At 34.6% G+C, this 72,089-nt stretch overlaps 1 long non-coding RNA gene across 1 annotated transcript; it reads right to left on the bottom strand.

Moving 5' to 3' along the window:
• Positions 1 to 37,337: 37,337 nt before the first annotated feature.
• On the bottom strand, positions 37,338 to 49,011 carry LOC118148862 (uncharacterized). Its single transcript, XR_004735895.3, has 3 exons — positions 48,847 to 49,011; positions 41,651 to 41,763; positions 37,338 to 39,164 (listed from the first exon to the last, which is right to left on the bottom strand). It is a non-coding gene; the product is annotated as an uncharacterized LOC118148862 (long non-coding RNA).
• Positions 49,012 to 72,089: the final 23,078 nt, after the last annotated feature.

Genomic DNA, 72,089 nt, shown 5'->3' with positions numbered 1-72,089 from the left:
ATTCTGCTGCAGCTAACACGCTGTGTCTGAACACTAAGCAAGATAGCAGTTTTCATACAGTCTCAGCTTCTAATGCTGGGTCAATAGCTTACTTGCGAAACTTGTGTAAGTCGTTTTACCTGTCAGCTCTTTTTTATATATATAAATGAGATGAACTTAAAGGTCTTTTCAGTTCTTACCAACTTTGACTATGCCACTGATAAGGACCCTTAAGAATTAGAATATTTAATTGCATTATTTGAATTTTTGCTTTGGCTAATGAGTATATAAGTACTGAAATTTTGTTTCCTGGGATAGTACATTTGGAGAGAATACTCTGTGTATTTCTAAGTCCCCATTCTATCTTTTTATTCACTAAATTTTAGTCATTTATGCAAGTCGACCGGACCCATGCCACTGGTTTTATAAGAAGTTGGACACTTAAAGACATTAATGGTGATTATCAAACTTAGGAACAGAGGTTTCTTTCAATAGATTTATGCTACAAAGCAGATGTGGAAGCATGCATTTCCAGCTCTTGGATTCTTTTGTGTTCATAGCTAGATATGAAGCTGTTTTGCATGGATTCCAATGTATCCTCTTCCCAAAACCTTCAACTTACTGATTCATACTAAAATGGTAATGGCAAGTAAATGAAAATCCTGTAAGACTGGTTTCAAGTTCAGGCAGACAGACATGGAGCATCACAGTTATGTGAACTTGGGCAAAGTATCCTGTCTTCTTGCGCCTTTATTTAAAAATAAGCATAATGATGTGCCTATCTTATAGGATTGTTGTGAATTTAGTTGTAAACACTTGACAGAATGAATCACATACTAAGTGCTTAATAAACATTAGCTGTTGCTACTATCATTACTGCCATTATCATTATTAAAATAATTATTTTTATTAGAAACCTGGAAGAAACTTAAGTAAGAGTATTGAAAAAATTCAGTTCTGCCTTTCTTTTTCATGTCTATGATCCCTCTAATCTCCTGATGAGCATCAAGAAAATTATGTTTAAATAAATTGAGGAAAATGAAAGCATTCCACTTTGTGAGGATTTCTGAGCTATTTATAAAATACAACTGAATATATGAGAGATATGTCGAGATATTTAAAAGAAAAGATGAATAGAGGAAGCAAATCTATTTGCCTGTACCAGTGCCTGTAACCAGTAGACAATATGCAGTAATAAGCCAGTTTTTGCATTTAATTTTAGATATCTAAAACAATTTTTCTATGCAAGACAAATACCTGTAGATACATTAACTAAATATAGAATGATAATATAGATAGTCAGGTTCATCCTCGGTATAATGTTTGTTAAACAAACATTAAGTAAACTGTCTTGGTTTTGACTCACGACATAATTTTAGGCCTGAAGTGCCTTCTGCTAGCCAGATAGCCAGAGAAAGGCAATGACTGAACACCACGTGTTAGGAAGTAAGGTAGGACGCAAGACATGATTCCAGAGGCAGGGCTCAGGCACTGGACCAAATTGAGGACTAGCTAAAACAGGGACAGGGCAGAAGGAGTTTTCTGTAAGACATGCCCACCTGTGTGTCATGTCAGTTTCCAAGGCAACATCTGGAAGTTACCACACTTTTCTCAAATTACTGCATAATCTACCTCTTAATTTGAAAATAGTTAAAAGTGGATATAAATATGACTGCAGAACTGCCTTTGAGCTGCTACTCTGGGCACACTGGCTATGGGGTAGACCTGCTCTGCAAGGGGCAGTACTGCTGCTACTGTACAATGCAACTCCAATAAAAGTTGCTCTCCAGCACCACCTGCTTACCGTTGAATCCTTTCCTGGGCAAAGCCAAGAATCCTCCCAGGCTAAGCCCCAATTTGGGATAACACCTACACTGTCAGAAGCTTACTTTCTGAGTTATTTCACTTAAGAGGGTAATAATTTACCTATCTCATAGAACGGTTGTGAATTTAAAGTAAAATTATCTTGCTTAAGGTAAAGGTGAAATGACTCAGAAACAGAAAGTCAAATAATACATATTTCACTTATAAGTGGGAGCTAAATTATGTGTACACATGTACATACAGTTGTGGACATTGGAAACTCAGCAGGGTGGGAGGAGGTGAGGGATAAGAAATTACTTAATGGGTACACTATTCAAGTGATGATTATGCTAAATGCCCAGGCTTCATCACTATGCAATATATCCAAGTAAAAAAAAAAAAAAAAAAACTGCACTTGTTCCTTTTAAATTTGAGAATTAAAAAAAAAAGTACCATTGTAAAGTACTATATTTCTGAAAGAGTTTATAAATAATAGATATTCCTTCTTCCTTTAACATTTGGTAGAATTCACCACTGAAGCTGTCTGGGTCAATGGTTTGCTATATTAAAAGGATTTTTGTTTGATTGTTTAACTATCAATTGAATTTCATTAGTAACTGCAGATATCTTTAAGTTATCTATTTTCTGGTGAATTTTTGTAGTCTGCATCTTCCAAAGAATATTTATATTTCACTAAGTTTATAAAATATATCATCATAAAATTGTATTACTTATTGAATTACTATAAAATAAGGCATGTAGCCTTGTCAACACTTTCATCATGATATTGGTAATTTGTGAAATAAATAGTACTAATTAAACCATATGACATAGCAAAATTTTTGCTGAAGTAATACATAGAGAAAAATAATATCAAATGAAGAGGAATTACAAATCTAAACTTCAACCTCAAGAAGTTAGAAAATTAAATTAAAATAGGGTAAAGAAAAAAATAATGTGGATACCAGCAATAATATTAACAAAATAATATTAACAAAATATTTGCAGAAATCATTAAAAAGTAAGAGAAAATCAATAAAGCCAAAAGTTGGCTCTTTGAAGGCTCTAATAAAATTAAGCCACTTTCAGTACAACTAATCAAGAAAGGCCGAAAAGTACAAGTTTATTTTTAACAAGAGGACCTCGTTATGTCCCTACAGACATTAAAGAGATAGTAGTTGCGAAGATATTTGTGCTAATTTTAAAGAATTATAATCTTAAAAACAATGTTTTTTGACCACAACAAAATTAAATTAGTTGTTGAAAGACAGCTAGAAATTCTGCAAATGCTTGAAAATTGTGCAACATACTTCTAAATTTAAAAATATACACAAGAAATTGAAAAATGCTTTGAATGAAATAATGTTTAAAACAATAAATCGAATTTGTGGTATGTAGCTAAAATAAGGCTCGTAGGTGATTTACAGCATTAATTGCTTATGTAAGAAAAAGAAGAAAAGTTCAGAATATATTTTTAAACATAATAGATTTTTTCTACTTTGTTATATCGTCTGATTACAAACAAATTCAGTATTCCTATCTTTTACATCTCTGAAATGCAGATTTCTTTGCATGTCAACAGTTTATATCAATGTTAATCATCTGTCATGTCTTTTACCTTTTATCTTTGAATTTTAATTTTTCTCTGATCATCACTTTCCAATGCACGTGAATATTCAAAGCATTGTAGCTTCCTGTGCCAGATTTCCCCATCCTTCATCATTTGCCCATTTTACTTAACTCTTCCAAATATATTTTTATTGATATTAATTAGTACCCTGGATGAGGAGATTAGTGGAGGTCAGAAAGCATTGCCATCTCAGAAATGGTGTTAAGCTGCCTCCTTGGAGCTCTTTAGCACTAGCAAGAGTGCTGTTAAGTTAAACCCTCCCTTCAGATAGAAAACTGGCAATGGGGCTATGAAACGTAATAGCCTCTCTTCTTTTTTAAACACCTTTTAATATTCATATCATCTCTGGCAAATTGCCTATTAAATGACACATGATTCATGCATTTATATGCTTAATCAAATATTTTTTAGGAACTATGTTTTGTTAGATGTGGGAATAAAAAAGTCAATTTTTCACATTAAAAGCACTGATAAATTCCTGAAAGAAATTAATCAAATACTATACAAATAATTTATTTAAAGCAAAGCTAACCAATTAAGATTTTTATAAACAATGCTGTCTTGTAAATCCAAATTTTAAAATTCACTCCTGTCATCATTTTCATAAACATGATATGACATTTTCTCCCATTTATCTATAATACACATAGGTTTTTAAGGAAAAGATAAATAATAAATAAGAATTGTGTTCAATTATGACTATTAGTGTATTCTGTTCTATCCACATGAAATTTGCTCTAGGTAAAATTTTTTTCTCTTATTTACTAACAGAAGCCTCTGATTTCTCTACTGTACAAACTAGACATGTTCCATTTTGTGTAACTTCTCTTAGACCATCATGGCCATTCTTGTTTTATTTTGTCTAAAAAAAAAAAAAGGGGGGGGAAAGGAGAGAGAGAGAGAGAGAAGGTTTCAACATCTAGTACTTTCCTTGACTTACTATAGGTAAGTGGTTGACAAACATGCCTCCATACACAGTTCAGCCTGAAGATTTTTGATACTATATTGAGATATAGGGGCAGAAAAAGAGAGCAATTTTTTTTAATTTTACATTTTTGAAAAATTTTTGAGTTGTTCTTGTTTTGTGTAATCGCCATAAATCATTATCTCATCAAATATACCCTAGATACCTAAAAAAAGGAGTTCCTTCTGAGAGACTGATAGCTCATATAATATATTTGTGATACTCTAATGATACAATGTTGTTGCTCTGTAATCTAGTACAGTTTGTTTTTGTTAAACCAAATATTTTAGCACAGTTATATATTTAATAATAGACAAATGTTATCCAAAGTGTTCCATTAAAAATAAGATACAATTTATTATTTGCTATATAATACAAAATTTATTCACAACTGAGAGTGGGTTTTAAATTACTTGTCCAGAAATTGAGATTGTTTGTCATTACAAATAATTCCATCTGGCAGGGATTCATAGGAACCACTTCACACCGTGACTCTTGATGAGTTGACTGTTTCTAACTGTGACATATCCTTTTGTCTTAACTGGAAACCTCAGGAGGTAGACTGCGTTCATAATTAAAAACATAATTGAAAACAAAATTTCCCACAATGTCATTTGGAAAGTCAAAGTTATGATTTTCACATTTACTGTACTGAAGTAAAATTAACCATGAGCCAAAAATATACATGTCAAACTTAGTGTTTTAATAAGCCATGAACAATGTCATTGAGGAAAAAAAGACAGTCAAACATAAATTTCCCTTTTCAATATATTGCATGGCTGGTTCATAAAAATATTCTTGTTTCTGAAAGTAACTTGATCTTTTCTCTATATTTATGTTTTGCAATGTTTAATCACCATTATTTGTATCTCTACACTTTTAAGGTACAGTCATTCAAAACGCTGGCTCTGAAAACTCTAACCAAACTGCTGTGGTTTGAATACTATTTCCAACTCTTACTGAATGCATGACCTTAGACAAGAATCATAACATCTTTGTATTTCTTTTACTTATTTATTTACTTCAGTAGGTTTTGGGGAGAATAGGTGGTGTTTGTTTACATAAATCATCAAGAATAAACCAACAATCCCATGAAAAAGTGCACTAAGGACATGAATAGCCAATTCTCAAAAGAAGATATACAAATGGCCAGCAGACACATAAAAAAATGTTCAATATCACTAATGATCAGGAAAATGCAAATCAAAAGCAAAATGTGATACCAACTGACTCCTGCAAGAATGGCCATAATCAAAAAAACAAAAAATAATAGATGTGGGCTCGGAGGTGATGAAAAGGGAACATTTTTACACTGCTGGTGGGAATGTAAATTAGTAAAGGCACTATAGAAAACAGTTTGGAGATTCCTTAAAGAACTAAAGGTAGAACTACCATTTGATCCAGCAGTCCCACTACTGGTTAACTGCCTAGAGAAATAGAAGTCATTATACAAATAAGATTCTTGCACGCACATGTTTATAGCAGCACAATTCACAATTGCAAAAATGTAGAACCAGCCCAAATGTCCATTGATCAGAGTGGATAAAAAAAATTGTGGTATATATATTTAACATGGAATACTACTCAGTCATAAAAAGGAACAAAATAATGGCATTCACAGCAACCTGGATAGAATTAGAGACCATGATTCCAAGTGGAGTAACTCAAGAATAGAAAATAGACATTGTATGTTTTCACTTAGAAGTGGGAACTAAGCTATGAGGATGCAAAGGCATAAGAATGATACAATGGACTTTGGCTACTGGAGGGAAAGGGTTGGAGGGGGTTTAGGGCTAAAAGACTATACATTGGATATAGTGTACACTTCTCAGCTACACTATATCTAATGTATTTTGGGTGCACCAAAATCTCAGACGTCATGGTATTTTATTTCCACATAAGCAGGATGAGAACACTAATATTACTTATTTTATAAGATTGCTATAAAAATTAAGTGATTATGTTAGATTAGACTACATGTGCTAATTGCCTAACAATGTAGCACATACTAAGTGTGTCACAGCCACCAGTAATGGAGTCACCAATGCCAGCAGAGCAGTGAGTGATCCACTGAAAAAACAACATCCTCTCACCTGCTTTCTTAAACACTGAAGAAATCAACACAGAATAAACAGAACAAGGTGTTTGTTACAGATTTGTATCAGTGAAACATACAGATTTGTATCAGTGAAATGTTCGCAGAAAGCAGGATTAGATCAAAGGTAGCAGTCCAAAACACTGGTCTGCCTGGGAGAGAACTCCAGAGTATATAGTGCCCATTTGAACTGTCTTGTGTCAGATGAAAAATGTCCTCTCCTTTATACCTTACCTTGCCCTGTCACCAGACGCAGGTTGTATCAGGAAAGGCGTGACCTCAGGCAAGGCGCTCTGAGGTGCAGACATACCTTGAAGGGGCTAGCTTCTGTAGCCAGTATTTCCTTGAATGGGCACAGGTAGCACACCTCTGTGCATACAACGCTTCCGTCTACTTCCTTTTAAAAGTGTATATATTTTACAAACAATATTAAAAATTTTATTAAATCATGGAACAGTCCTCTGCTCCTCCTTTCCCTATCCTTTAGGGGAAACCATGGTCTCTCAGCACTTATTTGTATATTTCCAAATAATTTATTCATAGCATCTTGTCTTGTTTAATTATATTGGTGTTATCTTTTCATTTGTTTGTGTTGTTTTCATATTGTATCACCCTTCTCCCACTACCTTTTTCTATCCTCTCAAAACTCTCTCTAATCAATATCTATATTCTATTTTCCCCAAATATCTTTGTATTCTACTTGATATTTTGTAAGTCTTCAAACAGACCTTTTACAGGACAATAAGCAACACATCTGCCTGCTCCAACAGATTTCCAAACATTTTCATTATTACACATGCGCGTGCACACACACACACACACACAAACACACAGAATTTAATTTTTCTGGAGACTTCTTCCACAGCTCTCCATGCTCTTTCCCTCCAGGTTTGGCACAGAGCCATTTTCTACATACATTTATTTATAATTTCTCTGAATTAAAGGTCTGGGTTCCTGGATGCCAATTTATTTATTCCTTGGTTACTCCCTATTTTACATGTTTCAATTATCTAACAACTTTCTAAGAAGGGGAAAATAGACAGAAAAAATATTTGTATCATCATGTGCCTGAAAATTTACATCATCACCGAGGACTGAACATTGGCTGAGTATACTTTTAGGTTTAAAAACATTATATTTAAAATGTGATTTGATTCTGCTCTTTACAAATAAACCATTTCTGCTGAGAGGCCTGAGGTCACTCTAGTCGCACAGACTTTGATATGTGTATATATATGTGTATATAAAATCTGGACTCATTTATGCTTTTATTTTTAAGTTTATATTTCAAAATTTAAAAATTCTATGTCATTAGTGATTTTAAAAAATCAATTATTCTGAGGCCTTAATGGATCTTTTCTATTTCATAAGCTATGTCCATTGGTTTTCAGATGTATACCTACACTGTTTATTTGGTAATTTATTTCCATCATTTTTTTCCTTGTGTTTTCGTTCTATTTCTTCTTCTGGAGCATCTTATTATTTTAAAATTTTCTATTATTTTTCTCCAATATTCTATCATCTTTATTTTTCATTACACTTTAGGGAAGATTCCTAAATTTTATGTCCCAACCTCTCTTTCTTTTCTTTGTCAGTTTATTCGGTACCCACTATCCTTTCTTTGTGCCTTATCCTTGCTTTGACTTGAAGATCCAACATTAACAGCAACAATAATAATAAATTTCTCTATTAATGGAACTGACATTATGGGAAATTGGAAAATAAACAAGATATAAATGTATCACATATTTGATAATGATGTTTCAAGAAAAATGAAAGAATGAAAGCTGATATAATATTTTGGAAGTTACAGAGATTTTTAAAAGGGTGGTAAGGGAAGGATTCACTAAGAATATGCCTTTTGAGTATAGTCCTTAATATTAAGCATATTAAGTTTGAAATGTACCTTAGGTATTGAAGTAGAAATGTATAGTAGGATCCTGTACATACAGAGTTCAGAGGAGAGATGTGGGAAGATATATCAAGTTAAGAATCATCAGGGTATAGAGTTTGAAACCATAAGATTAGCTCAGCTTATCTAGATGGCTAGTGTACACAGACATGATAAAAAGAGTTGCAATGACTGATCCATGAAAGTGCTTGCCTTTAGAAGTCAGAGATTAGGAAAATCAAACAATAGTTCACATTTTTTTTTTACTTTAAGGGTAAAGTATTACCCAGGATCCTGAAAGTTAGAGCATCATTCCTACCTTAAGAACAAAAAAAGTAAGATAATCTGCAAAGTTTTAAGTTCTTAAAGTCATCAGCAAACTCATGCTGCAGTGCAAAAACTAGCCTGAAATCCTAAGGCAGCACCCGTAAGGAGAAACTGTATGTGATCGCAGCTGTGATAGTTAATACTGAGTGTCAAATTGATTGGATTGAAGGATACAGAGTATTAATCCTGGATGTGTCTGTAAGGGTGTTGCCAAAGGAGATAAACATTTGAATCAGAGGGCTGGGGAGGCCGACCCACCCTTAATCTGGTAGGCACAATCTATCAGCTGCTGGCAAATATAAAGTACGCAGAAAAGCGTGAAAGGAGACGGGATGGGCCTAGCCTCCCAGTCCACATCTTTCTCCCATGCTGGATGCTTCCTGCCCTTGAACATCAGACTCCAAGTCCTTCAGTTTTGGGACTGGGACTGGCTTTCCTTGCTCCTCAGCTAGCAGACAGCTTACTGTGGGACCTTGCGATCACGTAAGATATTTATTTAAGTCATTTGTGTAAGTGTCTCCTAGTAGAACTTCACACAGAACCTGTGAGTGCACACTCATCCTGTGCCTGAGTTTCCCAGGTATTCCGCGCTGTCTTTGTTAGTTTGCTTGTACTACTTCAACAAAATACCGTGGCCTGGGGATCTTAGACAACAGAAATTAATTAATCTATCTGCTGCCAGAAAATATTTATTAAGTGAACATTTATTACTTTATTAAGTATTGAGCTATTAATACTTAATAAATTCCATAGATAGCTATATAAATGATACAGATATATATATAGGTATATTCCATTAGTTCTGTTCCTCTAAGAGAACCCTGACTAATACAACTGCTAACACACAAGCAGAGAAGAATTATTCAGCAAAAACTATTCATGAATTGCTAAAGGCCATCTGCAGGCTAGTATGAAAATGTTACAGACTGAATTGTGCCCCCAGCTGCCATCACATTCATGTGTTAACGTCCTATCCTTCAGTATCTCAGAATGTGACTATATTTGTAAATACGTTATTTAAAGAGTGTTTAAGTTAAAATGTAGTCTTTACAGTGATCCCTAATCTGACATGACTGGTGTTTTTTTATAAGAAGAAGAAATTTGAATACACAGAGAGATAAACTAGACACGTGCACACACAGAGTGCATAAACACACAGCAAGAAGGCCGTCATTTCTTTGTCAAGAAGAGAGGCCTCAGAAGAAACCAAACCTGCTGGCACTTTGATCTTAGACTTCAGCCTCTAAAACTGTGAGAAAGTTAATTTCCGTCATCTAAGATCCCCAGTCTGTGGTATTTTGTTAATGCAGCCCAAGCAAACTAGCAAAGACAGTGCAGAATACCTGGGAAAATGAGAACGAGATGAGTGTGCACTCACGGGTTCTGTGTGAAGTTCTGTTTAGGACACACGTACACAAATTTGGTATTGGGAAAGAGACCAAGGGAAACCTTCCTTAGCATGCAGGCCCGAAAGAGAGGAGTGGCTATGACACACACTTCATCCAAAACTTCTCCTGTAAGAAATAAATGTCTTAAATTGCTGAAGAAGGTACATGTGAAGAGCCATTACAGCTTGGGAAAAGAAAAAGGAAAACAGTCCCTTTCTGTCTCTTGGGAAGGGGCTAGAAACAGTCATGGGTCTATACTATAGAAGTCTTAAAGCTGGGCTATCGGTGGAGTCAGGAAGGATCACTGAGAAAAGACATTTAATAAGAACAACTGTAAACTAAATGTATTCTATGTGATCGTAATCAGGCTCATCCCTTCACATAACTTCCAAATCTGTAAAATAAATACTATTATCCTGTTTAGAGGTAAAAAATAATCTGTAAATCTTATGTTTACTTTATTATTATATTCTAATCTGCTTTGTAGTTATTCATGTATTAATCAACAAAATATTCATCAATCACTGAATATATGCCAAAACTGAAATGTACTCTGAGTGCTAAGAACTGGGAAGATGGCAGTGAACAGTACAGCAATGGATATGAAACTTTACATACAGTAAAGAAGACAAATAATAACCTATTATAGCAGCCCATGCTTGGTTGAGCTTGTGATAGATCCTGCAAAGGAAAAGTAAAGTGAGTTCTGAAAGCATAGACCTAGTCTAGGCTTTAGGCTCACAGATGGATTTCTCCAGATAGTGACCCTTCAACTCAGGAGATTTAGGCCTGTATGCTCCCAACAGAGAATGGGAGGAATCTCTAGGGAGCTGCAATGGCATATTTAAAGGCTCTGAAGCCAGAGGGAGCATGGAAAGGATCATTAGAAAGGCTGTACTCCTTGAGTGAATAAAAGAGAATGTCTCCAGAGAAATGAGGAAGTCTTATATTAGGTATACAATTTAACTCCTTAGAACATTTTATTAAGACAAAACTATTGCTTATGTTTTATTGATAAGTTGTTGGAGATAATGGCATTAAGATAAAACATGCAGACTGGACACAGTGGCTCACACCTGTAATCCCAGCACTTTGGGAGGCCAAGGTAGGAGGATCATGAGGTCAGGAGTTGAGACCAGTCTGAACAACATGGTGAAACCCCGTCTCTACTAAAAATACAAAAATTAGCACAGCATGGTGGCACACACGCATAATTCCAGCTACTCAGAAAGCTGAGGCAGGAGAATCACTTGAACCCAGAAGGCAGAGATTGCAGTGAACTGAGGTGGCACTACTGAACTCCAGCCTGCATGACAGAGCAAGACACTGTCTCAAAAAAAGAAAAAGAAAAAGAAAAGAAAAGAAAAGAAAAAGAGATAAACAATGTAAAGATAAGTTTTATCAGGGGAACCAAATGTAATCTTTGCTTTGTTTAATGTTAGGTTGCATCAATTCTTTTTTTTTTTATTTTTTTTATTACATTTTAGGTTTTGGGATACATGAGCAGAACATGCAAGACAGTTGCATAGGTACACACATGGCAATGTGTTTTGCTTCCTTTCTCCCCTTCACCCACATTTGGCCTTTCTCCCCAGGCTATCCCTCCCCATGTCCCCCTCCCACTGGCCCTCCCCTTTTCCCCCCAATAAACCCCAGTGTTTAGTACTCCCCTCCCTGTGTCCATGTGTTCTCATTTTTCATCACCCGCCTATGAGTGAGAATACGCGGTGTTTCATTTTCTGTTCTTGTGTCAGTTTGCTGAGGATGATGTTCTCCAGATTCATCCATGTCCCTACAAACGACACGAACTCATCATTTCTGATTGCTGCGTAATATTCCATAGTGTATATGTGCCACATTTTTCCAATCCAGTCTATTATCAATGGGCGTTTGGGTTCATTCCAGGTCTTTGCTATTGTAAACAGTGCTGCAATGAACATTCGTGTACATGTGTCCTTATAGTAGAACGATTTATAGTCCTTTGGATATATACCCAGTAATGGGATTGCTGGGTCAAATGGAATTTCTATTTCTAAGGCCTTGAGGAATCTTCCACAAGGTTGGAATCTTCCACACTGTCTTCCACAATGGTTGAACTAATTTACACTCCCACCAACAGTGTAAAAGTGTTCCTTGTTCTCCACATCCTCTCCAGCATCTGTTGTCTCCAGATTTTTTAATGATCGCCATTCTAACTGGCGTGAGATGGTATCTCAATGTGGTTTTGATTTGCATCTCTCTGATGACCAGTGACGATGAGCATTTTTTCATATGATTGTTGGCCTCATATATGTCTTCTTTCATAAAGTGTCTGTTCATATCCTTTGCCCACTTTTAAATGGGCTTGTTTGTTTTTTTCCTGTAAATCTGTTTGGGTTCTTTGTAAATTCTGGATATCAGCCCTTTGTCAGATGGGTAAACTGCAAAAATTTTTTCCCATTCTGTTGGTTGCCGATTCACTCTAGTGACTGTTTCTTTTGCCGTGCAGAAGCTGTGGAGTTTCATTTGTCTATTTTGGCATTTGTTGCCAATGCTTTTGGTGTTTTGTTCATAAAGTCCTTGCCTACTCCTATGTCCTGGATAGTTTTGCCTAGATTTCCTTCTAGGGCTTTTATTGTGCCAGGTCTTATGTTTAAGTCTTTAATCCATCTGGAGTTAATTTTAGTGTAAGGTGGCAGGAAGGGGTCCAGTTTCTGCTTTCTGCACATGGCTAGCCAGTTTTCCCAACACCATTTGTTAAACAGGGAATCCTTTCCCCATTGCTTGTTTTTGTCAGGTTTATCGAAGATTGTATGGTTGTAGATATGTTGTGTTGCCTCCGGTGCCTCTGTTCTGTTCCATTGGTCTATATCTCTGTTTTGGTACCAGTACCATGCTGTTTTGATTACTGTAGCCTTGTAGTATAGTTTGAAATCCGGTAGTGTGATGCCCCCCGCTGTGTTCTTTTTGCTTAGAATTGACTTGGCTATGCAGGCTTTCTTTTGGTTCCATATGAAGTTCATGGTGGTTTTTTCCAGTTCTGTGAAGAAAGTCAATGGTAGCTTGATGGGGATAGCATTGATTCTGTAAATTACTTTGGGCAGTATAGCCATTTTCACGATATTAATTCTTCCTAACCATGAACATGGAATGTTTCTCCATCTGTTTGTGTCCTCTCTGATTTCGTTGAGCAGTGGTTTGTAGTTCTCCTTGAAGAGGTCCCTTACGTTCCTTGTGAGTTGTATTTCAAGGTATTTTATTCTTTTTGTAGCAATTGTGAATGGCAGTTCGTTCTTGATTTGGCTCTCTTTAAGTCTGTTATCGGTGTAGACTAATGCTTGTGATTTTTGCACATTGATTTTATATCCTGAGACTTTGCTGAAGTTGCTTATCAGTTTCAGGAGTTTTTGGGCTGAGATGATGGGGTCTTCTAGGTATACTATCATGTCATCTGCAAATAGAGACAATTTGGCTTCCACCTTTCCTATTTGAATACCCTTTATTTCTTTTTCTTGCATGATTGCTCTGGCTAGAACTTCCAGCACTATATTGAATAGGAGTGGTGAAAGAGGGCATCCTTGTCTAGTGCTTGATTTCAAAGGGAATGCTTCCAGTTTTTGCTCATTCAGTATGATATTGGCTGTTGGTTTGTCATAAATAGCTTTTATTACTTTGAGATACGTTCCATCGATACCGAGTTTATTGAGGGTTTTTAGCATAAAGGGCTGTTGAATTTTGTCAAATGCCTTCTCTGCATCAATTGAGATAATCATGTGGTTTTTGTTTTTGGTTCTGTTTATGTGGTGAATTATGTTTAAAGACTTGCGTATGTTGAACCAGCCTTGCATCCCTGGGATAAATCCTACTTGATCATGATGAATAAGTTTTTTGATTTGCTGTTGCAATCGGCTTGCCAATATTTTATTGAAGATTTTTGCATTTATGTTCATCATGGATATTGGCCTGAAGTTTTCTTTTCTTGTTGGGTCTTGTTATCAGGATGATGTTGGTCTCATAAAATGATTTGGGAAGGATTCCCTCTTTTTGGATTATTTGGCATAGTTTTAGAAGGAATGGTACCAGCTCCTCTTTGTGTGCCTGGTAGAATTCGGCTGTGAACCCGTCTGGACCTGGGGTTTTTTTTGTGTGGTAGGCTCTTAATTGCTGCCTCGACTTCTGACCTTGTTATTGGTCTATTCATAGTTTCAGCTTCCTCCTGGTTTAGGCTTGGGAGGACACAGGAGTCCAGGAATTTATCCATTTCTTCCAGGTTTACTAGTTTATGTGCATAGAGTTGTTTGTAATATTCTCTGATGATGGTTTGAATTTCTGTGGAATCTGTGGTGATTTCCCCTTTATCATTTTTTATTGCATCTATTTGGTTGTTCTCTCTTTTCTTTTTAATCAATCTGGGTAGTGGTCTGTCTATTTTGTTGATCTTTTCAAAAAACCAGCTCTTGGATTTATTGATTTTTTGGAGACTTTCTCGTGTCTCAAACTCCTTCAGTTCAGCTCTGATCTTACTTATTTCTTGTCTTCTGCTGGGTTTTGAGTTTTTTTGATCTTGCTCCTCTAGCTCTTTCAATTTTGGCAATAGGGTGTCAATTTTGGATCTCTCCATTCTCCTCATATGGGAACTTATTGCTATATACTTTCCTCTAGAGACTGCTTTAAATGTGTCCCAGAGATTCTGGCATGTTGTGTCTTCATTCCCATTTGTTTCCAAGAACTTCTTTATTTCTGCCTTCATTTCATCTTTTATCCAGTCACCATTCAAGCACCAGTTGTTCAGTTTCCATGAAGCTGTGCGTTTCTGGGTTGGTTTCTGAATTCTGAGTTCTAACTTGATTGCACTATGGTCTGAGAGGCTGTTTGTTATAATTTCAGTTGTTTTGCATTTGCTGAGCAGTGCTTTACTTCCAATTCTGTGGTCAATTTTAGAGTAGGTGTGATGTGGTGCTGAGAAGAATGTATATTCTGTGGATTTGGGGTGGAGAGTTCTGTAAATGTCTATCAGGTTTGCTTGCTCCAGGTCTGAGTTCAAGCTCTGGATATCCTTGTTGATTTTCTGTCTGGTTGATCTGTCTAATATTGACAGTGGAGTGTTAAAGTCTCCCACTATTATTGTGTGGGAGTCTAAGTCTCTTTGTAGGTCATTGAGAACTTGCCTTATGTTTCTGGGTGCTCTTGCATTGGGTCCATATATGTTTAGGATCGTTAGCTCTTCTTGTTGTATCGATCCTTTTACCATTATGTAATGGCCTTCTTTGTCTCTTTTGATCTTTGTTGCTTTAAAGTCTATTTTATCAGAGATGAAAATTGCAACTCCTGCTTTTTTTTTGCTCTCCATTTGCTTGGTAAATCTTCCTCCATTCCTTTATTTTGAGCCTTTGTGTATCCTTGCATGTGAGATGGGTTTCCTGTATACAGCACACTGATGGGTTTTGGATTTTTATCCAATTTGCCAGTCTGTGTCTTTTGATTGGTGCATTTAGTCCATTTACATTTAGGGTTAATATTGTTATGTGTGAATTTGATACTGCCATTTTGATGCTAAGTGGCCATTTTGCCCATTAGTTGTTGTAGATTCTTCATTATGTTGATGTTCTTTAGCATTTAGTGTGATTTTGGAATGGCTGGTACTGGCTGTTCCTTTCTATGTGTAGTGCCTCTTTTAGGAGCTCTTGTAAAGGAGGCCTGGTGGTGACAAAATCTCTGAGTACTTGCTTGTTCGCAAAGGATTTTATACTTCCTTCACTTCTGAAGCTCAATTTGGCTGGATATGAAATTCTGGGTTGAAAATTCTTTTCTTTAAGAATGTTGAATATTGGCCCCCACTCTCTTCTGGCTTGTAGTGTTTCTGCAGAGTGATCTGCTGTGAGTCTGATGGGCTTCCCTTTGTGGGTGACCCGACCTTTCTCTCTGGCTGCCTTTAGTATTTTCTCCTTGATTTCAACCTTGTTCAATCTGACGATTATGTGCCTTGGGGTTGCTCTTCTTGTGGAATATCTTTGTGGTGTTCTCTGTATTTCCTTCATTTGAGTGTTGGCCTATCTTGCTTGGTGGGGAAAATTTTCCTGGATGATGTCCTGAAGGGTATATTCCAGCTTGGATTCTTTCTCTTCGTCCCCTTTTGGTACACCTATCAAACGTAGGTTAGGTCTTTTCACATAGTCCCGCATTTCTTGGAGACTTTGTTCATTCCTTTTTGCGCTTTTTTCTCTGATCTTGGTTTCTCGTTTTATTTCATTGAGTTGATCTTCGACTTCAGATATTCTTTCTTCTTCTTGGTCAATTCGGCTATTGAAACTTGTGCATGCTTCATGAATTTCTCATATTGTGTTTTTCAGCTCCTTTAATTCATTCATATTCCTCTCTAAGTTATCCATTCTTGTTATCATTTTCTCAAATCTTTTTTCAAATCTTTTTTCAAGGTTCTTAGTTTCTTTGCATTGATTTAATACATGTTCTTTTAGCTCACAAAAGTTTCTCATTATCCACCTTCTGAAGTCTATTTCCGTCATTTCATCACAGTCATTTTCCGTCTAGCTTTGTTCCCTTGCTGGTGAGGAGTTTTGGTCCTTTCTAGGAGGTGAGGTGTTCTGGTTTCGGATGTTTTCCTCCTTTTTGCGCTGGTTTCTTCCCATCTTTGTGGATTTATCCACTTTTCTGCGTAGTTGCTGACTTTTCGATTGCATCTCTGAGTGGAAACCCAGATTGTTGGTGATGAAATATTTCTGTTATTTGGTTTTCCTTCTACCAGTCTAGCCCCTTCGCTGTACAACTGCTGAGGTCCACTCCAGGCCCTGCTTGTCTGGGGTGCACCTATAACAGCTGCAGAACAGTGAGGGATGCTACCAGTTTCTTTTTCTGCTATCTTTGTCCCAGGATGATGCCTGCCAAATGTCAGTCTTTTGGATATAGAGGGGTCAGGGAGCTGCTTGAGGAGACAATCTGTACTTTATAGGAACTCAATTGCTGAGCTGTGAGCTCTGTTGTTCATTCAGGGCAGTTAGGCTGCTATGTTTGATTCTGCTGCAACAGAGCTCATTAAAAAACCCTTTTTTTCTCAAATGCTCTGTCTTGGGGTGTTGGGACTTTAATTTTGGATGTCCATTGAGGTCTCCTGCCCAGCTAGGAGGCAGTCTGGTCACTATTTGCCTGCTGAGGTTCTGCCCTGCTGTTGTGAGTTTCACCCTGTTGCTGCAGGCTCTGCTCTTCTGCTGCGGTTTCTGCCACAGGCTACGCCCTGCGGCGGAGTCTCTCTGTTGTAGCGGGTTGCCTCGGCAATGGCAGGCTGCATCAGCAGTGGGCGTGTATCTCAGTAGGGGCGGGTTGCCTCGGCAACGGCAGGCTGTGTCAGCAGTGGGCATGTATCTCAGTAGGGGTGGGTTGCCTCGGTATTGGTGGACGCCCCTCCCCCACGGAGCGTCTCAGGGACCGTCTCCACAGGGAGCATTTGGAATCGCCGTTTTGTCTGTCCCAGTGAGCTACCCCAAACGCTGTGTCCCTGCAATCCCCTGGGCTGGCCCACTGTCCAAGTCCCATTCAGTCTCAAGTTCAGCCCTCTCAAGTCTCAGGTTGCCAGTTCAACAGGGCACTGGGTAGGGCCGGCCATCGCCACCCCAGCTGCCGGCTTCACCATGCAAAACCTCTGCCTGGCGTCCCACGTCTCCTTTATACTTGGGAATTTCTCCATGTGTGGGCAACAAAGATCAGTCTGAAAATGCAGCTCCGACTCACCTCTCCCCGAATTGACTGAGAGCTTCAATCCTGGGTTGTTCTCATGGTGCCATCTTGAGTCCTGCTCTCCAGTTGCATCAATTCTTAATTTTAGTGTTCTGATATAGATGTGTTTAGCTTTAAGGAAATCACACATAGCTTAAAGGAAACCAAAATGGAAATTACATGACAAAAATGTTTTATTTATAATTGGTCCTATAAACCAAAATAAAAATATAAGGCCCCCAACTAACCAAGTGGACCCTCCTCTATGCTAAGGGCATCCAAAGAAACCTGAGAAACTAATTCAGGCTATGAGGGAAAGGAGAGAGAATAAGAAATGTCTCATTATACTCCCTTTGGAGTCAGGCACAGCTGACCAGCATTATAATAGAGATCCTAAGTCCTACAGAACAGACTCTTGTAGCAATAAGATACCAACTCCAATCTGCCTCTGGTATAACATCACATAACAGATAACAGTCCCTAAAAGGAAATCAAAGTATTTATCCCAAAATATATGTCTTTGACATCTTTTGAAACGGTCCTGCACAAAGCTGTCTCTTTTTGGGGAAATCTGCATTCTGTAGAGAGTATCTTTTCCTTACTGTGTCTCTCCAGAGTCTGACACCTTTGACAAGAAACATTCACATCAATTTTCTCTGAAGCCTTCTCTAGGGCAGGGAGACTTCATCTACATGTCAAGAACCTTGACTTCCACCCTCCCTGCCACCCCTGCCTTGCCTTAACTCAAGCTGATTTTAACTCTTCAGGCAGAGCTTAACCTTTCCAATCAAGTGCCAATCAGGAAATTCATAAATCTACCTATGACCTGGAAGAGGCACCTCCAACCCTGTACCAGTCCCCCACCCCCTGCTTTGAAATGTCCTTCCTTTTTCCTTTCTGGCCTAACATTAAACGTATTGATTTATGTTTGTGCCTATAACTTCTGTCTTCCTAAAATGTATAAAATAAATCTGTAACACAACCACCTCAAGCACCTGTTCGCAGCACCACCTGAGGCTGCATCAGGAAGGGTTATGATCCTTAACCTTAGCAAAATAAACCTCTGAATTGATTGAGACCTGTCTCAGATACTTTTTAATTTATAGTCCCAACAGGAAGAATTCCAGATATAGAAGTAACTTATAATGGAAAAGCAGGCAGAAATGAGGGGAAAGGATTGGCTGCTTTGCCTTTAATCATTTGGATCTCTCTCCCATAAGATGCCTATTTTCAGCAGTGATTTATGCCAGCTGCCTTAATTTTATTCTAAAGTGAAATATTCAAGGAAGATCAAGTGGTTCCCAGATGAATATTTCTGGAAAATACATAGTTACTAATCTGTGGGCAGGAAAACATGAAGTACTAGAGAGGTTCAGAGCCAGGAGGAGTGAGGGGAAGAGTCACTGAAAGTTACAGATATCACCTTCCTTGTAGGTTCTTCTTGTGACACAATATTCATGTGAGAGTATATTTGCCCACTGCACTTTTCAGGAAAGAAAATAATAGAGCAAAGAAATCAAAAGTAAATCACCCCTTGCCAAAGAATATTTATAATGCCGGTGGGGCTGTCTCCATAGATGAGAGAAACAAAGGGAAGCAACATGGAATGAATAAAATAAAGAGCAGAGAGAGACCTGAAGAAATAAAAATGAAGTGTGAAAAGCAAGACCATGACATGAAACATGGGATATAAACAAGAGAAAGGAGTCAGAGAGACAATTAGTTAAAATTCAGCCCAGACAGGGTGGCTCACTCCTGTAATTCCAGCACTTTGGGAGGCCAAAGCCAGCAGATTTCTTGAGCCCAGGAGTTCAAGACCAGCCTGGGCAACGTGGCAAAAAGTCCTGTCACTGCAAAAAATACAAAACATTAGCCAGGCGTGGTAGTATATTCCTGTAGTCCCAGGTACTTGAGAGGCTGAGGTGGAAGGATCACCTGTGTCCGAGAGGCAGAGGCTGCAGTGAGCTGAGATCATACCACTACACTCCAGCCTTTGTGACAGAGTGAGACTCTGTCTCACAATAAATTAACTAATTAATTAAAATAAAATGTAGGTATTATTGTGTTTTCAACTATTCATGAATTAAATTATTTTTATTTTACTATGTTGTGATTTTGCAATTGGCATAAAATGTCTTTATATAATCTATGGTTTTTTGAAGATTTTTTTTCATAATGTAAGATATGCAATATATGACACGAATGCAGTTTTCTGAACACAATATTATTTAGTCATTGAAAATAGATATCATTTGGAGTAACTGAAAAATCTTTCCCCAGGAAGAGAACGTGTCACTGAAATGCAAGCAAATCTAATATACAAACCTTTAAAGCCTACTGATGAGTATCAGATGTAGTTATTTCTGTAAGGTGGCCTCAGGTCAGCTTCACATTGGGAGGTGTGTCCATATGAAACAATACACCCATAAATGGTGGGAGAAAGTTGGATCTAGGTTGGGGGAAAGATAACTAAGGTGGATTTTAGTCTTAGGGAAGTCAGTGGTCCTGAAAGATAACTGGGGCAGATTTTTAAATTTAGGAATTAAGACAGAATTTTTGGTTCATAGAACTAAGCTATCAAAGAAGTGTGTGCATGTGAGAGAAGTGGCTTAAAATTTACAACCACAAATTCTGAGAATTTTCCCATAAAGTACAGAAAACCGGCTATGCTGACAAAAAAGGAAATTGGCAGCTGTGATTTTCTCACTATATTCTATGTTGTAGGATTCCAGGCTAAAAACTCCATCTCCAAAGCCTATCAGGTGTTTACATGTGTGACTGGAAATGAGTGGAGGTGCAGACATTGTTTTCCTGCTTCAGTCAGGAATAGGAATTTTAGGAACTAGGTTTGAGCAGATTAGGTAAGGGATGACATCCAGCTGCGTGGTGTTAAAAATAAAGAGGAAGAAGACAGAAATTGGGGCTCCAAAGCTAAGATTTCAAGTTAAACAAATAATACAGTCTATAATCACAGCTACTCAGGAAGCTGAGGCAGGAAAATGACTTGAATCTGGGAGCTGGAGGTTTCAGTGAGCTGAGCTCATGCCACTGCACTCCAGCCTGGGTGAGAGTGAGACTCCATTTAAAAAAAAAAAACCCATAACAATAATAATCATATAAAAAAATATATTGAGCACTCACTCATGTCCCACCTCCTGTGCTGAGTATTTTGTTTCTATTTTTTACTTAATTTTCATAAGCATGCTGTAGGGTAGGTAATATTATTTTCTCTTAACCTACAAGAATATAGAGACACAAAGAGCATAAATATCATGTTTAATATCACAACTTGTAAATGAAAAAAATGTTAGGAAAATTATCTTCATCAGATTATAGTCTATGTCTCCATAACAACTAGTCATACTAACCCTTCAAACAACTACAATTTCAGAGCTGTTGTCCCAGGTACTTGGGAGGTATTTTAGGAGGAATCTTTTTGCACTGATGGTTATGTTTAGTTGACTTCAGAAGAGGAGGGTGGTAAGATAAGTTTTTAGTGCTTTTCAACAGTACACCAGAAAGCAAGCTATTTGAAGACAGGAGATATCTCATATGCCTTTCCCTATTTTTTTTTTTTTCTGACAGTCTCTCTCTGTTGCCCAGGCTGGAGTGCAGAGGCACAATCACAGCTCACTGCAACCTCTGCCTCCTGGGTTTAAGTGATTCTCCTGCCTCAGTCTCCCAAGTAGCTGGGAATAAAGGTGCCTGCCACCATGAGTGCTGATTTTTTTGTTTTGTTTTGTTTATTTTTAGTACAGATGGGGTTTCATGATGTTGGCCAGGCTGGTTTTGAACTTCTGACCTGAAGTTATCAGCCCGCCTCCACCTCATAAAATGTTAGAATTACAGGCATGAGCCACTATGCCTAGTCTATCATGCCTTATTTATTGTTGATTCTTGAAGGCCTATAAATGTGTTTCCAGAAGAAAAAAGTATGGAACTCTTGAAACTTATGGAGTACAATAACAGAAATAGTTCAAGGGCAGTTGATTTAAGAGACATACTGAGAAGCAGAATGGTGCAGTAGAAAGACCTTAGGCTTTAGAATTAGGCAGACAGAGTTTCAAATACAAACTTTACTGTTTTCTACTAGTTTGAATCCAAGCATGTCAGCCCTTTTAAACCTTGGTATATGTGTGTGTGTGTTTATAGTAATATATATTACATATATATTTTTTTACTTCATATGATGTATATATGAAGTAAATATATATATATATCATATATAGTGATAGCATATATCTACATATCATATTATATATATATATCATATAAAGTAAAATATGCTCTGGAACAGAGCCTCATAAAAAGCAAATATAAAAGTTTATATTTTAAAACTGACATTCAAGTTTAGCTTCCTTTGGTATGCACCAATCTATTTGTAATTTGTTCTACTATAAAACTCAGAATTGAAGTCAAATCATTTTGAAGATTTCAATCTCAAAGGGATATAAAATCAGAGGCATTCAAGTTTGTTTAATTAAAAGATACTTTCAGCTCTATGATTAAAGAAAAGTTAGTGGTTTTCACATTACACAATTTCCTACATGCACATCAACTCCATGGATTAACGTATTTCCAAAGTATTTACTCAATCTACAAGCATATTTTTCTTTATAAGTACTTTTAAGTTGCTAGATTCAACTTTTTATAAATTTAAATATCCCAAGTAACAAGCAAGTAGGATATAATATCATTCGTCTATGTTCAAAGGAAGAGAGTTTGGCATATTTAGGATATAATTATTCATTAGGAATGTATGTAAAGCATGACCAAAACTTGCTTACTCAATGCACCCTCCTCATGCAGAAGTCTGAAAACTATTCTACTCTAAGCTCTTATTTATGTTTCCAAAAGGTATTACTTTAACACATACTATATATGCGTCATGTACAGCATACACTTTGCTAAGCTCTGTGTATCTTAGCACATGCGTGTGTGTGTGGTGTGTGTGTGTGTGTGTGTGTGTTTAAATACACAAGAAGAAGTTATGGTTTACTTGAGAAAAAGAAAAGTTAATCTGCTATTTTAATATAATGTGAAGAATTTTATAGTTTTTACCTAAATATGGGAGGAAGTGTCTGCAAAAACTTATCAGGCAGGTAATAGATGAGTTGAATCTTAACGGCTGTGGATGAGTTACTGTGTTACACATGTGCTTTTATTACATCAGTTATGCTGGGGAATGGAGAAAAATATAATTAGGGAGAGAGACTAGAATGAGACCACGAATGGCATTGTATATTATGAAGGTATTTTAAACATTATTTTCTGGAAAATGAAGGCCATTAAAGGATTTTTAGGAAAAAAAAGTAACAGGACAATTTTTTTAGCAATCTAGAAATGGTTGCTGGGAAGGCTAAATAGGAGATGCTAATAGGGAGAACATTGCATTAATACAAGCAACAGATGACAAGGATGTGAATTAATACAGTGGCTCTGAACATGCAGAAATTCGGGTCCAAAAACAAGGTAAATATTATAGAAGCCAGGGACTAACGGGTTGTGGGGAGTAAAGAAAAGGGAGAAACAATTCCAGAAGTTAGTGTCTGAGTTAAAGAGCTCCTTAGCTAACTTAGGAAATGAAGGATGACTTCTGTGTTGAGATGGGTTATGAATTCATTGTCACCATGAGCTTGATTTGACTCTTGATAATCCACATCGAGATTCAAGTTGTGACAACAAAGACTAGGTTTAGATATATAGGTGTTGATTTCAATAGTTTAGATGTTGTTTTTTCATATGTATTTTGAGGGTTGTCTCCGTGAATAATCAAAGCTTACATTAGAAATTAAATATCCAGGACTTATACTGGCTAAGAAGAGCAAAAAAAAAAAAAAAAAGAAAAAAAAGAAAAAACAGAGGATGGAAAGCAGAGAAACCTTGTTGGAGCAAATAAACAAAAACACAGAATTAATGGTTTTAGCACAGTCTGGTCCAAAGGTGAGAGACTTTTTGTTAGTTTGGGACCTCCTCTGCAGTTAATCATAGCCTCCTGGAACTTCCAGAATACAACTGAGGTAAAATTACTTTCGAGGATTGTCTAGCTGGTCTTTATTTACCACTTGGATCAGCAATGATGAGGAAGCTGATTGTTAAGATTTATACAGGCAGTCCCTGCTTTTAAAAATTAGGCAGATCCTCATATAACCAATATTTTACTTCCTTCCAGAAGTCTCAAAGGGCCCTGATTTTATCCAAGACCTTCCTTGCATTACAAAAATATAAATTAAACAGTATGTTCCTTCCACATACATGGAATGTTTACTAATGTAATGTGTATGGGGACATGGTTAGCTTAGGGAAACAAGAGTTACCTATAAAATGCCCATACATGTAACAGTGTTGTTGTTATGATCATTGCACTTAATTCAAAGTATGACCTCCTGTCTGGAACCTGTGCTAATTTATGAACATCTACTATTATTGGTCTCCCATTTGTTTTTATTAATCATCCACATGAAAGCACATACTCTTGATTTATCTTCATACCACCCTTTGTTTACTATTTTTCTTAGTAAAGATAATATTGCAATTACATAAATTAAGCATTAACACTGTGGATTTAGGCAGAACCTAAATCAGTTTCTGCATATTCAGATTGCTAGTAATCCAAATATGGCAATTCATACACAATTTTGAAGCTTTACATATTTATGTTGAAATAATGGACATAATATCTCTTTTTAGTATATTAAAAGCAAATACTGGAACATTGTAGGTGCTCAATAAATAATAGCTGTGACACTAACAAATGTCATATCTGGGATTTGGAAACAGAATATAGACTGGCTGGATATAAGAGAAGACCAAGAATTCCCCTAGAATTGTTACAACTGTCACTAGCATGTGCTAATTTCAAAGAGGTCTGAAAATTTACATCATTCTTAGAAAAGACCATATTGGCAAGGGTGTCATACATAGTCTTTAAGGATTTTGTTGTTGTTGTTCTTTGAATGTTTGTTCTTATGCAGATCTTTGTTCCCAAATAATTGCTTGGCTTTAAATTATCTAATTTTTTTTCTTATTCAGTTTATTCATATATATATTCTGCCAACTGTTCCCAGTACAGCCCTTTTGTTTATCTTCTTTCCACCATGCAAGCAGTCACAAAGATTGGAAAAAAAAGACTCCTTAAGATTACAACGTAACTTACTAGTTATTTAAGTAATGTCTGTCTTCTACTCTGTGCTTTAAGGCCCACAGAGTATATCAAGTTTCTGTATCCTCATATCCAGAAAAATGTGCTTATCGTAAAGAAGATGGTTGATTGGTAAAGAATCACAGAATTAAATCAAAACCTTTTCTCTCTATGTAGATATTTTGATCATGTCTTCAACTGCAAATGTAGGAATCGTCCCCCAGTTTTCATGCTCACTTGACATTGCATCTACAAATAGGCAAAGGGCAACTGTGTGTATATATGATGTTGTATGGTGTATAAATCCACTTTTAGATGTAGTTCCAAGCAAATATGTATTTTTAAACTCAGAATGTTTCAAATTTCCTATGTTAAATATCCTAGTGCTAAAATAAGTCAGTGCTAATTTGAAGGGCAAAAGTCCATTCTCTGCCTTAGAGACAAAGTAAAAAACACATTTGACTGTTAACAGACCAACTCACTTTTTAATAGTAACACTTTACATCAGAAGACAATAGAGCAATGTATTTAAGATACACAAGGAAAGGAAATGCGAACCAGAGATTTTATATCCATTCAAATCGATATAAAGGTTACAGTCAATGTGTTATGAACATGGAAAAACTTAGGATCTACTAGAACACAAGCTTCAGACAATCAAGAAATCAAAGTACAAGCTTGAATAATACATCTAATGTCAAGAATTAAATGAATATGGTCATAGAAAACAGACTAAACACTGTATATAAGTTATATACCATATAAATATATCTTTTTTGTACAAAAGTAGTTATAATAGCATACAATAGTGAAGGGATAAGGGCTAGGAATATGCAAAATAAATACACATGCTGATTCCCTCATTGTATTAACCAGAGGAGTTAAAGACTAATATTTTAAATACAAAGTATGGGGACACATGGTAAAGAACAATGTATTAAACAATTTATTATAGTTCATTGTAGAATATCCATATATAAACTATAACTTAAATATATATAGCAAAAATAAACAACAAACAAAACACTTCACTACATGAAACATAACTAAATAAATTTCCTTAAATAATTAAAATAGATGATAAATAGGAATTTTTTGCATGCAAGCCTACCCTACAGATTTCAGATCTTTCTTTCCTCCAAATCTTATGAGTCAGTTTCTTAAAGTAAATCTGTTTTTTGTATTTCCCATATTGGCTCTGCTTCTCTGGAGAATAGTTTCTAAAAAACACAACGTGCTATACATTAAAATCCCTGTTTTCAACTATACAAACTGTAAGTATAAAGTATTCTTTTTTTTTTTTTTTTTGAGATGAGGTCTTGCTGTGTCACCCAGGCTGGAGAGACATAGCATAATCATGGCTCACTGCAGCGTCAACTTCCGGGGCTCAAGCAATCCTCCCACCTGAGTGTCTTGAGGAGCTAGGACGACAAGCATGCACCACCATTCCCACATATTGATGAAAAGTGACCTGAATACCTTAAGTAAGGGACAAGGGACTTGAGAGAATGACTTGTTAAAAATGTTTTACTCTCCAAGACATAATATCAGTACATCAAATGACCCTGGCCTCTTGTGTTGTAGAGTACTTAAAGCTGGGGAGACCTCTATATTTGAGTTTGACTTTGGCAATCAGTCAACTACTGCTATTTGACCTTTACTTTGGTGTCAGCCTTCAGAAGGCTTGTTGAACACATAATTTAGTGTCATTTCTGGCATTCCTCAAATTGTGCATGACCAAATAATCTGCAGTCAATTGAGCTTCCATTATCCCATCTAGTCAATATAAAAATATGAAAAATACAGCATTAGGCATATCATTTGCACTCATTGTTATTACATGAATCCTCACAATAAACAGATTTAAGCATTCCAGATATAATAGGGAAGTAAAAACTACATACTAAAGATGTTAACATTCCAAAAGTTGAGATAAAAGTATATATTATCTTTAAAAAAATAAAATTTGTTATAGTGAATGACTTTTTGAAAGTGAATTGTCTGTGTAAAAGCAATTATTGAAAATATTCACACAGTCTAATAAATAGGGAAATATACCTAGAGACAGTAAGACTATCAAAAAAGTTTGCATTAATTAAATAGCCTTAGGAAAAATATTAATCATATATTTATAAGCCAACAAGTGATTGAAAATTAATATAAATTAAAATAATGCAGATGAAATTATATCTTAATCCTAATATGTGTTTTGGCTACTAACATGATAGCCAATATTATGGCTATTAAAAAGTAAACTTTGTAAAGTACATTTAACATTCATTTATTTAAATCCATTTCATTTCCTAAAGAACACAAAATTTTTCCTTGAAATTTTTCTCAAGTGATAGTGTAAATGAACAAGTGAAGGAAAAAAATGCACAAACACACACACAGATATTCACATACACACAACCACAGGCATCCACACACCCAAAGACAAAAATCTATATCTGAATATAGTATGAAAGCATCTTTTCAAATAATGTGCAGAAGCTTGTTCTTAGGTTGACTTCAACAAAGTTATATAATATCTTTTAAACCAAACTTAACCAGAAGATAAGTTTGCACCTTATTTAATGATTTTTGAAGAGTAAGAATTACAGCTTAATCATTTGGTGGTAACATTGAGATGGGGCAAAAACAGAAGCCTAAGCACTGCCATCTTATAGAGAAGACACCTGGGCCCTGGGCAGAGGTGTAATTCTCTGAACTGTTATTGTACTGCAGTTCTCAGAGGTGTTGGGGTTAAAAATTTCCACTGCTAGCCCCCTCCCCTTTCAATAAACTGCTAACTTTAGATTCTGTAGAGACAGCTTGCCTTGGACACCCCTGGACCCCCATGAACAAGCATATGGTTTTGCAGCTTAAATGCCTTGCTCCCCCTGAGTTCAGGGCTATGGGTTGGAGACCCTTAAGTCCTCTGTGGCCGCCGGCAATAAAGACCCTGCTATTGGCATACTTTTATCTTGGTGTTGAATTTCCACTCGCTCCGATGCAACAACATCACCATTGCCAATTCCCTCTACTGAAAGAAATAGGTTTAAAAAAGAAGACTTGCTCTTGCTCCCCCACTCACATCAACTGAAAGCAAGAGTATTTTGCAGCAATGCAAATGTTTCCTATAAGAACTATAGTAGCAATTAAACATTTTTATGTTTTGGAACTACCAAGAAATTATTGTTCCATCTTTAAAATAAAATTTAGGTAAAGTTATAATTTTTAAAATTAATTATACTTTACATATGGATAATCTTTAGAAATACCCCCAATAAATTCATTCTATGACGCTGATACTACTTACCTACTTTAGCTTCTGTTTTAACCAAATATATAATTTAACAATCAATCATTTGGTAGGCAGCCTAATATTCCTATAATCACAGCTGTTCTTACTACAGGATTCAAAGTCTTAATCTTACAAACTGGAATTAAGATCTTAATGCTCTGAAGCCCTCTTCCATAGTCTTCTGGAGATGACTAACTCCTAAAACCTCATAATCGAGTATACTGTTAAGCTCACCTAATTCCCATAAATGGGAAGTTCAGTGCAATCCTTGTGATTCCCTAAGATGTGTCCTGAACATCGTGATTGTGGATCAAAGTGAAGATTAATGTGGTTTCTACTTTTTCAGTGTTAAATGCACTCAACACAAGACGATCCAAGATGGCCAATCCCTAGCAGCTCAGGCATGTAGCTCCCAGTGAAAGCACAGAGAACGGGAGGATGCCACACTTTCATATGAATTTTTGTTGCTCACGGACCAGGAGACTCCCAGTGGAGGACCCCCTCCACGGGTCACGAGCATGACTCTTGTGGCCAGAGATGCGGTTCTCGGTGCAGTGTAAACGGGACTGGGTCCCCTTTGGTCGATGTTTGGAGCTCCACAAAGGCAGAGTCGCCCATTCAGCTGATTGAAGAAGGGATTCAGGAGGGAAGCCAGCCGGAGACTCCCAGGCAGAAAAGCACCAAGATTCTTGACGCCGCTGTTTTAGCTGGCACAGTGGGTTGCTCAGATTTCGGCGCTGGGAATTAATAAGCTGGACATCCACTCAGAGACCTAATTTGAAAGTCAGTGATTACAAAGACGACAGGTGGATAAATTTACAATGACAGAAAGAAAACAGTGTAAAAAGGCTGAGAATACTCAAAATCAGAATGCATCTCCCTCTACAGAAAATCACAGTTCCTCATCAACAAGGGAACAAGGCCTGATGGAGAACGAGTGCATTCCAATAACAGAATTAGGCTTCAGAAGGTGGATAATAAGAAACTTCTGTGAGTTAAAAGAACATATTCTAGCCCAATGTAAAGAAACTAAGAACCTTGAAAAAAGGTTTGATGAAATCCTAACAAGAATAGACAATTTAGAAAGGAATATAAGTGAATTAATGGAACAGAAGAATACAATACAAGAACTCCGTGAAGTATGCACAGGTTTTAACACTCGAATTGATCAAGCAGAAGAAAGGATATCAGAGGTCAAAGACCAACTTAATGAAATGAAACGAGAGGACAAGATTAGAGAAGAAAAAGTGAAAAGGAATGAGCAAAGTCTACAAGAAATATGGGACTATGTGAAAAGACCTAATTTACGTTTGATAGGTGTACCTGAATGTCATGAAGAGAAAGAATCCAAGCTGGAAAATATTCTTCAGGATATTATTCAGGAAAACTTTTCCAACCTAGTAAGGTAGGACAATATTCAACTCCAGGTAATACAGAGAACACCACAAAGATATTCCTCAAGACGAGCAACCCCAAGACACATAATTGTTAGATTCACCAGGGTTGAAATAAAGGAGAAAATTCTAATGTCAGCTAGAGAGAAAGGTCAGGTTACCAGTAAAGGGAAGCCTGTCAGACAGCAGATCTCTCAGCAGAAACCCTACAAACTAGAAGAGAGTAGGGGTCAATATTCAATATCCTCAAAGAAAAGAATTTTCAACACTGAATCTCATATCCAGCCAAACTAAGCTTTATAAATGAAGGAAAAATAAAATTTTTTGCTAACAAGCAAGCACTCAGAGATTTCATCACCACCAGGCCTGCTTTACAAGAGCTTCTGAAAGAAGCACTATACACAGAAAGGAACAACCAGTATCAGTCATCCCAAAACCTTACCAAAAGGTAAAGAGTATCTCCATAATGAAGAATCTATATCAACTAATGGGCAAAATATCCAGCTAGCATTAAATGACAATATTAAACTCACAGATATCAATATTAATCCTAAATTTAAAAGAATTAAACGCCCCAATCAAAGACACAGACCGGCAAACTGAATATCCAGATCCATCTCATAAGCAAGGACACACAAAGACTCAAAACGAAAGGTTGGAGGAAGACTCACCAATGAAATGGAGAGAAAAAAAACCCTTTTGTCTCTGTCAGAATAGACTTTAATAGTAACAGAAACTAAAAGAAACAAAGAAGGACATTACATAATGATAAAAGGATCAATGCAACAATAGAAGTCAATGATCATAAATATATATGCACCCAACATAGGAACACCCAGATACATAAGACAAGTTTTCAATGACTTATAAAGAGGCTTGGACTCCCACACAATAATAGCAGGAGACTTTGACACCACATTGTTAATATTCGACGGATCAACAAGATAGAAAATTAACAGGGACATTTATGATTTGAATTCAGACCTGGAACAAGTAAACTCAGTGAATATTTATAGAATTCTTCACCCCAGGTCCACAGAACATACATTATTTTTAGTGTCACTTTACACCTATTTTGAAAGTGACCACATAAATCGAAGCAAATCACTCTTCAGCATTTGCCTAGCATTTCACAGATTTAAATGAAATATTGATTGGCTGTTTGTTTGTTATTTTCTTTCCTTATTCCTTCCTGTCTCTGCTGTTAAGCACAATTATCAGCATAAAAGAGGTTTTTAATACCTACTTTTAGATTGCATTCCACCTTGGGCAATAGAGCAAGACTCCTGTTCTCTCTCCCTCTTTTCTCTTTCTCTTTCTTTAAAAAATAATAATAAATAAATAAATGCACTCAACAGCCCTAGCACAAATGGTTTTGCTAGCGGTGGAAACATTTTCACTACAACATTTCTAGGAATCAATTAATATTGGATATGATCTGAATGTTTTTAAGGATTTGGGCATATATTTTCAAAATTATACCCATTCATTCTCCCATTAGCTGTGCATGAAGGTAAAGGTTGTGCATTTTCTACAGCAGGCCCTTTTGTCAAGCCTTCTCTTCAGGTGTAGGAGTAATACTTTTAGCTAGGTGATGGACGACTGAAAGTCACAATGACTAGGTACTTTCTTCCTTTAATCAATTTCATGCAAAATGAGTCATCTTATGACTTCATTGTGAACTGCATAAAAAGATGATCTTTTACTATATCATGCATTCAACATATGAATCTCAAAATCACATTAATTTCACAGAACCCTCTTTTCAGAATGTCCATAGAGCTTTCTTTCTACCAGTCTAATGAGATTCAGATGTGAAAATATAAAATATCTTTAAGTGTTGCATAAAAGAGGTTTTGTAGTTCATATATTTGTCTAGATTTTAACATGAATCATAAAAATACATAAGGAAAGTTTTCTAAAAATCAATTGTGCTGCAATACTGTACCAAAGTAGCAATACAAGCAAGAATGATCCTGCTATCAGTGAAATACATATTGTTTAAAACTGTCCTTCATTATTGCAATATTTTATTTTATTTATTTTTGAGACAGCTCTGTCACCCAGGCATAATCACATCTCACTGCAACCATGACACCCTGGGCTCAATTCTCCCATCTCAGCCTTGAGTAGCTGGGAGCACAGGAGCATGCCACCTAACCTGGCTCTTTTTTTTTTTTTTTTTTTTTTTTTTTTTGAGATGGAGTCTCACTCTGCCATCTAGGTTGGAGTACAGTGGCATGATCTTGGCTCACTGCAACTTCTGCCTCCCGGGTTTAAGAGATTTTTCTGCCTCAGCCCCCCCAAGTAGCAGGTACTATAGGTCTCGCCACTACACCAGGCTAATTTTTGCATTTTTAGTAGAGAGAGGGTTTCACCATGTTGACCAGGCTGGTCTCAAACTCCTGACCTCAAGTGATTCTCCCACGTTGACCTCCCAAAGTATTAGGATTACAGGCAGGAGCCACTGCACCTGGCCCAGGATCATTTTTGTATTTTATTTTTTTGTAGATATGTGGTTTCACTATCTTGCCCAAGGTGGTCTTGAACCCCTGAACTCAAAAGATCTGCCCACCTCGACGTCACAAAGTGCTAGAATTATAGGAGTAAGCCACTGCGCCTGGGCTGTAAAACTTTAAATACAGGGAATAATAGTATTTTATAATTAGTATCACTTGTATCAGTCAGATTTTCCAAAGAAATATAGCCAATGGTAAAGGGATGATAGGGACAAAGATAGAGAAAAATGGAGATAGATGATAGACACATGGAGATTTATTTTAAGAAATGGGCAATTACAATTGTGAGATCGGGCAATTTGGAACTCCATAGGGCAGGCTAGTGAGCTGAAAATTCAAGCAAGATTTTTATTTTGACTTGAAGCAGAATTCTTTCTTTCCTGGAAAGCCTCACTCTTTGCTCTTAAAGCCTTCAATTGATTGGATGAGGCCAACCCACATTATGAAGAGTACTCTTTCCTTAATGTCACCTGATTTTAAAACTTTATTACATCTGCAAAATACCCTCACAGCAACATCTAGACAGACAGACACTTGAGCACCATATCCTATTCAAGTTGACACACAAAATTTAACTGCCCCAACTGTGTACATCAATTGCTACAAATCATATTCAAAGAATGGACATAATCTTTGAAGGTACAGATATTTTGTAATGGCCATATGTTGCTGTTAAAATTAATGTAACTCAGAAAACATTTCAAAATATTACTGTTACATGTATTCCTCTTTCGGAGATTGTAGATGACTTCAAATAGCAAAAAAAGTCTTATTTTTAAGTGTAATAAAATGTCCTTTTTAAAGTATAGCTCTCAGATCATAAAAACCTAGATATATTAGAATATTTATATTTATACCTATAGCCATTCAGCATTCAAGGTGGATATATATAGTCAAGGAAATATTTTCTTCAAAATTAATGAGATATGCTGTAAACAACTATGCTGCTAACAGATAAAATGCTATTTTAATATATAATTCAAAAATTGCTTGTCAATAAATAACAGATGTACAGATAATATAAATGGATTTTTAAAGCATTGTTTCACTGTTTGAAGTCATTACTATGAGGACGATATGCAATAGATATGAAAATATGATAAGTAGTAGATACTAGAATATTTTCTAGGTTGTGATAAAATGTGGCCTAAACTACTCTTGCAACCACACGCTCATCACCATGTTCTAACTCATCTCTGTAAGAAAAGAAGTTGGAAATAGGTAATTTGATCATACAAAGGAATTTGTTTAAAAAGAGATGTCGCTCTGAAACATTTTCTCTTTTACAGAGAGTTCAGGTCTGTTATTTTTCCACTTCTCTGTGTCAGGAAAGACCTATTGTACTTTCCTCCTCAAACCAAGCAAGAGCTAAAGACTCCATCAGAGTAACAGGAAGTGCTTGCGGGAAAGGATGAATCTTACTCCTGGATGGATTCTAGTAAACTGCAGGAACTTGTTTACTACTATCAAGGCAGAGCACACATGGGTTCTTACAGAGTTAAATCATGTAAAAAGAAGTTGCCTTAGACAATAAGGTGAAGAGAGAAGCTGCATTTCACCAGCAATCTTGCAAAAAGCGATGGTTTTTCATGTTTCATGTTACACAGTAGGAGGTAGCTGGGCTAGTCCCAACTTAAAAGGATCCTTCAAAAAATGACTGCTTTTAAGTTGGGCTAGTCCCAACTTAAAAGGATCAGGGAGCAGAGATCCAAGAATAATAATGCTGCAGGGCAGTAGCTGAGAGTACGACATTAAAAGTGACCAGAGAATGCAGTTCCCAGGTGTATTTCAAAAGCCCAGGGGTGGTGGGGAGGTTTCATGGAGAAGGAGCAGGCAAGTGTTCAAAGATTCTATGGAAACGCCCTGAGAAGAAGGAACTTGTGTGGACTCCTTCAACGGCAGCAGGTATTAGCTATTCCTCAATTGCTAAGAGGGGACCACACATAACCTCTATAAAGTATAATGTCTTTTGCCTCTTGACCTTTTAAATATCATCCCCACTCCCACCACCCTCAAGGAAACAGAAAAATCCTGATAAATGGGAGAGAGGTAAAAGGGCAAGATGTGGTGAAGGGACAGATCATGCACTTTTCCCACTATGAAAGCAGAATAGCAGGCCTGTTTACTAAAGGGGGAGAAGCTTTGGATTGAAAAAAGGTCAGCATATTTTACTATAAAGACAGAGAGCTGCATGTGATTGTAGCTTGCAAGTAGATATTTCATTGCTATAAAAATTCATGGCAACTTCAACTAAACCAGATATATTATGATTCTGGGCTAATGTAATCCAAGTAATAGTGTATTTTGAATAGTTTACTAGGTATATTTTATTCCAGTGGCACTAAAATATTAAAAACAGATTATACTAGCCTGTGGCTCAGTATGAAGCATACTTGTTTCTTACACTAACAATAACTTAATACCATCATCTGTGGGTACATGATAGATTTTCTTGTTGACATATTCATGAGGAAACCTGACATATTTGAATATAATATATACTCTGGTAAAATTTAAATGTATTGCTATGTAAGATTTTTATAATTTAAATATGAATAACTCATGTTTTCATCTAAAAGGATGCTATAAACCAAATATCACCAATGTTACTATATTATTTATAGTTAGACATCTTTCATGTCTTTATAAATACCACATAATTATACAAATATAAATGGCTAATACCTACCTTCAATCAGCAATGATTCTGCATTCAATATTAGGGCCTCAATTTAGCTACTTTTTCTCTTGGGGAAAAAAAAGAAAACAACATTTTTTATTCTACTATAGATCACCTATAATTTTTCAGTCTATGTCTGAAAAGAGACTTTAGACTCAAATCTGGACACTCTCACTTTTGATAAGAAGAGTTAAGAGTGCATACTATTGAAATAACCACAGGAAATCAGACAGAAACTAGGACATGACCTTAAATGTATGCTCTTCCTGGCTATATAACCTACTATATTAGAATTTCCTTAATAGTGTATGATTCGGAATCAGTGTTTCTCATATTTTATTACTACTTATGTAATGTATATTTTGATGTCTTGTAGGATTATTAGCAATGGTGTAATTTTTCTTGTCATTGATTTTGACTAAGGTACACAGAAGAAGAAGGTGTGCAAAATAGATAAAAATTGATATACAAATAAAAATAAAAACTTAGACTAGGAAAAAAATAATGGGGATTATAGTCAGAAGTGTATCTAGAAATGCCTAAACAGTATTACAACATATAAAACTATTGATAATATTTTCATACAACCCCCTATTTAATATAAAATGTCATTTTACTCTTTCCCTTCTTCACATTTCCCAAATTCCTTCTGACTCTATTCTCATTATCATCAAGTTACCCTCTTCTCTAGTAACACACCAAGTCACTCACCATAGCCTACCAACTAATTTCTAAACTGGAGGTTTCTGCTTTCTAATTCATCCTACATACTTCTTTTAGACTAGTCTCTCTAATATACTTAATCACAACAATCTTTATTTTATTCATCAACTATTTATTGACTGCTATGTTTTGTCCTACATAAAGTAAACTTGATCTCTGCTTCACTGAAGCTTGATGTCTATTATGTCTCCACATAGTAAACAAATATTCTTATAAAAATAAAATCACTAATTCTGATAACTGCTATGAAGAAGTGGGCAGACTTATGGGAGAAAGGGGCCTATTTGGGAAATTAGAAAGGTTGTTTGAAGAAACAACAATTTTGCTGAAACTCGAAGGATGGGGAAGGAACACCTAGCTGAGGAAGATCAACAGCATAGTTAATTGCATAGCTTTGTATGGTGGAAATGCCTAGTACATGTGAGGAACTCAAGTGTAGCTATTACAGATTCCTGGATCATAGTGTGAGGGGATGTTGTGAGCTGTCTGTCAAGGACTTGATCATATGGGATCTGGGAGGCAATGTTAGAGGTTTCATTTGTTTTTGTTTTTGTTTTTTTTCCTAATTGCATGGACCTTTCTGTTCTTCACAAATATTTACAAATATTTTGAAGTTAAACAAAATATAGAGATAGATGTCTAAACTTAAGACATTTTATTTTTAAGATAAGAATTGCAATTTGGGGCATACACATAGACCAGATTGTCTTCATTATGTATGAAGAACAATGAGAAAGCTGGAGGTTTAAATAAAAGCATAAATGTTATGAATTTTTTTGAAAAATGTCCACTGGCACTAGTAAAGTTTTGAGGATTGGTGAGTGACCATGGTAGGTAAAACTAGTCTGAGAGTCACAGCGTCATTTAACTAATTAGTTACTAGATAAAAGTGGTTTCAGGCTATAGTAGGTGTTTCAACAGCTAGGCTTTGAGAAAATTACTTTCCTGGAGTAAAGCTATATGCTGTGGGTGTGTTAGCGCCTCTCAATTATACTTTGGTTCAGTAGGACAAGAATGACCCAATTCATTCATGTAATCAACTTTCACAAATCTCTAATTGTTTCAAAATAAAAAACAATTTTAACAAAACGAACCTCTATATTAATTTGCTAGGGCTTCCATAACAAATTATCAGATTGGATGGCTTACACAGAAATGCATTTGTTTACAGCTCTGGAGGTTGGAAGTCCAAGATCAAGGTTTCATAGGTTTGGATTTTCCCTGAGGCCTGTTCTTTGCTTGCAGATGGCCATTTTCTTACTGTGTCCTCAGATGGGCTTTGCCCTGTGCGCATGGAGCCTTGGCATCTCTGTGTGTCCAAATATTCTCTTCTTACAAAAACCACCTGTCAGATGGAATTACGGTCCACCCAGTATCTACATGCAGTTACATTCTGAGGGTTTGAGGTTTAGGGCTTCAACATATAAATTAGGGGAGAGCAAAATTTAGTCCATAACCTCTACATGATTGAAATCAAACATTTATTCTAAGTAAAAATAGCAAAATATTGTTAAGTATTATTATTCTCATTCCCTGGTGGAGAAATCTTACTAGTAAGCACTAAAACAATATTTAACAAGGGCATAATATTAGCAAAGATTTTCCCCAGCCTCTACATCATAGGCTTCCTCATGAGTAGATAAACAGGAAATTCTATAGTCTACCCACAGATGATGGTATCAAGTTTCTGCCAGTGTAAGAAATATAAATATGCTTCTCACTGGCTGGCAAAATCTATTTTTAGAAAAACAAAGAGGAAGATGCAGACAGACAGACAAACTATCATAAAAATAAATATGATGGCAGTGGATTTTTAGGTTGAAATAACAATTTTTATTTTCACTGCATTTTCTAGTCTTTTTTTATAATTTTTCTACAATTAGTATATTATTTTATAATTAAAATGTATAATTGCAATAATGAATCTTGTAAAATACATTAAGAATACATATTCTTAATTACTTAATGTTTTCTTACTGTAACATTTTTACTCTTTTCTCATTTCTCTATAATAAATAATTATTCACTGAATTATTGCTTGTGTTAGATTGCAGGAGTTGCACTGCTTGACAAAGAATATGAAGACATAATTTCTCTCTTGATTACCATCAAAAAATTGTCTTTCAAAAGAACTCTATCAGATCACATTGAAACCAGTATTGCAACACTTCCTGGTTTTACCATTACTCAAGAACAATGACATATATTATTAATCAGTTTTCACTAACTTAGTGAAAATGCCACCATTTTGTTTGATTTCATTTCACCTAATTTCATTTGCTTGTACAAATGGAGTCTGACTTCAAGTATATGAGGTTTTCTTACTGTTTCTCTGATGCAAGATGTTTTTTCAGGCCAGTTTTTATGCTATTATTTTTTATTTTATTAGTGCTGTGGCACAATTGTGATTCACTGCAGCCTCAACCTCCAGGGCTCAAACAATCCTCCCATCTGAGCCTTCCATGCAGCTGCAACTATAAGCATATACCACCACACCTGGCTAAATTTTTATTCTTTTTAGAAATGAGGTTTTGCCATGTTGCCCAAGCTGGTTCACAAAATCCTGAGCTCAAGCACCCAGCCAGCCTTAGCCTCTCAAAGTTCTGGGATTACAGGCAAAGGCCATAGAACCTGGCCAGTATTACTTTTTAAACCAATATGAGCTCTAAATATAGTTGTTCAAAATATTTCATAAAAATGTAAAATGTGATTATTAGTAGCATCCACAAATGAATAATTTCCTATAAGGATCTTAGGTATTTCTAATGCCATACTAGTCAAATAATTTTTTATATACTAGAGTAGAATTTTCTTAATATGCTAGAGTAGGAGTTTCACACTTGTTAATCCTCATTCCCAGCTACATAGTCAATTAAGAGTACAATCTATAATTAAAACAATCATTAAAAACAGTTACACAAAAATTTGCATATATGAAAGATTCAGATAATTAGATCAGAATTTTATACTTATTTTATGGCCTTACCTTATTTGCAAAGCCTTCCTTGTAGTTGCAAAAATTATAGATAGAAGCAAATGTATATTATCCTAAATTTTTGATTGTTATAGATAAATAATCCAAGAAATATAGAATATACATATAAACTGATGTAACTGATTTTATGTACAATCAAAGAGTGGAGTGGAGTTCTAACTCTCATTCAATCACCTTGCTCACCACAAACTTATCAATTGCCATACAAAACCTTTAAAAATATTATACTACAATTGTAAAATCTTAAACTAATTCTAAATTAAGTTTCATATTTTTAGGAATCCAGAGTAATATCAAGTCCAAGAGAAGACATATTTAATCTTCATAGCAAGAAAGACAATGACATTTTCTTTTTTTCCTTTTCTAGAAAATATATAAAAATCCATTTTATTTTTAGGCAGAGTCTTATTGTATCACTCAGGCTGGAGTGCAGTGATGCGATCTCAGCTTGCTGCAATCTCCGTCTGCTGGGTTCAAGTAATTCTTCTACCTCAGCCTCCTGAGTAGCTGGAATTACAGCCATGCACCACAATGCTCAGCTAATTTTTGTAATTTTAGTAGAAATGTGGGTTTGCCATATTGGTCAGACTGGTCTCGCACTCTTGATCTCAGGTGATCCACTTGCCTCGGTCTCCCAAAGTGCTGGAATAGTGTGGAAAGAAATAATTTGTCTCAGCAATGCTTCACTATATACTCAAATTTAAACTATCAGCTTTCACAAATTGATAGTTGAAAGGCAAGATTAATTCAACAGATATTTCTAAACAAGTCAGATATATAGGTCTTGAATATTGAAAAACATCTCTGTCGAATGGGATTCAAATGAATTTAAATGTGACTTTCAAATAAAATTACATTTAAAAGTTATAAATTGATTTATTTGCTTTGCCCATTTAAAAAAAATGCATGCTTTCTAGTGGTCTTGGAATCAACTAAATTAGCTGGCCATGAAATTTTTCAGAAAAAATAATAAATGCAATGGGAAATAAATATATTTCTAGAATTCCTAATTGTGAACCAGGAAAAGAACTCCTAAGGTTATTCATTTTCTTTGCTAGCCCTGTCTGATGAATAAGTACTTTAATCTGTAATGAACATGGGAAGGTATAATTGTGTACACTCAAATTGCAGTTCTTGCTATGCTTGTGTCCAGTGAACTGGAAATTAAACTTCAGCTATAGTGGTGTTTAGTTATTCTTTGAGATTACAATAGTTCTATTTCAGTAAAAAGCAGGTTGAAAGAAGTTCACTGGAAATGATTGCTAAACTCTTTGCTAGAATAAAGTACAATGCAATTTTGGTCAAACATATGCTGAATCTGTTGTTTTCAGTTTATAATCCAAGCATCCTTGAGAGTGTCAACCCACCTATCCCTTTGGATAAATAATCCAGTTCATGCAGCATCTACTTGGATGGAAATTACACCTATATAATTTGAGAGTAATTCCTCACGCAAGTCACACATAGGCATGACATAATGAGCATGTCAGAGTCAACTAAAATATAGAGACAAATCTCTAAATTTACAATCTTTTATTTGGGAAGCAAGAGTTCTAATTTTCAGCATGCACACAGACCAGGTGGTCTTCAGCATGTCTGAAGAACAAAGAGAAGTTTGAGAGCTTTATTAGAAAGAGAAATGCTACCTATCACTTTGAAAGAAAGCTCATTGACACCAGAGAAGCTTTTGCAAGCTGGCAAGCTCTGAATGGTAAGTGACAGTGGAGATAACATCACTCTTAGGGTCATGGCAGCTGATTTCAACCGCTGAACTTGTGGAAAATTAAACTTTTTGCACAGGTGCTACGTGTCCCGAGAGCTCTTCCCCCAGCCCCTCATTTCTATCCAGTATGGGATGGCAAGAATGACTCAATTTGAATAATTAACTTTCACAAGTGCCACCAACATAATGAGGAAAGAAAAAAATGCAAAGAAACAACATGCACAAAACATAATGAAGGAAGAATTAAATTTGAGTTGGAGTATAATTTCTAGAGGTTATGCAATCAAATTTTAAAATAACATGTATAAGGATATGGAGTCTCAGAGAGAGTTGTAAAGTCAGACTCTAGTCTAAATGATTGGTCATAAATCCAGTGGGAAATAGTACATCAGGGAAAGGTTAGGGCTAGAGATAGAAACCTGTGAGTAAATCACAAAGACAAAAAAGTGCTCCAAGGTAGTCAACAGGGAAGAGAAGAATTAGGAAGTCACAAACCTGAAAACAATAAATACTGAGATGGATGGAGAAGGAAAATCAGGCAATATAGAGAGAATTTTAAATTAACCATGTTTGTAGATTTCTGCAGTAGAGATGCTCCTTTGGAGATATTTCCCAGGTCCCTTATCTTCAGGTTTGACTTCCATGAGAATGTTAGAAAATTTGAAATTAAAGAATTAATTGTTTTTGATGCACTTTGCTTGAAACAATCAAATCCTAATCTTCCCAGGTTAGCAATGTAGGAAGAATGAAACTGAGAACACCCTTTATTTTCCCCAAATTTCCCTTTCCCTGAATAATTTTTTTGTGTTGATCACTTGTTACAGTTATGTTGTCTTCTAAGAAAAAAAATTGAGCTTTTGGCCAGAAGGTGCCATACTGTCCTAGTTGAGCTAAATATGAATATTTAAACAGGACTTTGATTTCACTGTGGGCCCCACAAGGCAAGAAGAGCAGGATAAATTTAGGTAACTCTCAGAGTCAGGCTTCTGGGGTCTCCCGGCTTCTGACTTTCCCTTTTATAGAAATTTCCATTTTAATCTTTACTACCTGAGAGCTCTCAAACATTTTAAAATATCCTCATAGTCTGTATCTGAAAAATCATGATCCCAAAAGGCTGTCGGACTTTTCTCTCAAATGCCAAAGCTGAAATTTTTATTTCAGTTTTGTGCTTGAGAAATTCTACAAAATTGACAAGGGGAATATCCATCTCCTCAAGGTAGTTCCTTAAATGTTTAAAAATTTCCCGATGAAAAGTAATACAGAGTGCATTTGTGGTTAATATAATAGCACAGTTCGATAAAATGTTATGTTGGATAAGCATTAATATGTGACATATGCAAATAAGCATGAATTTTAGAAATTAAGGGATTGTTTAATCTTTTATTGGGAAGTTAATAAACAGTACCTGTCTCTCTCTAGTTGTTTCTATATCAGTTTCTATATGCTCCTGAATTTGGCTAATCCATGATCATTTCTTCCTTTACAATATGATAGCCAGAATTACTCAGGGCATTTCAACTGTTAAGTAAAGAGGAAAAACATCATACAATGCAATTCATTCTTACATTCATCATATGTTTTATGAGAGCTTATTATATAACAGGCAGTGTTTTAGGCTGTACAGATCCAAAAACAAACAAATACACAAACAGAAAGAGATCTTTTTCTCCAAGAAGTTGACATGCCAGCAGGAGAAATGAAAACTAATGTGATCAATAATGTGGTAATATAAAGTAAGATACACTTCTAACAATTTAAAGAATCATTATTTTTGAACTTAGACTAGATGGTAAACGAAGTTATGTCCAATGTTGAAAACTAAATAAGTTTAAAAATCTATATATATTTTTTTAAATTTGAGTGCTTCAAATGCTTCCATAATAACACAGCAGATATTTAACATCAGAATTCATAACATCTGGTATATTTATTCAGCATAATTATATTAACAGCATAGGTAGTAGGGTGACTGAATTAATCAGTGACAGGCCAGAGTACTGAGTGATTTGAATGAGAATGTTAAAATTAGATCATTAACATTCTGCCTTTTTTACCTGAGAAGGAATCCACAGCAATTACTAACAAAAGGGAATAATAACATATTTAGAAGAGGCAGTGCTTAATTGCACATAGTGTATATAGTAGAAAACTCTCTTAAAAATGGAAAATGTTATGATTAATAGGAAATGCAGAATTTATTCAGTTGGATTTTTTCATTAACCAAAGAAGAACTTCAAAGCCCATCTTCTGTGAAACACTGCAGTGGGTTGTTGACATTTACAAAGGGTGGAATCATTTCCTGCCATAGAAAACTTAATGAATATCATAAACTTTAAACCATAACTGCAGATGAGCTCCTTATTTCTCTTTAGCCCCTTCAGATCCAACTTTCATTCTTCACTTTTTCTTGTAATACACAATCTTCAAAGACTGCATCAGTGGGCCCCTTGTTTCTGGTTTGCCATTTTACACTTGGGTAAAGAAATACACTCACAGGAGAGAAGGAAAGGGGTGAAGAAAGAGGAATGGGATATTTTTTTCCCAGTCATTCTTGCTCCTTGAGAAAAGAGGAATTAGATATGTTTCTCCTGCGGCAGGGCCCTTCCACACTTACAGCTATTCTTTTTGGATTAATTAACCAATCCCTGGGCTTGCTGCTTCACACCTAGAGTTGGTAATAGTTCCCCAACAGTGCCCGCTCCTGGGTGCCTCACTCCTTCTTGCCACTGAAGGTGTGATTCTCTCACACTTTTAGAAATAGCACTTTTCTGGTTTCTTTTCAGTAACCCAGCTTGAATATGCCATTTTTACTCAGGCCTCCGACTGAAAAATAGTATCCTGCATTGACTAGGGGTCAGCACTATATACACAGAGAAAATACTGGAGGATGAAAAAGTTATGAATTCTAGTTTAATCCTACAGCCTCTTTTCAACTAACTCTACATTTATTTTTCTGTGTGTCCATAATCATTCTGGTTCTGACTGAACAACTCAACTTTGGAATAAAATGAAGAATCTATTCCTTTTCCAGTATAAAATATGGTAATGATCCTTTACCACATTAGCATTTGCTAAAAAGGTAGAAGATCTATGGCCATTTACTGGAATTTTCCCAGGTCCTGGATTTTATTTAAACTGTATTATTTTATTACATAACCCAGCAACAAATAAATCATCTCACTAGACTCATATTTCTTTTATATGGAAGTATAATATTACTTAATTTTTATGCCATGGCATAATTTTACTTCTACTAAACTAAATAGGAAAGCATATTAACATAAATATAATCAAAATATAGATTATTAGAGGTTTTTATTTTTAATTACTTTCACTTCTATCTAATATTAACAATTTTAAAAATACTTGCAAAGTGCAATTGTACAGCTATAAGTATAGAAAACTAAGTTCTATATATGTTTTTAGAATAACAGAAATATAAACTTACCTAGATGTCTTACTGAATATTTTATTTCTCTCTCTTAATAGGTACATTCTTTTAGGATTTACATATACATTTATTCAAACATTGGCATATTATAAATTGTGATTCATAATTCAAAACATATAACTCCTAAGATCAAACAAAACAGTCTTGATAGATTTTCATACATGATTGCATTTCAAATTTTTAACATAACAAAAGCCATTTTATTTAATTCAGGTTTGCCTGCAAACAAACTGGGTCAGGTTAGTTGAGGTTAGGTCATGTGTCCTCTTAAATGTATTTGTATAGTAAACTTCAACTTTCTGTAATTGTTTCTTGTCTCAAATCACAACTTTTCCGTTTTCAAGCATAATCTGATGTAGAATTCTGTATGCATGGTATATGCACTTGTTTTCTATTATTATTAAATTCATACTATATTTAGTGGCTTAAAACAACAAGTATTTATCACCTCACAATTTCTGCCCTGAGGAATTTGGAAGTGGCCTTGTGAGATGGCTCTAGCTTAGAGTCTCTTATGAAGTTAAAGTACAGATGATGGACGTCAACTCCAACTGTTAAGTAAAGAGGAAAAACATCATACAATGTAATTCATTCTTACATTCAAACAAAGGTCTGACTCGATCTGGAGGATCCACTCTCTAAGCTGACAGTTCCTTCCTGGCTATCAGTAGGAGGCCTCATTTCCTAACCACGGACCTATCTGCAGAATATGACACTGTCTTCATTCTGCAGCTTGCTAAGTGATGAAAGAGATAGAGAAAAGCTGTAACGTTACAAGTGACATACCATTTCTTCTGCCATAGTCCATGGTCAAATAGGACTAATGCTGGTACAGTGTAAAAGGGAATAATACAAAGTTATGAATACCAGGAGGTGGAGATCATTAAGGGCCATCTTGGAGGCTGGCTAGCAGAGTTAGTGACTTTTAAATCAGAATATGTTATCATTTGACATCAAGTTATACAAATCCCAGTAATTCTCAGGTCAGCAGAAGGTCATAGGAAAATGAAGCATATTCCTATTTAATTTTGTGATTCTCCATAATGATGCAAACATGCCTGCAATGCAATGAAGAAAGAATAGGTAATGAAGGTCAGTTACAGTGCTGGTGTTACCATTGTGTCTGTGTTGTTTCTTTGTAGACTCAAAAAGAAATTTGCTTCTGTATCACCTTGGTACAGAAATGGCACAGAGTCAAATATTAAATAACTCTAAAAGAACTTAAACATTTGACATTTTATAAAAATTGTGTAATGAATTACATGCCTCTTACATATGAAAGTTTGACCTACTTTCTTTTTCCCTGTGACTCTTTAAGCACCTGTTATTTTTATTCATCTAGCTCAGTTTTAAAAACAAGTTTCATTCTGCCATTAAGAGGCTTTGTGTATCCAAGGAAATGTCAAGAACCGTAGATTTTTTAACTTAAAACCCTTTTCCTCATGATGGCGTTTGTTTTCCTCCATGACTATTTAACAACATATTTATTGACCTTCCTATTATTACAGTAACTGCCATACTAACATAGTCAATGAACTTCTTTGCATAGACCTTGGCAAGCAATTTTAAATAATAGATTTAAGTTGATTCAGCACAACTAAATATATCAAGAAATGTATTTATTTCTGATTCCTGAGAATTACTCTTCTTATAAGTCATTTTTAAATTTTCTAAAATAAATATTGACACTGAAGTATTGATATGTGTGAGTTCTTATTTTTAAAATAACTTTACATTTCCAATAAGGTTACTAATAGGCTGAATTATGCCATAGGCATAATTACAGTGCCTGTCGTTCAAATATGGCATTGCAGACACTGGAAATATTCTGACAGCAGAGGAGGTATGGGTTCTGATGTATGTGTGAGGTCCAAGTTTATATTTCAAGTATATAGGTTTAAGATATATTTTGGAGGTAGACTAATTAGTTCTTAGCAATGGTTTCCATAGTCCATATAGCAAGGTAAGGAAGAAGGAAGAATAAAAGATAATTCCCACATTTCTAATTTGAACATCTTGGTGAATACTGTTCCCTGAGATGGAGAAAACAGGATCACCTCATTAATAAAAACTTTTTTGCCAAAGATTTTATCTTAGAGTTAACAGTGGAATGTAAAATTAATATACTTTTATTTTCTAGATCCAGTTAACTATATATTTGGGCAAATTTGTCCAAATTTATAGGTGATTGACACATATATTTTCCTTGAAATATGAAACCTGTCTGGGCTTGGTGGCTTACACCTATTATTCCAACACTTTGGGAGTAAGAGATGGGAACACATCTCTTGATGCGTTCAGGAGCTTGAAACCAGCCTCGGCAACATTGTGAGACCCCATCTCACAAAAATAGAAAAAAATTAGCCAGGTGTGGTGGTGCATGCCTGTAGTTCCAGGCATATATTATTTTGCTTTTTAATTAACATTTCAACAAATACCAACAAGAATTTTCCCCAAATCTAAATATTGATAGTGATAAAGAAAAGAAAGTAGAATGCATTAGAAACAAATACTGATATTAATAAAAATAAATACTAGACAATTATAGACAATCCCTTTGGTATAATATTCATACACTAGAATATTTGAGGAACAGGCCTGCCTGATTTTTAAAACATGGAGACATACAGTAGCAAGCATAATCACACCATTACTAATTTACCTTCAAATCTGAAACAAAGTGATGTGTTGTTCATTTGCCGTGAAGAACCAACGTTTCCTCTTGCCTGCCCTTATCGCCCTCTGTGATCTATGACTTAGCACATCTTTCAGAACACTGAAAAATGCATACTCTGTAGATACTCAATTTACTTTTTGGAATCTAGTCTTGGCTGAAGCAGAGAGATGGTTTCAGGAATTTAATTATACAGCACATTTCAAAGTTGGTAACTACATCATTCAAATGGAAACAATTGCTTTTCTTTTCTATTTTCTTTTTGATTTCCAACTTTTATTTTAAGTTCAGGGTTATAGGTGTAAGATGTGCCAATTTGTTACATAATTAAATGTGTGCTATGGTGGTTTGCTGTACAGATCATCTCATCACCTAGGTATTAAGCCCAGTATCCATTAACTATTCTTCCAGATGCTCTCCCTCTTCTCTCCACCACCCTCTGACAGGCCCCAATGTGTGTTGTTCCCACCACGTGTCCAGCTGTTCTCATCATTCATCTCCCACTTACAAGTGAGAACATGCAGTACTTGGTTTTCTGTTCCTTCATTAGTTTGCTGAGGTCAGTAGCTTCCACTCTATCCATGTCTCTGCAAAGGACATGATCTCATTCCTATTTATGGCTGCATAATATTCCACGGTGTATATGTACCATACTTTCTTTATCCAGTCTATCATTGATGGGCATTTTTATGATTCCATGAAACTCTTCCAAAAAAAATGGAAAAGAAGGAACTCCTCCCTAACTCATTCTATGAGGCCAGCATCATTCTGATAACAAAACCCGGCAGAAATAAAACAAAAAAAGAAAACATCAGGCCAATATCCTTGATGAACATCAATGCAAAAACCCTCAAGAAAATAATAACAAACTGAATCCAGCAGCACATCAAAAAGCTTACACAACATGATTAAGCAGGCTTCATCCTTTGGATGCAAGTTTGGTTCAACATACACAAATCAACAAATGTGATTCATCACGTAAGTAGAAGTAAACGCAAAAGCCACATGTTATCTCAATAGATTCAGAAAAGGCCTTCGATAAAATTCAACATCGCTTTGTGTTAAAATTCTCAATAAACTAGGTATTGAAGGAACAGACTTCAAAATAATAATATCCACATATAACTAACCAGCAGCCAGTATCATACTGAATGGGCAAAAACTGGAAGCATTTCCCATTGAAAACTGACACAAGACAAGGATACCCTGTCTCACCACTCTTTTTCAACATAGCATTGTAAGTCCTGGCCAGGACAATCAGGCGAGAGAAATAAATAAATGTATTCAAATAGGAAGAGAGGAAGTCAAATTATCTTTGTTTGCAGGTGACATGACTCTATCTTTAGAAAACCCCATTGTCTCAGTCCAAAAGTTTCTTAAGCTGATAGGCAACTTCATCAGAGCCTCAGGATGCAAATTCAATGTGCAAAAATTTCCAGCACTCCTATACACAAACAACAGACAAGCTGAGAGCCAAATCATGAATGAACTCCCATTCATAATTGCTTTTCTAAACTCTGTAAATGGAACTAGCAAGGTGGAAACAAGGGGCCTCCCTTGCCAGGCAGCCAACCGAAGGCTCATGAAACCGGTTCTTCAACTAATCACAGTTGGATAAGACAAACTACAGAAGGAAATGAGAAAAAAATCTCAAGAAAGCAAATGAATATGTCGAGGATGACATGCTATTTCAATAAACTTTTAAATCTATTATTGCAGTCCCTCTGCAAACATGAGAAAGGGAAACTAATGATGTGCTGAATATTTGAATATTTTTTTCTGGAGTCAATGGAGCAGACCTAGTATAAATATCCACTTTTTTTTGAAATTTCATAACGAATTCCTTTAAAAATATTCTGTCATTTAGGCAATCCTCTGGATTTATTCCAGTTGAGTTAGAGAATACCTCCACTGTTTTGGTATCCTAGTGTTTCTCTCCTCTTATTTCTTCCATACAGTTAAATTCTGAAATTCTCTATGGGATCTATGCATCTTCAGCCAGAATCTTTTTTGAGACAATATATAAATCTCATTCTTAACATTTTCATCTTTACCAAAGTGGTGATTTGATATGCTCCTGTGTGTGTGTGTGTGTGTGTGTGTGTGTGTGTGTGTGTGTATTAATTCTAAGTGAATTGGGCACAAAAGATTCTAAATATAGTTTACATTAATTATGTCATACAATATATTATATTTGGGGCACATTTTCCGGCAACTGAATGTAATCATATGGGAATATGTCAGGGTTTTTTTGGTCTCTAAATGAGTTAAATAAACTATGGAACACACTGGTCTTTATATACCAGTATAATAAAAAAAAGATTTGCTGGAGCGTTTTTTTTCTTCCCGGCATATAACACAGACTTGTAACTTCTTTCCCAACAAACCTTTCTACACATCATTTACCTTCTTAGATGCAAAGTTAGCATCATTATTAAACATCTGAACAGTGGAGCATATGTTCTGAATTACTTACATATCTGTTAGAGACTGGAGTCATTTCCCTCATCATGTATAGTAGCTGTGCATACAGAGTAACCAGGAATCTTGTGCAAGCAGTCAGAACAGTCAAAACAAATGTGCTTGATCCTTCCTCCAACAGCTTCATGCAGTGTATTTCTTTCTTAAGAGATTCCCTACAAAACATCACATTCATGGATAGAAACATTTGAACATTTCTAGTTGAGAAGTAGGAAAGTCTCTGTTTTTTAAAAAAGAAGAGACAAACAGATTTACATAGGCACTGTTTTGAGGACTTTTATATAAAAAACTCCAATCTAGCCTGCTGATATATTTTCAAAGATTAAAAACACAAAAACTGTACATTCTTGATAAAATCGGATTAGTTCAAACAATAAAAAGTCCTCTTGTTTTTAGAAAATGATATTTTGTTTGATTTTAAATTTGCCTAATCATTGATAAAATAACCGATACATTCAACTGTCTCATTTGATATGAGGACATAATTAATTCAGACAGGAAATCTGTGAAAACAAATGCCCAGAATGGCCAGAATAATCAGGGTTTTAGATTTAATAAATGCTCCACAGCATACTGCATATAAGACATTATAGTAAGAATATAAGGGAAAATTTAATCAATAATACTTATGAGCTAGTGATTAAAAAGTGATAGGGAGATTTCATGTAATATGAACCTTTAAAAAGATAGCTTGAATGTTTTAAGAATATATAGGTAGACAATATGTACTTTAAACATATTTTAGATAATTTTTTCTGAATATACTTTATCAGGAATTTAAAAGTTTTCATATTCTGAATGTGAAGAGGAAGAGTCTACATTCCAAGACTAATTCAAATTATGCCACCTTTTGCAATACACATAAAAAGAAAAATTCAAGTGTTAACAATCAGCCAGCTAAAACAAGAATGTCAAGCCAAAGTTTTTATTTCCTTACATAATAGAATATTGTATTTAGATAATCTGGATGGTTAAATAATGTTATGATACTTTACTTTCTTAATATATGTAAGAGAATAACATATAACATAAAAATATTTACGAAATACATACCTATTTGATTATTGAAAATTACATGAACACAATGCATTTAGAAAGGATGTCACTAAAACATAAGACAGCTTTTATTAAAAATAATAACAATTATAGTCTAATAAATATCACATCCTGATGACTCTCTATTATGGTGCTGGTGGCAAAGAGGTGGCTGGCATCATAGTTTTCTGTAGCTTTATGTTTATAATTTCAGTCAGCTACATGAGCTGAAATATTTAATGCATGAATTATTAGCACATTACAAAATGGTTTTCATTTGCAATCAGTTTTGAATATTAGAATTTTAATAAGGAACTGTTGGGGAGAACTATACTAATTACATCTTATTTATGTCTGCTGAAGTTAAAAATAGGTTTATCCTCATAAAATTGTACCACTTGTCTGGTGTTCTGTTCTCACATGTTTGTGTATCTTTTAAACATTTTTTTTTTCTGACTACTCCTGCTGATATTCAAGTGTCATTATCTTAGCTTAACTTTGCCCTTCATTTACTATCTACTAATTTTTGGTGTTTATTTTGCACAACAAAAGTCTCTATGTGGCTATCTTATTTTTCTAACAAAGCTACAATTTCTTTTATAGAAGTTTAGAACTATGAATTGGGACTAAATGTACCTACTGAAAAATAATATGTAAGTTGTACAATGACTAGTTTACTTGTTGTTCGAAGAGCTTCAACTATTTTGGGGTTACTAAGGAATAAATATAGGAAAATCTTGAAAAACATTAACATTTGGTAGAAACAGTAGTAAAGAAGCAAACAGACAATAATCAGAAATAAATTTAAGATATATTTCTGCAATTGGGAGCTAAAATGTTGCTCTTTTTTTCTAACAAAAAGGAATAAATGCCAAGTAATATGTGGACCAGCAAGGTAAAGAAAATGGAAGATGAACATATACTGATACTATAATTATGGAGAAAGAATGTCTTCCCTTTTAAATCCAAAGCATGTACATGAAACTAAGACTTCTCCCATGTCATCATAATCTTTATTTTATTGATTTCTTAATTGTTAGAAAAAACAATGGCCAGGATTAAAAAGTAATTGGCTGGGTATGGTGGCTCACGTGTGGAATCCCAGGAATTTGGGAGGCTGAGGCAGGTAGCTCACTTGAGGTCAGGTATGGAAGACCAGCTGGCCAACATAGTGAAACCCTGTCACTATAAAATACAAAAATTAGCCGGGGGTGGTGGCATACACCTGTAATCCCAGCTGCTTGGGAGGCTGAAGCAGGAGAATCCCTTGAAGCAGAGAGGTGGAGTTTGTAATGAGTCACCACACTCCAGCCTGGGTGGCAGAGCAGGACTCCATCTCAAAAAAAAAAAATTGATTTAATTAAATACTAGTTAGAAAATTATAAAAGCATGTGTAAATATATTTCTAAATATGTGACATTTCCTATACATTGAAATCATTTTTTCAAAGATTTTTGAATGAACGGAAACATTCACTGTTTGAATCTTTGATATGTTTACTAATCTACTATCCCTTGCTCTGAAGTTTGATTTTTTGCCTGTTACCTTAATTTTTTTTGTCTGCATTATGTAATATACTTTATGTATAAGAAAATATTGAGTCCAGAGACAGTGGCTCATGCCTGTATTGCCAGCACTTTAGGAGGCTGAGGTGGGTGGATCACTTGAACTCAGACAAGCCTGGAAAACATGGTAAAATCCTGTCTCTACAAAAAATACAAATTAGTTGGGCATAGTGGTAAACACTTGTAATCCCAGCTACTGGGGAGGCTCAGGCCTGAGAATCACTTGAGCCCAAGAGGCGGAGGTTGCAGTGACCCAAGCACTCAAGACTAGGTGACAGAGTGAGGCTCTGCCAATAAAAGGGAAAGAAAGCAAGAAAGGAAGACAGAGAAGACGAAGGAAGGCAGGAAGACAGGAAGGCAAGAAGGAAGGAGGGAAGGAAGGGGGAAGAAAAGGGGAATGAAGGGGCAAGGGAAGTGAAGGGAAGGGAATGGAGGGAGAGAGAGAGGGAAGGAAAGAAAGAAGGAAGGAAGAAAAGAAGGAAAGAAGGGAGGGAGGGAGGGAAAAAGGAAGGGAGGAAGAGAGAAAGGAAGGGAGGGAAAATTGAAATAATGTATTTTGTGTATAATATAGTCACTTTTCACTTTCTGTACTAAAGGTCTACTAATGTTAATTAAACTTTATAAATAAAAACACAACAAAAAGAAAAACTTTGCTTCTCAATGATTTCATCTTATTTTATTTTATTTTTTTAATCTTTTTATGGTTTTTTTTTAAGACGGAGTCTCGCTCTTGTCACCCAGGCTGGAGGGCAAAGGAGTGACCTCAGCTCACTGCAACGTCTGCCTCCCATTTTCAAATGATTCTCCTGCCTCAGTCTCCTGAGTAGCTGGCATTTCAGGCATGCACCATCACATCTGGCCAATTTTGTATTTTTAGTAGAAATGGGGTTTCCCCATGTTGGTCATGCTGGTCTTGAACTCCCTATCTCAGGTGATTTGCCCACCTTACCCTCTCAAACTGCTGGGATTATAGGTGTGAGCCACCGTGCCTGGCCGATTTAATCTGACTTAAAACACAATAAAATTGGATTGAAAAATAGTTATATGTTCAGCCTAGTTGCTTTATTTCGTAGCTTAGTTTCAAAATATATGCAAAATTCAATAGGATCCAGATAAAATGGAACACTTATATAAACTGACAGGCCTTTACATTTAGTAATTTTAATTATTGTGTTGTATTTTATTGTAAAATATAAATGGACAAATACTAACTCAAGTCATAACACTGCTTTAAAGGTTACTTTTCCCCTTAGGCTTCCAGAGAAGATGAATAACACAGACCTGATTTTTTTCTTCTTGCTGAACCAACTGTAAAACTAGTAAATATGAAATAACAGTTTTAAGGCATTGGACATCAGGCAGGCATTAATCCCTGAGAGATGAGGCACAAATGTGCTAAACCATATGATATCCCTAAATTACAGGCTAGAGTGAGTTTCCAGGCTGCAACTCTTAGTAGAAGAGAGGAGCACAGGTAGAGCCTGGTGGCCTTTCTGAATTGAGAAGGCAGAGCTGGAAAATCAGGGAGGACAAAACAGCTATATCAGTTTGGAGAAAGTGGTACAGACCTACATAATGAATCCTAGGGTCTACAGCTGACTCCTGATGAACAGATCAGTGAAAGGAAAATACCAAAGACCAGGGAAAGAACCATTGAGAAACAGACACATGAATGATGGAGTTAAGTAAACAAGGACATTAAATAGTTATTAAAACTACATTCCATATATTCAAGGAGGTAGAGAAAAGAGTGAACATGTTAAATAAATGCAAGAAAGATAGAAAGACACATATAAAACTTAGAGATGAAAAATACAATTAATGAGATATAAAATAAATATAATGGGATTAACAGCAGAGTAGAGCTGCAGGAAAAGATGAGTAAACTTGAAGAAATAGGAATAGAAATTAGAAAAAGAAAAAAATCTGAATTTAAACAGAGCTTAAGTGAGCGGTGGAAAATTTTGAAGTTGCTTAATACACATGGGATTGAAATTCCAGAAAAAAAGAGATAGTGGTCAGAAAAAATAATGGCCAAATTTTCCAGATTTAATGAAAACTACAAACCTGCAATGTACAAAACCCAAAGGACTACAAGTATAAAAAAACACAAGTAAAATTATACCAAAGATGATCATAAAAACTAGAGATAAAAATAAACTCTTAAAGCCAATCAGAAGAAAAAGGAGATATGATGTACAAAGGAAAAAAAATAAGAAAGACCTATTCTCTGAAAAATAGCAATAATGGAGTTGATTAATTTTATTATCTTTGAAAATAATGGAGTAAGTACCCTAAAATAATGAAAGAGAGAGAAAAAATGTCAATCTGGAATTTTATATCGGATAAACCATTTGTAAACATGGAAGTTGAAATAAAGACATTCTTATACATAAAACAAGTATGTATTCATCTACAGCAGACATCCACTACAAAATATTCTAAAGGAAGTCTTCTAAGTTAAAAAATGATATCTGGATAAAAATATGTATTGACATAGAGGAATGAAGAGAACAGGAAATATCTGGGCATGTAAATATAACATTCATTTTTTCTATATCTCTTTAAAACATAAATGACTCTTTAAAACAAAATAATAGGGCCAGGTGCGGTGGCTCACGTCTATAATCCCAGCACTTTGAGAGGCCGAGGCGGGTGCATCACGAGGTCAAGAGATCGAGACCATCCTGGACAACAAGGTGAAACCCCGTCTCTACTAAAAATACAAAAATTAGCTGGGCATGATGGTGCGTGCCTGTAATCCCAGCTACTCGGGAGGCTGAGGCAGGAGAATTGCTTGAACCCAGGAGGTGGAGGTTGCAGTGAGTCAAGATCATGCCATTGCACTCCAGTCTGGGTAATGAGAGCAAAACTCCGTCTCAAAAAAAATAAATAAAAATAAAAATAATACAATGCTGTGTGTTTTATATCATGTAGAAAATAAAAACATGATAACAATAGAACTGGGAAAACCAAAGTTTATGATTAAAAGTTTATTTTACTAGATACGAAGCAATCCAATATTAGCTTAAGGTTGACTTTGATAAGTTACTGTGTATGCTATAAACATCATAGCATAGTCCTAAGGTGCTAAAAAAAAAGTTAATAAATATTAAAGCTAATGAGGCAACAAATACATAAAATGCAATCATAAAACATACCCAATTAATCCAAAAGAAGGCAGAAAAAAGAAGTGGAGGGGCAAACTAGATTAACTAGAAGACAAATAGAAAAATAGTATACTTAAACCCAACCATATCAGTATATCATCCATATCAACACATATAAGAAGTCATAAATATTATAAATATGTTACTTGATTGTCATCCGGTATAGTCACTAATTAGTTCCAGCGTTCCTACTTCTTAAATAAGTATTTTATGAACAAACCTTTTCTGATATTGATGTTGTTTGGATGTTTGTCCCTCTAAATCTTAGTTTGAAGGTAATCCCCAACGTTGGAGGTGGGGTCAAATGGGAGGTGTTTGGGTCATGAGAGAAGATACCTCATGAATGGCTTGATGCCCTCCTTGAGGTAATGAGTTATCACACTCATTAGTTACTGTGAGATTTGATAGTTTAAAAAAACCTGGTGCTTCCCCCCTCTAGCTCTTGTTCCTTCTCTTGCCATGTGACCTGCCAGCTTTTTTTTTGTCTTCTACAATGGGAATAAAAGCTTCCTGAGGCCTCACCAGAAGCCAAGATGATGCCAGCACCCTGCTTCCTGTATACCCTGCAGAAACATGAGCCAAAAAATAGACTCTGTTTTTATAAATTACCCAGCCTTATGCATTCCTCTATAACAATGCAAAATGAATTAATACAAACTATAATGATGTTTAAACAAAAATCACATTCAAAATAATTTTTATAAATAAAATGCTTATGTTCTGTTCTAATTGAGAACTACCAATTAGAAGGCAAAAGAATAACTAAGTTTAGAAAAATGCTCAACAGCACTAATCATTAGAGAAATGCAAAACAAAAACACAATAAGATATTAGCGTACCCCATTAAGAATAGCTACTATTAAAAAGACAATAAAAAGAGATGCTAGTGAGCATGTGGAGAAAAAGGAACTCTCATACACTGTTAGTGGGAATGTAAATTCGTATCGCCACTATGAAAAGCGGTATGATAATTTCTCAAAAAACTAAAAATCAAACTACCATATAATCAATCCATCAATCCAACTGCTAAGTATTTATTCAAAAGAAATGAAATTATCATATCAAAGGAATATCTGCACCCCATGTTTTTTGCAGCAATATTCACAATAATAAAGATAAGGAATCAAGTGTCTATCAAAAACTGAATAAAGCGAATGTGGTATACATACACAATGGAAGACTGTCTGGAAAAAGAGTGCAATCACATATTTTGCAGTAGTGTGGATGAAACTGGAGCTTATTATTTTAAATAAAATAAATCAGGCACAGAAAAACAATTATCACATATTCTCACTCATACGTAAGAGCTAAAAAGGTGACCTAGAAATAGAAATTCCATTTGACCCAGTAATCCCATTACTGGGTATATACCCAAAGAACTATAAATTTTTCTATTATAAAGACACATGCACACATATGTTCATTGTGTCATGGTTTACAATAGAAAGACCTGAAACCAACCCAAATGTCCATCAATGATAGACTGGACAAGGAAAATGTGGCACATATACACCATGGAATACTACGCAGCCATAAAAAACAATGAGTTTGTGTCTTTCCTAGGGACATGGATGAATCTGGAAACCATCATTCTCAGCAAACTGACACAAGAACAGAAAACCAAACACCACAGGTTATCACTCATAGGTAGGTGTTGAACAATTAGAACATGTGGACACAGGGAGGGGAGCATCACATACTGTCAGTTGGGGGGGTAAGGGAGGGACAGTAGGGAGTGGGGAGGGTGGGAACAGATAATGAGGGGAGAAATACCAGATATAGGTGATGGGGTATGAAGGCAGCAAAACACCTTGCCATGGATGTACCTAAGCAACAATCCTGAATGATCTGCACATGTACCCCAGAACCTAAAGTACAATAATTTAAAAAAAAAGAGAGACATGGGTGTTTTGACAGAATCACTGTGAATTTTGTGTTGAGAATAGCAATGACTGTTTTGGGGAGGGAAAGCAGATCACTGGAGAGCATCATCAGGTAAAACAGTAGAGAGGCTATTGTAATTACTTAGGCTAGAGAAGATGATCCAGGATGTTAGAAGTGGTGTGGAGGGGGAAAAATGGTCTAATTCTGAGTTTATTTTGAAGATAACACTAATATAATCTACTAATGGACTGGTGTCAAAGATAACAAAAATTTTCCCCCAAACAACTCTGAGAATGAAACTGTCCTTAATTGAGACAGAGAAATTGCAGCAGAAGCTGGTGGGTATTGTGGCTATCAGGAGGTCCTTTTTGGACATATTAATATTGCATATACTTAATCAAAGACATCAAGGAGAGCAGCAGATTGTAGAGTGGAGCTCTCATCAGCCCATTAAGTGCATAGCTAGAACCTGAACTTCCTCCAATAAAAGAATAAAGGTAGCATAAAGATAATCTTAAAAAACTAAAGTGTTAATTTTTGAAGTAATCTTAAAGACCTAAAGGGTTTTAAAGAATATTACAATTTCTAGATATTGAGAATATACACCATTTATACAGTATTACATAGCTGGGCTTAACCTCTATATTACATCTCTATACAATGTGAACATAATATAACTTAGCTGTTTCAAAGTTATAAATATTTTTATGTGAAGACTTATTACAATGAAATGTGCCAACATGTAGAAATTAAACAAGTCATATTTCAATAGAACGTAGAAAAAAATGTTTTTAAAAGATACCTACTACAGTTGACACCTGAGCAACATGGGTTTGAACTATGAAGGTCCACTTATATGTGGATTTATTTTTCAAAGTTACGTCAAGTATGCCTGCCTCTCCCACTCTCCTTCCACCTCCTCCGCCTCTTCTGCCTCTGCCACACCTGCACAAGACCAATCTCTCCTCCTCCTTCGTCTTCTCGGCCTCCTGAATATGAAGAGGACAAGAACAAAGACCCTCAAAATGACCCACTTTCACTTAATGGATAGTAAATATATTTTCTCTTCCTTATGATTCTCTTAATAACATTTTCTTCTCTCTAATTTACTTTATTATAAGAATACAGCATATAGTACATGTAAAACCAGGAATATCTGTTAATAGGCTGTTTACGTTGTCAGCGAGGCATCTGGTCAGTGACCGGCTATTAGTTTTTAAGTTTTGGGGAAGTAAAAGTTATACAGATTTTTGACTGCACAAGGGGTCAGCTTCCCTAACACCCTTGCATTGTTCAAGGGTTAACTGTAGTTTTATATTAACACGTCCGAGTTAAGTACCTTAGAGTGATAAATTCCAAAAAATGTTGGATGTTGAAAGGTTATTGTATTAAATGCAATTTGTATAGAAAAATGCATGCTTCTCTGACAGCTTTCATATATTGTAATAAATATAAAAGCATTTCAAGCATAAAACAAACATAAAATTCTTAGATAAGCATTATTACAAGTACTTTAAAAAGATTATATTGAATTACTCTTTAGGTTTACATATGGTTTAGGAGATACTGTGTTCTTACATGAGAATAAACTTCCAACTCTTAACCATAATTATAGAAGACTTTGTTATAAAACTAGAGGCAAAAAAGTAATAATTAAAAAGAAAAGAAAACGACAACCACTGCAAATGATAGGACCAGGCTTCAAAATACTTTGGAGTAAATCCTTACATGCTTTGATTTGATAATCCCAGAAATAATCATTACATTTAACAACCCTAATGACCAAAATTTAATAATAATAAAGTTTACATCAGTTATTCTTTTTTAAACTCAAAAGGTAAATTAAATTTATGAAAAGTTATTTCTGAAGCCACATGTTTTTAAATGATGTATTCTGATAAAGTTTGAAATAGGGCATTATATTTGGTCACATTCTTCCTCTTCAAATTAATTGAGCAAATTCTACCAATAACAAATCTATCATCACTTCATTAAACTTTACTGCAGTTTTTGATAGGCCAAGCTATTCCCATGTTTTTAATTAACTTTGATGTAACTTGTTGATTTAGAAAGGTTTATTCCCCCTAATCACATCTGATATTCTAATTCATGACAGGACCACCCACAAAGGTTTCTGTTTAACAGGATTGTAAAAAGTATTTTTAAAAAATAGGAACAAGTAAAGGTCATTTGCCTTATTAGTTTTCATCTTTGATAGCAGTTTCTAAGCATAGGGTTTAAATAACACCACTGAAATTACCTAACACCTTAGCCATTTGGGAATTTTTTTCACAGCACTGCCAAGTTCCATATGAAATGTACTTTAGCCTTTCTAGCATGAAGTTGGACGGGGTTTGCTTTTCATGAGTCTCCCATAATTTTACAACATGACTTTTGTCCCTTCTTTGATTTATCAGTGGAATTTGTGACCTAATGAAATTTGTTTTATTTTTTTCATATACCTTCTTCCCTGTAGCATCCATACTTCAGAATGAAAAGCAGTTTGGAAACCTGCTTTCACCTTTGGGCCATAATAATATAAAACAGCTAAAACCTATTTTTCAATCTACCTTACAGTTAAATCTAACAGCCTTTGTAAGAGCCAGTTACCCTCATGGGTGAGCAAAGCTAATGGGCATTGAGGTCAGCAATAGTTCTGTGATATAATTTTTTTACTATGGTTTCTTTGGCCTCAAATATGCTTGTTGTTATAAGATTTCTGGAAATAGGCTTTAAATTAATTTCTAGCCACGGGAAACCTCCTTTACTTTATATTAAATCACATCATCTTTCTAAAAGAAAATACCTAGGGTATGTTTTCTACATTTATTATACTTTTTTTTTTTTTTTTTTGAGGCGGAGTTTCACTCTTGTTACCCAGGCTGGAGTGCAATGGCGATCTCGGCTCACCGCAATTGCCACCTCCTGGGTTCAAGCAATTCTCCTGCCTCAGGCTCCCAAGTAGCTGGAACTACAGGCATGCGCCACCATGCCCAGCTAATTTTTGTATCTTTAGTAGAGATAGGGTTTCACCATGTTGACCAGGATGGTCTCGATCTCTTGACCTCATGATTCACCCGCCTCGGCCTCCCAAAGTGCTGGGATTATAGGCGTAAGCCATCCTGCCCAGCTCATTTATTATATATATTTTTAAGGTCTACTATTTTTCAATTAAGAAAACATCTTTTATACTAAACTATACCTATGTCAAATTGTTCGTTAAATAATTTGACAGGCCCAATGAATGGGAAGAGCCTAACAAGTTGTTGGATACTTAAACTGTTGAAATAGCTACCCAGACATGCAATTAATTGCTGAACAATGTTTTTGTTTGACAACCCTGTAAATAATAAATAATAATTTTAAAATCTCATAATAATCATAAATGGGCTTATAAATGCAAATGAGAATGTTTAGATGAAGATTTTTTTAACCCCTAAGAAGAACATACCAGTTAATCAGAAGCATCTTTCTGCTTATGACTCAAAAATACAGATTTTCAGTTATCTTTAGAATCAGGGCCATGTTTCCAACTGCTTCTGTAGTAACATCCAAATGAAGATTTGCTTGTGAATACAAATTTACATTGTAAGTGTTTAGGTCCACTGCCTAATTTCATTTAGGGCTAAAACTCTAACTTTCTAAAAGGTTTTGAAAAATATTCAGTATTTCAAATTGTTTTTGAGATAGAGAAAATATATTTTGGATTCCTAAAATATTTTTCTTGTATACTTCCAATATTCATAGAGGATTCACATTCAGTTGTCATTACTAAATTAAATCTTACTGATAGTGGATACTATTTTTTATCTTATTTGAATTAATACATATTTCAAAAATATTTTAAATTCTTTACAGAGAAACAAAACTATATGAACAAAGGAGATTTAAAGTCAAATGAATTCAGGGAGAAAAAAGAGAAAACATTTCTCATATGTTTTAACAGTGAGCACTAATTTTGTCACAAAATAGTTACATAAGACATGGATATGTTAAACAATTAAATTTAGATTCTAGCAAATCACCTTTGTATGCAACCTTGTAAATAGTTTTATTACTGACCTTCACATTACCTGGAAACTTGTAAAGTTGAATAACATGAACTAGAAATAATGTTGGGCATGCGTTAGATTTAACACAAAATACTTTTTTGAACACTAACTGCTTAATTCAAGTTTGCTTATTCTAAAGTTAATGCAGTATTGGGCAGAACATCTTAATCTGTTTTATGTAATAAAAGGAAACACTGCACCATTTTACAAAAGTCAAACATCAGATGATGACCCATGTTAAAAGGCCAATCACTTTATAAGCCATAAAAAGAATACAATTGATTATTGATGATGATTTCATTCCTTTTTGAAAATAGACTCAAGTTTATTGCCCTATGTTAATATGCCAGGGTAGAGCAGGCTTAGGTAATTACACTGTGAGTATTTTATCTCTGAATTATTAAACTGGTTTCTGCCTCCCTACACATTAATGTTAGAGGTTAACAGCAATGTTCTATTTTATCCAGTGCTTTACTTCACTTAATGCAATGATGCATGGTTTTCATTAAAGCATGAAGAAAAAGAATTGCAAAAAAAAAAAAGTTAACATCCAACTTCAGGTCAAAATAACCTTACAAAAAAGAATACAATGGTGGTAACAGTCTCTGTCATGTTTAGCTAGGTATACAATGCAGTTGTTAAAAAATCTATATGTTAAATTTTAGTATATCAAAGAGAATATCCAATCATATTAGAATATTTTCAAAGTGACATCTCTAGGGTTGCTTTTTACACATAAATATCTGTTAAAGGTATGAAGTAGATACAACACATTCTACTGCCATTGAATCAACTTTAAAGTTGTGCTTTTACCATTCTAATCAGGTCAATTGCTCAACACAGTGGTTACTGGTAATGATGCTGAAATAAAAGATAGTGTAATTACCTATGCCTATTTTTTGTCTCATTTTAAATTACAAACACTTTATTTAAATTACAAACAATTTATTTAAATTACAAAAACTTTATTCTTGTACGTGTCAAATGAATAAAATCAGTTACTATTTGCTTCTGTCTTTTCTGGAATTATATTTTTCATTTTTAATGTACAACAATAACTTGGTTATCCAGAATGTTTGGACACTGACATTTTTTGTAGGTTGAGGGATAAAATATAATTTCTGCCTTTAGGGCAGAACCTTTCCTATTCTGGCCTTAACTCTGAACTCTGTTATACATCTGCTCACAGTGTTGTGATAGCATATTATTATCATGGCTTTCATAATTTTATTAGTGAACAAATGAAACAGGCAAAAGTAGGACACTGATTGAAGCTGGTTGCCCTCTCACCTACAGCCACTCACTGCTCTGTTTCTATCTTTGGATATTAGTTTTGCCCATTTTTGAACTTTATATAAATAGAATCATACTATATACTCACCATAGGACTTTTGAAACTTTATTTTTTGAGGGCTATATATAGCACATTTTGTTTTATTAACGAGCAGCATTCACATGTATACGAATATTTTAAAGTTTGCTTTCTTAATGAGGTACAAAAATAGTGTTTCAAGTTGTTAACTATTATGAACAAAGCTGGTATTGAACAAGGCTTTCTATGAAAGTTTGTATTTATTCCTCTTGGGGAAAAAATGTATAAATGGAACTGCTGAGTTACAGTATAAATATATGTTTACCTTTATAACAAATTGCCAAACAGCCTTTTCAAAGTGGTTGTACTATTTTATACTTTTGCCAGGAAAGTGTGTTTCAGTTGCTCTGTCTTGCTAAGAGTTGTTCTCAGTGTTTTTCATCAAAGCCATAATAATGGCTCTGATTTACAGTGTTTGCCAATTGCTGTCGTGTAAGTTTTCTCACCATGGCTGATTTCAAGTTACCAAGGTGTTGTCTGTGAAAATAAAGAAACAAGAGGTCTGTATAATCAGCTGTTGGCAGCTAGTACACATTGTCTTGAGCATAGTCTGCAACTCTCAAGTAAAATTTACATAATTTTATGTATACTTCTCATTTTGACACAAGAAATAAAATGACATTGAATTAAGGATCAAGGTGTAATAAAATAATTATTTTATTGCTTCCTCAAAGCTATTTTTAAAACAGGTTTTGAGTGTGTGAAAGTGAACAATACAAAAACTGATGCAGTTTGCTGCCACTGCAGTGATCCACATTAAAAGGACAGCAGTGTTAGCCATCATTGCTTTTTCCGTATGTGTGCAAATGGTAACAAAGAAAGCAAACACCTTACATTTGTATGAAAATAGTTTTGACTTCACTGGAAAAAGGTTTCCAGGACTCTGAGATGTCTATGGACCACACTTTATCAATCATTTATCTACTTATACTGATAATACTGGAAAATTATATTATCTTGGATGTAACATATACTGAGTTATTACGTCTTCTTACAGGTTTTCTTTTGGAAAATGAAACATTTAGAAAAGAGAAGGAAGGAGGGAAATGGTTGATGTAAAAATTAAGTGAATATAATTATACTTTTATTTCACTGTACGCTAACTTTCATAAAGTTATCAGAACACTTTGTTTATGTAAATATTATTAGTAAACACAAGAGCCTAAAAAGCAGAACTAATGAATCTTTACTATCTGCTTAATATCTCTTAGATTTAAATATGGTTTCATTTGAAGTTTATAGTTTGCTAATGAATCATTTCACATACAAATGTAAAAATGTTAAATCTGCTATCTAAATGCAAAATAGAATTAATGAGGAAAAAATATACTTGTACTGACTGTAGAAAAGCAGAAGTCCTATGTAAGGAAAATGACAGACTAAAAAATGGGACTATAAAGTTAAAAAAATTAAATATAATGCTTTTAAAGAAACATCAATTTTTGTGCAAGATGCAGCCAACATATATAATGAACAAAAACTAGAGCAAATATAAGTATTAATAATTTATAAGAAGGAAAAATTTTCAAAGGAAATTTCTTGTTATATTTTGTTATAATGTTATATTTTAAATATAAAAATGTCTCACATTAGAAAATAAACGTAATTGCTACAAAAGATAAAAATATGATTAAATAATCTCTTTACAATGCTAACTTATGAATCAAAGCATAGCATATACTTGCAAGTAAAAAAAGGAATAAAGACTCAGAAATCATTAGTTAAGAAAGATCATCACTTCCTGGGAAAATATTATAAGACTTTCTTTTTAAGTTTGTTATGCCAGTACTATCTATACCAAGACTATTTTGGATTATGAGACAAAAAGGATAATTATTAGGATATAAAACTCAGTGGTTCAGGAAGAGAAACATTAAACCTCAGCAGGACAAAACAAGACAATCCAAAACCAATTAAATTATTTAATTAGATTTGAAATAGACTTTGACTTTTAAAAGTAAGACATCTCAAACATGACCTTTATGAGGTAAATTTCCATCTTAAAATTATCTAAAATAAAGTAATGCAAAGGGCAGTGTCCAGTAATATGCAATAGAAATAATGTAAATTAAAACAATATGACTAGGAACTCCATGAGACCATCTCTGTATATATAGAAAGAGCTCTTCTCAAGAACCAAGTCATTAAAATTATAGGCCATGTTTATTATATATTACATATATATTAGCATCAGTGCTTTTCAAAAATCTTAAAAGCCTCAATGTCAAGGCAAAGGAAAAGAATCAGCAAACTGAGATCTGTGTGTTAAATACAGCTCACCATCTGTTTCTCTATGACATGAGGGCTAAGAGTGTCTTCTACATTTGTAAATAGTTGAAGAGGCAAAAAAATTAATATTTCATGAAAAATGAAAATTATATGAAATTCAAATTTCAAAGCCCATGATAAAAGTTTTAGTGGAACACAGCCATGCCCATGAATTTAGTTTTGTCTATGGCTCCTTTTGCACTGCAATAGCACAGTTGAGTCGTTGCAACAGAGGACAGATGGTTGTATAGCTGAATATATTTACTAACGTTCCCTTTATAGAAAATATTCACCAACCCTTGTTAAAAAAATCAGAGATTATATTAGTAAGAGTATTTTTTAAAATAGTGATCATACTTTCATTATCAAGCTGAAATAATTCTCATAAATCTTCTCTATAGCTGCTTGGCTTAACGTTAAGCCTGAGTTATCATCTAAGTTGCTTGTGTTCCCAAAGTAGAACTGACATAATATTACAACATAATATTTAAGAAATATAAGTGAAAATGAATACATCTTCAGCTGTTAAAATTATTATATATTCAGGCATTGAAGAAGAATTATTTCATTTAAACCTTAGAGCAACTCTAAGGCAAATCTCTATTCTTAATACATAGATGAAGAAACTAGGACTCATAGAAATCAGGCAAATAAATGGTGGCACCTGGATATGAATCCAGTTCAATTCCAGAGACAATGCTGAATTTATTGCATAGATTGTATCAGGTATGATTAGCGGGGTGTTACCAAATACTTCTTTATTGTCTGTCACTGAAGTTTCTCTCTATTAAAGAGAGAGCTACATCCCTCTCATAGAAATTTCAGTGACAGACAATATATATATATATATGCATACAAGGTAAGAATGCAGAATAAAGAACAATCAGTTTTACTATTTTATCAATATTTTAAAATTTGTGTTTTTTATGTTTACATTATACAGCTGAAATTTTGTGACCTGCTGGCCATTTCTTCCCAACTGAAACAATGTCTTCATTCCCAAATATTCATCATTTCCTAATTTTAAAAAGCCTGTCTTTATATAATCTAAAATATCATATTATATTATTTTCCAAATGTTTTAAATTATAAAATCGTCTGTTTTGCAGTATGAGGTTGCATTAACAAAAGGAGGAAGAGGAGGAGAAAGAGGGGAGAGAGAAAGAGGATGAGGAAAATGATGGGGGAAGGAGGAAAAGGGTAAAGGGAGGAAAATTAGCCTGGGACGGTGGCTCATGCCTGCAATCCCAGCACTTCTGGAGGCCGAGGTGGGAGGATCACGAGGTCAGGAGATGGAAACCATCCTGGACAGCACGGTGAAACCCCGTCTCCACGAAAATACAAAAAAATTAGCTGGGCATGATGGCACGCGCCCGTAGTCCCAGCTACCTAGGAGGCTGAGCAGGGGAATCACTTGAAGCCGGGAAGCAGAGGTTGCAGTAAGCCGAGTTCGCGCCACTGCACTCCAGCCTGGTGACAGAGTAAGACTCCATCTCAAAAAAAGAAAAAAAGGAAAATTTCAAATCTCAATGAGTCACAAAACAAGAGGTTTATTTCTTACTTTAGAAAAAGCCAGCCACAGGTCAGCTAGAGCTCTGCTCCATGGGGTTTTTCAGTCCAGAACTCAGGCAGAAGAAACAGTCCTAATCAGAGATACCACTCTGAAGGCAGAGAAAGGAGAGCAAGAAAGTTGGATAATTAGACTTAGATATCTGCCGGATGTAGGATAAGACACAACCGCTCACATTTCGAGGGCTAAATCACATTAGGTGGCAAACCTTCAGTCAGTGTATGGGCTGAACAATTCTCTTTCAAAGAAAAGAATAAGTGCCAACAATAATTTAGTCTACCAGACTGCTGTTTCATATATACCATTCCACATTTTGAGGTAGAATATTACATTCATCAGTAATGACCTTGTCGATCATTAATTCGTTTACTACACAGAATTCCATTGTAAGAAGGACAACTCGTTTTTGTTGGTTGTCATTAAAAATACCCACAACTAGTAGGTTATTATACATATCTGCCTTTGTACACATGCAGGAGTATCTATTAGATAGATATCTAAAAGTTAATGTCAGGATACGAATTTCTGATACCTAAAATGTGAATATCTTAAATATTACCAAACTGCTCTCTTGATTTGTTAAATTAGTGTTTCTTATTATTTATATTTTCTGGATTGTTTATATAGACTTTTAAATTTTTATCAATACGATGAATATGATATGTCTATCTAATGAGATTGTTTTGTTTTTTGCAAGTTGCTTATTTCTACATTTCCTTGTGGTATTTGTCTTTTCTTTTTTTCTTTTTGGAACTTTCAATATATTCTAGACACTACTGCTTTATCGTTGAGTGTTACAATAAATGATATTTTTATTATCCTTTTGTATTATATGTTACATTATTGTATACATTTTGTATTATATCCTTTTGTATTTGTATTTTGTATAGTTCCATTTGTTATGAAGAATTACAAAATATTAATTTAGTAAAATTTACTAGTCTTTTCTTTTGGCATATGTAGAAGAGAGTGTCTTTTGAAAAAGTATTTTATTATTCTCTTTTCAAAAGCTAATATCTTGTATTATCTTTTGAAAGTTCTAAAGTTATACTTTAGTTTCCAGTTTTTAATCCATCTGAAATAAATTAGTCTGTATGTTCTGAAGTATAATCTTATTTTTCTCTTGTTCTGTAAGAAGGAATAATTGCTGAACACCATTTATTAGTCTGCCCCATTTAGATATCAAAGTTGTATTAGCATAAAAAAGATCTCTACCTTTTTTTCAGTTCTGGTGTCTATAAAAAGTGATTATTTGATTGTTTGAATTTTGACAAGTACTTTTAAAATCTTTTGGTAAACAAAATTTGAATCCAAATTTAATTTAATGAAGGATTTGTGATTTAGTCACATTCTCTATTTCATCTAGAGTCAAACTTGACAGTTTATATATTTCTAGAAAAAGTAAACATTTCTTCTACATTTTCAAATTTAGTAACTGAAAGTTGGTCATGAACTTTTAATAATTATGTCGTCTTCCATTATAGTTCACATATTTTTACTAATATTGAACTCAGTGTCTTATTTCTTTCATTCTCTTATGAATCTTGGAAAATGCTTATCTATTTTATAAAAATTAAGAAAACCAACTTACATTTTATTTCATAATTTTCTGCTCTTTTTTTCTTCTTGAACAAGATTTATTTTGTTATTTTTCTAATTTCTAGAATTGAATATTAACTTTGTAATTTCTACTAGTATTTCCACCTTTATTTTTCACTAATTTATGAGCATATTTTAAAATTTGTAAATATATTTTTAATTTCAGTTTTTTTAGTGTGGTTAATTTATAATTTATTTGAAATTGAATTGACATAACTATGGTTAAAAATTGTGGTATATATGATGTCAACTATTTGAAATTTATTTATACTCTTTATATATTAAAAATAATACATGGTCAATGTTTTAAGTGTTACCTGTAGTACTCAAAATAATGTACATTTTATATATATGTACACAGTAAAATTTGTTAATTTTGTTGAAAATTTTCTATGCTAATAAATTTATTTAATGTCTGTTTTTATATGCTTCAAAGCAATATTATTTTATGTATAGTACAGATTTATAATAATGATTTTGGCTTCTTTTAGGAGCATTTATTTAATTTAAATTATTATTTCATTTTATTCCTATTAATCGTTTTATCTTAAATTCTGGCTTCTCTGGTGTTAAAGTTGATAAAGTTTTTTTGTTTATTATTTGGTAAAAATTCTTGAGTTCGTAACGAAACTCAATCATTTATTAGGTAGATGACTGGGGAAATTACTTAAATATTCTATTTCTCATTTTCTTCATCTGAATTATAATAAAATAAAAGAAAAACTATCTCAGAGTTGCTCAGGTAACTACTAGGTTAATGTATAATAATTGCTGTCCATAGGTTAATGAATGGCACCTAGTTTACTATTAAATAAATACTGGCGAGGGAAAGACAGTATGATAATTCACAAAAGCAAGCTAACATTCCAATAACGGAATTGCTGAGTTGAATGATAATTCTGTGACTGCAAGGAACACTAATGTTTATACAACTGTCAGTCCACCCAGTGGTACAACTGGTTCTGATTCAGTCTTCTGAACCTTTTTGCTTTTCACTTTTTTCTATTTCTGAATTTCTTGTGTGTATGTGTATGATCTTGATTTTGAGGAGGGATTGGGGATTAGGGAAGGAGTCGAACCAAGACTTGAAATTAAGAGGATTTTCATCTTTTGCATCCAACAAGCAGAACATAATCTGTGTCCAAAAGTGAACTTGAGTCAGGAATGAAACAATTTCAGCATAAACAAGCACAAAAATTTAGTCTGCTGGCAGACTGAAGCAAAAAAGTCAAGATGGAATACAATGAATTCCAACACAATGGGGCACCAGGCTTTTCGGCCTCGTTTTAAATTTTGTTTCGGTTTCGTTTGTTTTTCTTTAGAGATGTGCTCTTTCTCATGGGACTTGAAGTGGAGTCGTCTTTGTGCTGTGCTAGTTTTGCCATACTCATTTCAGGTATTATAGACATATGTAATGATGAAAATATATGAACCGTGGCCTTTTTCATTCTTTTTACTTGTGATGCAATTAAGTGAAGAAAAAATAAAAGCAGAGATTTACTATGTATCAGTGCCTAGCTTTTTGTTATAAAGTTTTCTTTGTCTAGTGTTCTTTTGCTATAAAATAGACTCTAGTACACCCTAGTAGGGAAAAAATAAATTTAAAAATTAAAAACATATTTGGCTTATTTCTCACAGGAGCAATCCTTTTATATCATGGCTATTTAAAAAAATGGTCAGTTTCTGAATTTTTTTTTGTATATTTCTGGAATCATTATGAGTAAAAGTTTGTTAATTTATTTTACTATTTAAAAGATGTTATTTTACCATGTGTTAGCAAGATGAAACTGTATGGGTAGCTTGTTTGTTTGTGTCTTTGTTTTGCTTTTTGTTTTTGTTTTTTTAGTTGTAGATCACAGCGGGGACATTTTTGTGACCGTACACATGGCTGCAGCATTACAAACTTTAAAAAAATGTTAGAAAAAGACACAAGGGGAAACATTTCAAAACAAAAGATAAACAGTTACACCTTGTTTTCAATGTGTTGCTGAGTGCCTCAACTTTTTTCATGTTTTTTTTTTTTTTGGTGAATTTCAGATTTGAAGGAGTGTCCAAACAGGTTGTGTGCTGGAGTTCCTTCAAGACAAAAACAAACCCAGCTTGGTCAAGGCTATTACCTGTTTCCCATCTGTAGTTACTGGATGAAGTCATGTACATGACCATTCTGTAGCAATAAATGTGCCAATTCTACTACAAAAAAGAAGAAGAAAGAAAGAAAGAAGAAGAAGAAGAAAAGAAGAAGAAGAAGAAGAAGAAGAAGAAGAAGAAGAAGAAGAAGAAGAAGAAGAAGAAGAATCTTCAAACTGCTTTATACAGTGGCTTAACTAATTTACATTCCCACCAATAGAGTAGAAGCATTCCTTTTTCTCTGCAGCCTCACCAGCATCTGTTGTTTTTTGACTTTTTAATAGTCATTCAGATTGCTATGAGATGGTAGCTCATTATAGTTTTGATTTTCATTTCTCTGAAGATTAGTGATGTTGAGAATTTTTTTAGGTGTTTGTTGGCCACTTCTTTTGAGAAGTGTCTGTTCATATCTTTTACCCAATACTTAATGGGGCTATTTGTTTTTTGCCTATTCAATTGTTTTAAGTTCCTTATAGACTCTGAACATTAGACCTTTGTGGAATGCATGGTTTGTGAATATTTTCTCCCATCCTGTAGGTTGTCTGTCCACTTCACTGACAGTTTCTTTTGCTGTGTAGTTCTTTAGTGTAAATAGGTCCCATCTGTTAATTTTTGTTTTTGTTCCAATTGTTTTTGGGAATTAGCCATAAGTTCTTCACCATGGCCAATGTGCTGAAGGGTATTTCTTAGATTTTCATCCAGAATTTTTATAGCTTTATTTCTATTATCTGACTTTTAATTGATATTTAATCATCTTTTCATATTGCTTGTAATTTTTTCCCCATCCTCTGCCTTCTGTTATATTTGACTTTCTATATTCCCTATATTTTGTCTGATTGGTTGGGGCCATAAATAGTCTTTCTATTATTTAATCTTAAATTGACTAATATTTTTAAAGTATTAAATTTATCTATTAACATCTAAATAATTCTTTATAAACCAATAATTATTATTTCTATATTCATCTGTATGAGACAAATAATTCTTTATAAACCAATTATTATTTCTATATTCATCTGTATGAGACAGCTTATTTGACTATTTTCTAACCATTATTATATTGTTAAGAGCTTTTGTTCCATCTTTTTATTAAAATGCATATATAGACACATCACTACTTTTTCCGAACAGGTGGTTATGAACTTATTTTACCAAGTTCTGTCTCTGTCGTTTTTCTTGTGTCCTTCTACTGCTTTTATTTATTTATTTTTTTAATTTTTTATTGGATTTTAGGTTTTGGGGTACATGAGCAGAGCATGCAAGACAGTTGTGTAGGAACACACATGGCAGTGTGCTTTTCTTTCCTTAAATAGTGGTTGAGTGGTGCTATACTCAGAGGGGCTCTCTGTGTGGTAAGGTCTTTATATTTGCATTTTTAAACTGTATTTCTCTTCCCTGAATGAAAGTTTTATGCTAAGCATAAAACTCTATATTGGCTGTTATAATCAATTGTTTTCAATATCCATTTGCGTTCATTATAAGAATGCTGCTATTCTAGTAGATGTTAACTATTTTTCTCTCTGAAAGTTTGGCTATTTATTTTGCAGGCTATCCCTCAGTTTCATTCTAACATTCCTATGTTTAAAATGTATCCTGATCAAAATGCCAAGAACACTTTCAGCCTGAGGATGAATAACATTCTTAATTATGTAAAACTCTTATCAATTATATAATTAAATATTGTATTTTCCCAATCCACTTCCTTATCTCATTTTGAAAGTGCTTTTAAATAGGTGGTAGAACTTCTTAATCTATCCTCTTAATTTCTCCTTAATTAAAACTATTTTTTAGGCTTACAACAGGAGATTTTTATGAACTCCTCAGCGTTAGCTTCCAATTTACTAAATTCCCCTTTGAATCCAAAGAAAATCAATTTGTCCATTTTATTTTCTTAGAAAAATTTAATCCTTTCATCTGAAAAAAATCACTTTTAATTTTTTCATTTGTCTGTTCAGTTTCAAAATGTCTTTTTTATTTTGTATTAGAAGTTATAGCTGATTTATTATTTGAGAATGTTTATCATATAATTCAATAAATTTACTGTCATCTGAAGATAATTCGTGTTTTAATGATTGGTTTTGACATATGCTTCTTAGGACAAGATTTATGTTTTATGTTTCTTAGAAAAAGATCTAATGATACATTTTGAAAGGTAGATTTAAAGCTAACTTTGTGAGGCTCAATATTTGTTACCACTGCTTGTTCATTTCTCTGTCTCTCTCTAGGTTTTGGTAACTATAAAATCAGCAAAGATTGTCAATAGTGGTGTTCGTTTTATTTTTATTTCTTTTCTTTTCTTTTTTTTAAATGTGAGGCAGCACCATAGTCTGACTTGATGTATTTTTTATACCAACCACATTTTGCCCTGCCCATTCCACTTACCTTGCAAAAGAAAAGCTCACAGTCACCACTGTCTAACCCCACAGGCCGAACTCAGCTGCAGTTCCTGCTTTTGATTTTTGTACTGTCCATGATTAACAAATATTTTTATTGTACATAAGCCCAGTCAGTGTTTTTTTTTAAATATTTTATTACTGCTATATGTTCTGAGGAAATTTCATTATTGGAACATAAACTCACTATTGCCATTATGGCC

Source organism: Callithrix jacchus, chromosome 2 (genome assembly GCF_049354715.1).
Source record: "Callithrix jacchus isolate 240 chromosome 2, calJac240_pri, whole genome shotgun sequence".
Classification (NCBI taxonomy): Eukaryota; Metazoa; Chordata; class Mammalia; order Primates; family Cebidae; genus Callithrix; species Callithrix jacchus.
Note: the sequence above shows the minus strand (reverse complement) of the source record. Positions and strands in the feature narration are given on the sequence as shown.